This window comes from Garra rufa, chromosome 3 (genome assembly GCF_049309525.1).
Source record: "Garra rufa chromosome 3, GarRuf1.0, whole genome shotgun sequence".
NCBI classification, from domain to species: domain Eukaryota; kingdom Metazoa; phylum Chordata; class Actinopteri; order Cypriniformes; family Cyprinidae; genus Garra; species Garra rufa.
In genome coordinates, this window is record NC_133363.1 from 34,834,608 (window position 1) to 34,906,696 (window position 72,089).

The 72,089-nt window shown below is 38.5% G+C and overlaps 4 protein-coding genes across 13 annotated transcripts in view; 1 reads left to right on the top strand and 3 right to left on the bottom strand.

Annotated features, from left to right (window-relative positions):
- The window catches only part of tnnt3b (troponin T type 3b (skeletal, fast)), a 12,470-nt gene extending 5,064 nt beyond the window's left edge, over positions 1 to 7,406 (bottom strand). For 2 of the 7 annotated variants that reach the window (XM_073835998.1, XM_073835997.1), the window contains exons 1-9: positions 7,372 to 7,406; positions 7,251 to 7,261; positions 5,453 to 5,608; positions 3,535 to 3,552; positions 3,260 to 3,280; positions 2,581 to 2,599; positions 2,390 to 2,435; positions 2,175 to 2,291; positions 1 to 135 (exon numbers count right to left, since the gene is read on the bottom strand). The exon at positions 1 to 135 is cut by the window's left edge and continues 57 nt beyond it. In XM_073835998.1, coding sequence (XP_073692099.1) covers positions 1 to 135; positions 2,175 to 2,291; positions 2,390 to 2,435; positions 2,581 to 2,599; positions 3,260 to 3,280; positions 3,535 to 3,552; positions 5,453 to 5,608; positions 7,251 to 7,261; positions 7,372 to 7,391 — 543 coding nt within the window. In that variant the 5' untranslated portion in view covers positions 7,392 to 7,406. The remainder of the gene's footprint in view (positions 136 to 2,174; positions 2,292 to 2,389; positions 2,436 to 2,580; positions 2,600 to 3,259; positions 3,281 to 3,534; positions 3,553 to 5,452; positions 5,609 to 7,250; positions 7,262 to 7,371) is intronic. The other 5 variants (XM_073836000.1, XM_073835999.1, XM_073836002.1 and 2 more) reach the window with 3 other exon arrangements.
- A 5,581-nt stretch (positions 7,407 to 12,987) lies between these two features.
- On the bottom strand, positions 12,988 to 39,276 carry lsp1b (lymphocyte specific protein 1 b). Of its 3 annotated transcripts, none has more exons than XM_073836005.1 (14): positions 39,019 to 39,276; positions 35,089 to 35,235; positions 34,132 to 34,579; positions 33,867 to 33,976; positions 32,385 to 32,450; positions 32,091 to 32,307; positions 28,167 to 28,205; positions 26,571 to 26,614; positions 25,966 to 26,047; positions 24,626 to 24,760; positions 22,890 to 22,979; positions 21,576 to 21,668; positions 21,221 to 21,311; positions 12,988 to 13,789 (listed from the first exon to the last, which is right to left on the bottom strand). In XM_073836005.1, the coding sequence occupies exons 1-13, from the start codon at positions 39,075 to 39,077 to the stop codon at positions 21,228 to 21,230; spliced, it is 1,614 nt and encodes a 537-aa protein (XP_073692106.1). In that variant the 5' UTR covers positions 39,078 to 39,276; the 3' UTR covers positions 12,988 to 13,789; positions 21,221 to 21,227. The 3 variants fall into 3 exon arrangements, 2 of the variants coding, with proteins under 2 accessions (XP_073692106.1, XP_073692108.1); XR_012355233.1 differs by lacking the exon at positions 12,988 to 13,789 and adding an exon at positions 22,713 to 22,768; XM_073836007.1 differs by lacking the exon at positions 28,167 to 28,205.
- On the top strand, positions 13,817 to 21,219 carry LOC141331109 (uncharacterized). Its single transcript, XM_073836004.1, has one exon. The coding sequence runs from the start codon at positions 14,331 to 14,333 to the stop codon at positions 18,717 to 18,719; it is 4,389 nt and encodes a 1,462-aa protein (XP_073692105.1). The 5' UTR covers positions 13,817 to 14,330; the 3' UTR covers positions 18,720 to 21,219.
- A 1,716-nt stretch (positions 39,277 to 40,992) lies between the features above and the next one.
- Positions 40,993 to 46,784, bottom strand: tnni2b.1 (troponin I type 2b (skeletal, fast), tandem duplicate 1). Of its 2 annotated transcripts, none has more exons than XM_073837007.1 (7): positions 46,697 to 46,784; positions 44,848 to 44,989; positions 44,568 to 44,604; positions 44,340 to 44,468; positions 42,567 to 42,656; positions 42,301 to 42,477; positions 40,993 to 41,410 (listed from the first exon to the last, which is right to left on the bottom strand). In XM_073837007.1, exons 2-7 carry the CDS (start codon positions 44,853 to 44,855, stop codon positions 41,321 to 41,323), a joined length of 531 nt encoding a protein of 176 aa, XP_073693108.1. In that variant the 5' UTR covers positions 44,856 to 44,989; positions 46,697 to 46,784; the 3' UTR covers positions 40,993 to 41,320. The 2 variants fall into 2 exon arrangements, with proteins under 2 accessions (XP_073693108.1, XP_073693106.1); XM_073837005.1 differs by having other exon boundaries at positions 44,848 to 44,935; positions 46,697 to 46,750.
- Between the last annotated feature and the right edge of the window lie 25,305 nt (positions 46,785 to 72,089).

Genomic DNA, 72,089 nt, shown 5'->3' on the forward strand with positions numbered 1-72,089 from the left:
GGCGTCATCATCTGCCCTCTTCTTAGCATCAGCCTCCTCCTTCCTCTGCCTCTCTTCTTCACGTCTTGCCTGACGCTCCTTGTCCTTCTCAGCGCGGATCCTCTGCTGCTCTGCCCTCTCAGCCCTACGTTTCTCCTGCACACACAAATATTAAAGATGTCCATTATAATATCCTGATACACGGCACTCTGGAATATTTGATTCTGATTGGTCAGTGGCGGCCTTCAGCGATGGGATATTTCGCTTTCGTTCATGGCAATGCTATATCATTCTGCTCATAGGCCAGTGTTATTTTAGTATAATTTATATATTAGCCTATAGTGTATATTAGTATCTAATCTAAGTAATATTCAGTTTTCATTTTAATTTTAGTAATTTTATGTGCATTTGTCATTTTTAAATTCTAAATATATTTAGCTTTGTTTTATTTTTATTTCAGTCAGAGTTGTTATATATAGCCTACTCGTTTTGATTAATGCAATGAACATAGAAATTAACTTATTTAGTTAGTTGCCAAAACGACAATTCTAATATCTCAAATTTATTCTGTTTATGTTTATAGTTTATTTTATTTAAAGAGGTCCTATTAAAAACACATTTTTACATAATTTACCTTCACCTTCCGAAAAACGATTTGAATTTCCGTAGGTGGGATTTACGTTGTGACCTCATAGCACCAGTGTTGCCAACTTTTTTCAATGGAAAGAAGCTAAACCCTGCTTGAAAAGTCGCCAAATGTCGCTAAATGACGTCATACGCTCATTAGCATATTCATGACGTCAGTACGTCGTGTTGTCTTGCGTCTCTGTGCTCACATCCTGCTATTTGATGCAGCCAAATTCAATAAAACTGTTTTCATTTATATATTTCATAGATATATTGATATATTTTACGGTTTCTTTTGTCAGACAACGGGGTAAATATGAAATAGTGACTGAAACGCAGCCCATTAGGACTATATAACCAGCTCTCGAAGATATATCTACACTAAAATCGTTATTCATAATCACGACATTGTCTAAAAAAAATCAAATACACATATGATTAAGACAATGGCTGTGCTGTGATTTCGAGCTATACTTGCATGTAAAATAGAGTTAGAAGCATCAGAATATATTTTTTTATCTGAAAATGCTGCTTCTCTGCCGCTCACTGAACAGAGCAGACACAGATAGAGAGAGACAGGGAGAGCGCGCGCGCTGGGAAAGCACGACTTCACGCTCGCGCGGCAGTACCAGAGAGTCTCATAAGCTAAATAAGGTTTTTCCAAGTCGCTAGATTTGTCGCTAGGCGCTTTTTTGTAAAAAAGTCGCTAAGGGGGTCTGAAAAGTCGCTAAATATAGCGACAAAGTCGCCAAGTTGGCAACACTGCATAGCACACAGAAAACAAACGCTGTAGTAAAAATGAGCCGTTCGTTGTAGTTCTTGAAAATTGATTTTTTTAAAACGAAATATCTCCCGTTTGAGTGGACTTTGAGATTTGTGACTTTGTAGATGTTTTTTATGCCCAAACATACACACCACACACTGACTAAAATTCAAAAAGTGAAAACGCATAATAAGACCCTTTTAAGCTTTATTTCAAATTACAAAAACGATTTTATAGCAATGTTTTTTATAGCAAAACAGACTAATCTCGCGTTACACCTACAAACTTTAATCTCTTGCCCTTCATACAAACCAAAGACTTTACAAACGCAGCTGGCGCCATCTTGCGTCTTAGTTATTAATTGTACTGAAAATGAGCTCATATTAAATATTAATGTTACTTAAGTAGAAAGCTTTAAGATAAGATACAGGTAAGATTTTAAACTCAAATATTTAATGTCCACGTATTTATTTATTTGTTGAGTATCCGTGTATCTGTTATCCACCTAATTTTTCGTAAATTTAACGTGTCTGGCTTCCAGTGTTCGTAGCTATTTTTAGCTATACCATATTGTATGGCTTGATATTACAAACTGGTGTTTCTTACCACATTATTTTGATGTATTGTCTTAATTATAAACACACTATAGCACAAACATTTTTACCGTTTACTGCATTTTATCATCTTCTGTTTGTTTCCATACCGCGGCTAATAAAGGCTCGCACATTCACAGAAAACAGCTTACTTCTGCATTGAAAAAGAAGGTTGATCCAGTGGGATAAAGTTACATATGGCTGACACTCACGATTCTCTCTTTCAGGGCAATAAGCTCCTCCTCTTCCTTCTTCCTGCACTCAAAGTGGGCATCAATCAGGGCCTGCAGCTCAACGAGGTCCTTGTTTTGACGCTTCTTCTGGATGTCCTGTTGGCACACACGTAAATATGACCCCAAACATGTATTCTTACAGTGTTTAATATGTAACACTATAACTTAATGTAACCAATGAAGTACTTGCTTACATCAAAGTCCACCTTTTCCCCGTCAGGGATCTTTGGTGCACTTGGTCTGAAGGGAATGATAGCAAAATGTGTTTTAGTGGGATTCTGGGTATCTCAATCTTCCCAAGCTCCTTAGTGCATGTTGCAGTGCATCGCAGCATTGAATTTGGCTGCTCAGCTATTACAAATGCTTAGTGGACAATTCTACTTACTTGAACTTGGGCTTCTCCTCTGTTATGAAAAAATAAAAAAGGGAGAGGAATATGTAACATGGTTAGAGAGTATAAAACGAGCTCAGTTAACAATCAGTGGGAATTCTGTTAGCCATATCCATGAACATGGAGTTACTCTTAGTAATAACTCAGTGCTGGTTTATATTACCTGAGCTTTAAGAATGAAGTAGGCTATGTAACTTCTGAAAGTATGTTTAAAAAGTAAATTACACATATTAATTTCAATGGTTTAAGTAATGTTAATAAATGGGTTAGTTTGAAAGTTGTGAAACAAAGAGGTGATCAAAAGAAATATAGAAGAATCATTACATAAGAATTCAGATCATGAGGTGCTTATAAGTACATGCGTATAAACAGACACAGAACTCCTGACAAGTATCAAGACCATTCTGACTCTTCCAAAAATTGACATAACAACAAAGCCTTGTGGAAAAGATTAATCTCTTTATCCTTCATTCATTTTCCCATCTCTTTTGACTAACAGCATCTAAATCTAAGTTTGTTATATATTTTTGGTCATCAAGGACCTCTGACTAGACTCTGCAGGTGTTTGAGCCATTGCAGTGTTTCGTAACTATCTGGCTTGAACTTCACAGCAAAAACACAAGCAAAAAGCCACATCCAGACCAGACATTTTCCAGAAGGAAATAAAAACTACCATCTTGTCCTCCTTCTTCCACTGGTGTAGCACATTCATGCAAAAAGAAGCAAAGCACAGAGCAATGTCAGCATTTCATATTCTTTCACCCTTGTTATTGGCTTAAGGTAAGCCAGTGTCAACCGACACTGGCCAGTTTACTGTGTCTCCCCATTCAGAATCTTATGTTGTAAAGTTTTGGACCTGATTTCACTGTGTTCCTTGCAGGCATTAACCCCTCCCCCATGCCTTCTTTCTAATCAGAAATGATAAATACAAGAAAATGACAAACATACCTTCCTCTTCATAGGCCTCTGCATGCATGAAGCGTTGAAAGCAAGAGTAAAATAGAGAACATTAATGTTGCTTTATGTGCTTTTTGCTGCCCTAAACAGGGCTGCGTGCTCAGATGCAGAGTTCAGCTGAGCGGACACTCAAATTGAGGTGCCAACTTATATGAGGATACATTGTCAGAAATCAATTAAACACAAAATTACAATAAATAGACATTCAGACTAATAAACTACGTTATCACTTTAAATGGGACACCTCAATATGAGCAAGAACATAAGCTAAATAACAACAGATATAGACGAATAATTTATATTAGCATACATTTTATCATAAAACATTGACTGGTATTTCAAAGTGGACAAAAGCATCTTAATAATGGATGGCATCTTGTTTGACACTTTCAGCATTTTGCTTTTTAGAGTAAATATTTTAGCATTTAATATTTAATTTTAATAGTAATGTTTCAGTATAGCTCAGTGTGCCAAAGAGAGCCTTTCCAGTGTTAAGCCAGTGAAATTAGAATAAGTTACTACAACATATTATAGCCCTTTTGTCCCTTTGAAAATATTTTGAATATACTAACCATTGACCATTTAATATTCATTCCATGAATATTATAAAACAGTATAGCAACTGAAACAGTTGCATTGGTTGCAGAATTTTTATAACACATGCAATAAAATAGAATCTTCCTCAAGATGCAGCCTAAAGTAGCTTATGCTGGCGGCAACTCAGAGACAATTCTCAATGTAGAAATGTGCAGAGAGTTTTCAGTGATTATCTGATAAGCATATGTATCGCAGCATAATTGACAAGAGCAGGAGCTGTAGTGTGATTTATTATCAGCTCAGGCCTCCTAGTGTTGGGAAAGCTATCATTTGTCAAGCTACTCCTAATATAAAATAGTTCATCTACAGTTAAGCTACTGTAAGTTGCCTACCCTACCAATGATATAATTTCTTTTTGCAGTCAAAGCAGATCTACCTCAAATCTACTACACAAAACAATGTGGATCTTAAAGGAATAGTTCACCCAAAAAAGAGTCAGAAAGCTCTCAGATTTCATCAAAAATATCTTAATTTGTGTTTTGAAAATGAACGAAGGTCTTACGAGTTTGGAACGACACAAAGGTGAGAATTAATGACCCAATTTTAATTTTTGGGTGAACTATCCCTTTAATTAGTGGGATAGGATTATACTTGACTAGAAAAAGAGAAGAAGAACAGAACAGCAGCATTTCGTATAGCTGCAAAATGTTTAGCAAAAAGTGAATTGCTAATGAATCATTTACTGAAAGTAAATCTTAATTTAAAGGACCAGTTTGAATGACAGGGCCTTTTTATTATGATACATAATACATGATAGAGAAGAAAGAAAGTGTGTTTGGTTAAAAAAAATAAGAACGTTCATAACTAAAAATGCTACACTGTTTAGACTGTTGCTACTACTAGTTTAGAAGAGTTGCTACTCCTATTTGTTTCCCAACACTACAGGCCTCCTGCATCCACCCTAAAGAAAGCTGCATTTTAGATGTGATAAGCACCATGTCTGTCAGAACTTGATCGTTCCAGCTCACTCCCCATTGGTCTGCAAGTGAATTTGAATTGGAAAATATTCCTCATTTGTAAAGATGGAAATTTTCCAATTCTGAAAAAGAATTCATATGCACCACAAGGGAATGAAATGGCGTGGATCTAAGCTCTGTCAACATTTGATAATACCACACCAGTCTCAAGGTGGGCCTGAACGAAGAGGAGGTACCGCCAGTAGTGGTTAAAGTTTTGTTGGGATGGGGAGATGGGCACTACTGGGGAACTACATTAATGTGACTGATTTTTAGGTAGCAGAATGAGGTGCGCTGCCTGTTTTTAGTCGTTTGGGGGGAAATGGGAAGGATGAATGAATATTCATGCCACATACCTTCCTCATGCACCTCTGGCTCTGGTTCTGGCTCTGGCTCTGGTTCTGGCTGTTTTTCTGGCTCTGGTTCTGGCACTGGCTCTGGTTCTTGCACAGGCTCAGGCTCCGGTTCAGGAGCTGCCTCTGGGGCTACCTCTACCTCTACTACCTCTTCAGCTAATAATACATGCAGCAAGCAACCAGGGGAAGGAAGGTTATCAACAGTTAATGCATTGCAGAAGAGGGAGCATTCAGAAATGGGAGATTACGTATTGGTTAAAGTGAGAAAGACAGAAAGAGAGAGTTGTGTGTCATGTATAAAATAGGATAGGTGGCTGAGAGGATGCACATAGTGGGAGAACCTGTCATGAAATGAGACCTTGAGACACCAGGATTCCACCACATGCCAAATAAAATACCCACAAGAAATGACTTTGTTTTTTCCTGTTTGCCAAAGCCATTGATTCTAATCACCTAAGGTTATCTCTAACTACTTTGTGCTTGATAGGAAAATAAACTAGAATAAATTTCACACCGTATGCACAGATAAAATCCACATAGTAACATCTCAGAAACATAGACAAGACATCAAACCAGCAGATTATTTCTATGACCTTTTTAGCAGCCATACATATTTCCAATCTGCTTTATGCACTCTGCTTAAAAGGTCATCAAAGGCAACTTTCAAGCAGTAGGGGGCAGCACAGGCTGGTTAGCACTGGTTAGATTTCCTACTATAAATGTGATTAATATGCTTATGGTTTTAGTTTACCTTATGATGAGTTAAATGAAAAGCCTGACATTTGAAAGGTTCTTGAATTAGTTAAGCAATTCATTTTCTGCTTTCGGTTAATTCTTTTTATTTGATGTAGTTACAACTTACTACAGACAGCGTCAGGCAGTTTTTAATGAATGAGGGGACACTGTGTTGAATTAGTACATTAAAAGACTAGTTAATTTTCAAATCGTCTTGGTTTGGTTGTAGTGGTGGTGTTTAATTATTTTAGTTTGTTCATTATTTTACCTCCTTCTTCGAACTCTTCATATGCCAGAAAAGAAAGCAGTACAGGAATACAAAAATTACAAAATGCTTTATTTATTTATTTAATTATTTATTTATTAACTTTTTGTGGTACTATTATAACTGGAATTACATCATACATTAAATGCATGCCTTTTTTGTTGGTGTTCTGTGGAGCCAGTGCTCATCAGTTTAGTACAGAATCATCCTATAAATCCTATAAATGAATAATTTGATCTGATCTCTGGCCTTTTTAGCCTCATACGAGCATTCACCTCAGAGAACACCAGTAACATGAGCATAATTAATACTGCCCTCAGCCACTGCATGCGTTTGTCATGTCAACCTCCAGAGACGTTCTTAAAAAAGCTCTCTGTGGCAGTGGCAGAAGGCAGTATGCTGGCATGAGATTCAGGAAACAGCTGCCAGACAGCAGGTGGCACAATATCAGTCACTACAGGCAAATTCAGGGCACCCCTCTTGCATTAGATAGATATATTTATATTTGAAATATGTGTTTTTGTTAATTAATTTTTAATGCTAAATAGAGCAAAGCCAAACCTGCAAAAAAAAAATATCACCAAGGCTCTCACTGTTTCTAAATATAATCAAACTGCTGACATACCAAGAAAACACTGATGCTGACTGAAAAAATACATATACATATTTAAAATAAACTGGACAATTTAATATTGACTGGACAATACATATACGTATGATTTGAAAACCCTGGCTAAGGCATATTCATTTCTGCAAAAATAATAATTATATAAAGAAGAATTCAAATTTAGTACTTACCCTCGACCCCACTGATTGAAGAGGAAAAAAAAGATGATGTATCATTATTTTGTCTTGGCCAAAGAGCATGAATATATATATATATATATATATATATTACACCAAATATCAGAATACTTACACGTCCTCTGTGTCAGACATGATGAGAGGGAGCTTTAGACCTATACGAAGCAGACAGAGAGAATGTTTGTAATTGTTTTTCAGACTTGGTTTTGTATCACTGTGACAGGGTTAATCACTGACTTGACAGGTGTAAAAAGGCACCTCAATGTGCTAAATATTTTAAGCAACTCGTAACATTTTATGGCATCTTTTCTTCCAGTTAACTATAAAAAAGCAACATTTACTGTCAGTCTTTAGTTCTTCAAAAAAATGACAAATGATCAAAGCAGAGCAAAATATATATATGAGCTCAAGACAGAAAGAAGCTCTTCAAAAGAAATGGTCATACTAAATAATGTCTTTATTCTAAAATGGGACAGTTTAGTGGTAATGTTTAAATTTTTTTTATAAAATCAATTAAATGACAGAATGTGTGTGTACAGGTTTGGCTATAGCTGTTAGAACCAAAGTTAAGATTATATCCTCACTAATAAAACATACATTAAAAAAAGCTGTGCTTTTGTCTAATTGTTTATTTACAGTTTACTTAATGGAAGCTTTTGGGTATGATCTTAGTATTAAAACTATTTCATCTACCAGATGTCCTCACTAATATAGCTTTAGAAGTGTGTGTGTGTGTGTGTGTGTGTGTGTGTGTGTGTGTGTGTGTGTACTGTGACTCATATCTCCAGCACAGCTGCAGAAGCGTTTGGAGATTAACACATGATCAGATTTCCCAGCATCAGCTCTCTCTCTTTTTTGACAGTGAGGCTCTGGTCCTGTCAGCCCTGCCTTATGTGGGCATGACTGTCTGCTTACATTATTATGAGCCATTAAAGGAAGGAATGACAGATTATTTATGTGTTTCTGTTCTGACGTGAATCAAAAAGTCAACATCAAAACAGAACCAATATAAAATACAATTATGCAATCTATTGCATAAGTGTCAAAATGACAGCTATCTAGTGCGTGTTTGAGAAATCATTAGAGCATTGTTCTAATGCTATCACCCCATTTGTGCTATTATCTGCTGTCAGCTGTTCTTTGTTAAGCCTCTATTGTCATTGTTATCATTAGTGGTGATCTACAGGATAGGACAAAGAGGAAGCCAACAATGTGTAAATACTGAATTGCATTGTGTTGGCCTTAGTGTGTTATCTACAAAGCGCCACACTGAGACAGAACCATCCTATTTAGAAAAGTGCCCACACCCACCCTCAAATGATCAAGGCTGTCAGCTGAGGTGAAATCTGTGAGCATATTGCAGTCACACATAGCTCAAGTTTATATTCTACAACAATTATTTACTACAACATGTGAAAGAGGAAATAACACCAAATAGCAAATAAATAAATAAATAAATAAAAAAAGACTCTTAATGACTTGAACTTATTAACACTAAAATAGCACAGGGAAAGAACTCTCTGCTCAGCCTTGTCTTTACTTTTTTTAATATACCAAACTTTTAAACTCTTACCTCAGAAAAGCCGAAAGAAGAGAGTGTCTTGATGTCGAAGACAGGCTGTAAGGTTCTGCAAACCTTGAAACTTCTTAAGTCCTCGACTTATACTGATACTTGATCTTCTAAGGAGTCTCATTGGCTGAGGCGCTAATGTGGGGGGGTGGGAATCTGGACCATAAGAAGACCCACAGAATGTGCTGGATGAAAGGACGATCAGATTTGGAAAGCTGAGGCACCCAATCGCTATATCTGTCATAGCACAAGGCAAGCAAAAATAAGCCCAAGTTAAGAGGGAGAGCATGCATAAAGGTCTGAGGCTCTTGTAGAAATCTGACTGTGGCTTACAGAGGGAGACAAAATGTCTTTGTGGATGCTGTGGGGAGTAGGGAAAAGGGTAGACATCACAAACTGAAATGTGGCTTTATGGACTGATGATAGTTGAGTTCTTTCTCCACGTTAAGGTGGATGATTATTTGTACAAGCCCAATAGTAATTCTGTTTAGGTTTGGGGTTAATGTTTTGCATGATGCAGCATCACACAAAAATGAAAGTGTTAAATAATTGAAGGCTTTGTAGAAATGGGCGGATTAACAGTCAGCAACAATTGATTTATTCCACAAGTGAAAGGTCCAATTTCAGGAGACTGAAATAAAGCCAGGATTATTTGGCTGGTCATGTGATCTCAACATGTCTCCCCCATGTGGTGACGACTCCATGTCAAATAAAACTCATATTTGGCCACTGACTAGAGTCGTAGTGTTATTGTATATAATTACTAAAATAATTAAAGTAAAACTTTACACATACACTACTGTTCAAAGGTTTTGTGATCAGTTAGATTTTTTTTTAATAAAAAGTAAAAAAAAAAAAAACTGTTTTCTTTGTGAATATATTTTAAAATGTAATTTATTTCTGTGAAAATTGAATTTTCAGCATCATTACTCCAGTCTTTATATTTGATATCAACATTGAAAACAGTTATGCTGCTTAATATTTAGCTGGAACCTGTGATTCTTTTTTTCCCGATTCTTTGATGAATAAAAAGTTTAAAAGAACAGCATGTATTTAAAATAATTATTTTCTAATAATATGAACTACCATTTAAATGGTTTGTGGTCAGTATTTTTATTCTTTTGTTTTTTTGAAAGAAATTAATACCTTTATTCACTAAGGATGCGTTAAATTGATAAAAAAGTGATAGCAAACTTATAATGTTAGAAAAGATTTCTATTTTGAATAAATGCTGTTCTTTTTAACTTTTTATTCATCCTGAAAAATTAATCACAGGTTCTAAAATAAATTTTATGCAGCACATCTGCATATTAGAATGATTTCTAAAGGATCGTGTGACTCCAAGACTGGAGTAATGGCTGATGAAAATTCAGCTTTGCATCATAGGAATAAATCATATTTTAAAATATATTAAAATAGAAAAACATTATTTTAAACTGTAATAATATTTCACAATATTACTGTTTTTTCTGTATTTTTGATCAAGCAAATGCATCTTTGATGAGCATAAGAGAATTCTTTAAAAAATATTGAAAATCTTAATGATCCCAAACTTTTGAACAGCAGTGTATAATGAGTAATAAATTACTAAATGTACCTTATACGACTAGTAGATTTTAATATCAAGCTATACAGATTTTGGCCTACACTGCAAACTTTTAGAGCATATCAGTTGTTCTTGTTTAAATTTGAGAATTTATATTTTCTCACCATGATTTGTACACTGAGTACAATGTCCAAACAATACACTGAAAATCACTTTTATTATTTGAGAAATCCTGGTTCATGTACAGCTTTTTATAGTCTAAAATTAAATATAAATTAAATGTGTTTTTACATACACTGTGATACATCAAAATAAATGTACAAAAGTGATTTTATGTCCATAGAAAGCACAGTAAAGTGTCTAGTTTTAAGGTTTCAAATAGGTTTTTGAAGAATAAAATGTCAAATTTGTTTTAAATAATGTTACATTGTCATTCAGTGTAACACAATATTTATGTAAAAATTCAAACAACATGCTTATTCTGACTTGTACATATTAAAATATATAAAAGAATAAGGGAGCACATCAAATGTTATTTTGCTTTAAATTAGTAAAAAAAATTCTTACTGACAAAAGGGCAAAACCTAGCATAGTGGCAAATTTAAAAAAAATTTTAGAATTAAAACTAATTAGAATTTGGGGTGAAAGTACTTCGACTTTTAATGTCATAATTTTTTTTTTTTTTTTTTTTGTAAATATACCTGACAAGATTGTTACACTAAATTACATTTTAGTAAGTGTCTTCTGTAAATTAGGGAAAACAATTATATTTATTTTTTGCTCAGAAAAACAAAAACAAAAATGCAATTAAATTAAACAAACTTTTTTTGAAAAAAAAAAAAAAAAAAAAAAAAAAGACAATTTAAAGCAGTATTCCATTAATTGTTATTATGCTTAAACCCTTTTTTGTTTTTGACCCACATGCGATACATTCAGTCACACCAACGCTATCTCATGGCCAATTTGTACGTATTTAAAGAGGTGGCTAATTTGTACGACCTCACTACAATTTCTGTGACAGTTAAGTTTAGGAGCGGGGTAAGGTGTGGTCCTTTGTACAAATTCCTAAGAATTTACCACCTTATAAAGTGCATATGATTTTTCACAAATTGCATGAAAAGTGAGGAATTAGTAAGAATTAGCTACCTTGTCAAATATATACGAATTGCCATGAGATCGGGTTGGTCACACCTTTGATCACTAGAATTTTTTTAGGTATATGATTCTGAATTGTTTTACCTTTAGTAGGGATGTGTCTCTAACATCCACTCCTGAATCTACACTCAGGCAAAGCATATCAACAGACTTTGACAGACAAATGAACAATATTTCCACAGGATATCACACCAATTCCATGTGGTCTTCAAAAAACTTGTAGCATACACAAATGCATGCAAAGATAGCTAAGGAGAAACAGACTTTTGATAACCTAACGCATGCACCGGGTTTCAGGTGAAGTGGAAACCCCCTGCCTGGTTACAGCTCACTGGCTGTCAGAGTGCAGCTTGAATTCAGGGCAAGGAGTTTTATTTTTGGCATGGAAAAGGGGTAGGTCACCATGTCCTGTTGCTCTGTTCTACTAATCTTCCCCCAGCACATTTGGAGTTGGACTCTGTAGCTGCACACTTAATTGCACAGCAATACTTGCACAGGTAAAAAAAAAAAAATGCTTTCATTAACAATTTTGAGTGTGACCTGTTAGTGGGTGTCTGGTGCATGGCTCTGTGAGAGACGTTAGGCCTTGGCTTGTTGTGCTGACTAAAGTGTCAAAAGCTGCTTTTGTCATTGAACATCTTTGTTTGATATATACTGTAGTAATATGCACAGCCAGTGTGTGGTCTTTATGCACCGTGTAGTTGTATTTCACTGTACCTCTGCACTTCAGTAACTGATATCTATCTAATGTCTATTTGTTTATCTCTTTTGCAGATCAGTATCTCTCTTTTCTGGCCTCACCGTAAGTCTCACAAATGCTCTTAGCACTATCATCATACCTGGAAGTAATTAATTTAAAAATACTGTAATGGCATGTATTAGAATATGCAATTGCTAACAGTGGAGCATGAAGTCTTACAGCCTCATCAGCCAGGGAACTAGGTCAAGTGGTTACAAGTTTAACAATCAAAAATAATGCAATATTGAATTGGTTCTTGAGTGAATTATTAAATGGATTCTAATGGCTATATCAATTAGTGTCATCTTCACACTTAAGCTGTTGGGGCTGGATGTTTATTTTTCCAGTCCTATTGTGGTTGCAGGATGTACAGTCTTTCAGTGAGCAAAAATAAAACATAGAGCAGCTCATGATCACATTTCAGCATCACTCCTGCCACACAGGCACTAGAATACACTCAGACACTAAAGTAACCCAGATACAGAGTCAGTCACTGACTTACAAGAATATTAATTTGGTGATATTCTGTATAATGGTAAATTTAAATGTAGTCAGTTATGTTATATTATAAAGTGTCATGCATGCTTATCAACCTAAACTAACAGAGGTGGTCAAACTTACCTCTCTGCAAAATGACTTCTTGTTGTAGTATTTATGCACATCTGTGTATATTCTCATAAAAGTATTGAACTGAAGAGGACAGACTTTTAATAACATAACATTCACAGAAGATTTGTTTTATTAACTTTGGTGACACATATACACCTTCAATGCACAGCCACTTAGTTGATTGGTTTACATGTGTTGACTGTGTAATGCTACATAACAGAATATTATTCACTTATATGGAGAAAATATTTTAGAAAAATCATGAGAGGGAAGAAAATCACAAATATGAAAGCAGGAAGAAATGCTAATTAAACAAAAAAATTAAGATAAAAAAGAATTCATTTAATATTTGAACAAAAAAGGTAGATATTTCTGAGAATTCTTTTAGTAAATTAATATTTAGCACTTTGTGCCATTAGGCTCAGAGCTGACCATTCAGATACCCTCTTCCAGACTACATTCTGTATTTAATACTGACTGGCTTTGTTCCTCAATCTGTACTAAACACTTAACAGTCACTGAATTAAAAGACCCTGACATGATACACATGTTAGTGGACAAATACTTTTGTTTTGACAAAAATTAGGACAGAGGCTCTCCAGGAGCAGGATTGGACACCAATGATTTAAGATTGACCCATAGATGAGATGTTTTAAAAGCAACTAAAACCCCACTATAATATTTTCCATCATTAAAACAGCATCTGTGTTTCCAAATATTTAACTTGATTTTCTTCATCAGTAAAATCATTCAACTTGTGTGTTGCCTTGGCACCACTTTAATTTTTTTTTACTTAAAACATAAGGCAGCAATTAAAACAAGTTTTCAATTTTAGTGGGCAGACAGTGCAATAACTGAAGGACAATGCTCACATCAGCATCCTGTCTTCAGACATCTTTGTGATTAGTAGCCAGCTGAAGAGAAAGAGAAAAAAACATTTTAAAACTTTTAGAGCAGACAGTTATTTTACATCAACCACAATAAAAAATACAGTTGAGGTCAAAAGTTTACATACACCTTGCAGAATCTGCAAAATGTTATTTTACCATAATAATAGGGATCATACAAAATGCATGTTATTTTTTATTTAGTGCTGACTAAGATATTTCACATAAAAGACATTTAAATATAGTCCACAAGAGAAAATAATAGTTGAATATATAAAAATGACGCCGTTCAAAAGTTTACATACACTTAATTCTTAACTTTGTGTTGTTACCACAGCTGTGTGTGTGTGTGTGTGTGTTTTTGTCTTAAACAGTTAAACTGTTCTTCTCACCATACAGAAGGATGTTTCAGAAGGAAAAATGATGCATTAAGAGCACAGAAAACTTTTTTGAATTTAAAGATCGGGGTAAATGTTACAAAAAACTTATTTTCTTCTGGGAAACATGCAAGTATCTTTGAATTTCTGAAGCATGTTTAAAGCATGATGGAGTGACATTTACAGTTTGTATGGAAAAACAGCGATCAAGTTTAAAGCCAAAGTTAGCATCCACTATGAAAGTTGTATTTTTAATACCAGACATCTATTTGTGGCTTGTTTTTAATGCAGGTGTTGAAATGCTGATGGCTTTAAGTTATGGTAGCCAGCCTAATCTGCTTCCACAGCAGTACCCTCCTCCTCCTCTACTGCCAAAACCAGGGCGAGACAATGCCCGTCTCCAGAAACTCCTGAAGAAAAGTGCCAAAAAGAAAGTCGGCTCTTCCTCTCAGACACCCATCCCATTCAGGTCGAACTTGTCTCCAGTAAATGAGGCCAGTCCTGACCTGGAACACAGTGACTACTCTACCCCTCCAAGGACTCCAGAAACCCCTCTCTTCAGCAGGACCCTTGACTCTCAATATTACTCCAGCGGCCCTTTCTACCATCACTCCGCCTCCCCATACTTATACCCTGCCAACAGCTCACACTACAGCTCAACGCCCACATTGTCTGCGCAGTCGTACTCTTACCCTGCCCGATCACTGGAGCACCAGATAGCACCTCTATACACATGCTCGTCTATCCTTTTTGACGATGACTCTGAGCAGGCCACAGATGCTGACCCAGATACATCCTATGAGATTGCCTTCAGTCAAACGCTTCAGTCCAGTTCCTCAAGAGAAGGGACGACACATGGGACGTTCGGTGAACGACAGACTTATCAAGCCTCAGTGCAAATGCAAGCTCCCCCTTTGGCTCCAGTTCGACCTCCTGCTCCAAATTTGACATTAGGCTGTGCGCTGGGTTACCAGACACAACCTTCCACCTCTCAGGTTCCAGTAAGCCAGTCCAGTGTGGAAGGATATAAAAACGTTGCACCTGCACTCATTACTCACACACCTCTCACGCAAAATCACATCATGGAAACAGCCGCGTCACACTTCAAGACTTCAGAGAAAATAGCTGCTTTTCCACAAACAAGGATTTATACTCCAAAAACCTCCTTTTATGAAATATCAAAGCCACCTATTCAAGACTCTTGGACGTGTGGTTCAACTTATCAAGGCGAAGCTCCATTATATCCAAAAAATCCAGTGATAGATGTTAAGCAAAATTCAGGAATGCTGTATGAAGCTCAAACACCTTCTACTCAGATAAATACATATGTAAATTCAGTTACAGGGCCAAAAAGAGCTGTTTTGGAAGATAATCAAACTTTGTTTGCATTTAACTCTACATTATCCTCCACAATGGTTTCTACAGAAAACCAACAAGGCCCCATACCTCAAAATCATTGGCTCCAACCTCCCTCATCGACAAGTGTGAAAGCTCAAAGTGCAGCAGTGGGTCATGATGACGATCTGAAAAAAATTGCTGTGGATAAAATAAGGAATTCCACTCCAAACGGTGTTGTGTTCACCACAGGATTCAAACCCTTCATTTCTAATGCCTATTCTGAAGAATGCTTGATACCAAAGATTTCTAAATGTGAGGTTTCCTTATCCAAGACTCTTGCTGAAGCTAGTAAGTCAAGCTTTAGAGCATGTGAGGTGCTTACATCTACAGTTCCACAGGAGTATCCAATGACTAAATCTGAAACTCCAGAAACCTGTATAATGACACCAGCCAAGTCTGTTCCAATAGATATAAGTCAGGAGATGTCCATGCCTGTACTGTCCCGAAACTATCAAACATCAAGTACTCCAGTATACTGGTCACCAAGACCACCAGCACGATTTGTAGGCAACCAGAAGCCATTACAAAATGATAATAACATCCCAAAACGAAAGTCAACTTACTATGGTTTGACACCGGCTGAATATATTGCTTATGGTGGAATCAAGGTGAATTCACATGGTGATTCTTCTGCATCTAAGCCTGATGAAGTACCAGAGGGTTTTAAAAACATGACATATGAGAATTACATAAACAAATCCCCAACAAAAACAACACCAGAAAAGTTCAGTATTATGTCTGATTTCAATGCAGAGAAATCCTCAGAGGCTTTACAACCTTCAGTGGCAGTGCTGATGGCAAACCAAGCAAAGGTAGAAGTAACTGACAAAACTAAAACTGAAATACAAACTATCAATAATTCCACTTTGGAAATGCCAATTGAAATTCAGAAGGTGCAAGAGACAATGCCTGGAGTAAAACCAGTGCCTTTAGCTTTAGATCCTAAAGATACAATGTACAATGGACTTCAAAATACACCTTCAAGAGCGGCCATAAGCACCACTACTGTAGCAGAGGCTCCTAGACAACTAAATTCAGGGTCTATAGACATCACCACCCCTCCTTTTACAGCAGAGGGGAAAAAAATGCCAACATACCCTTTTCCCCTGGTCCAATCAAATATTCCGAACTCAAATATAACCGGATCGTTAACAAAGAATTTCTTGTCGGTTCAAAATATCCCACTGCAAACAGTGCAGTCAGAGAATGCACACAGATCTACATATCCAACAGAAAGTTTTAACCCTGCATCAGTAAATGCAATGCAATTACAAGTTTCTGAAAATCAAGAATGGAAAACCATGTCATGTTTGTCCAAGCGTTCTTTAGAAACCCACCAGACTTACTCCAATGTCTGTGACTCTTCTACTGCTATCAATACAGGAAGTGGACTCAATAAAATCACAACAAACTCAACCATTGTCACAGACTCTAGAATGCCATCTGCGGACACCAGAAGTTACACTAAAGTCCCCCCGGATATTAAACCTACAGCCCTCTCAAAGCCAGAGGAAACTAAATCTACAGCTCACTCAAAGTTAGGTGCATCTATCTTTACAGCGCCCTCAAAGACAGAAATATCCAGACCTGGAGCCGCATGTATGTCTAATGCAGACAGTTTGGATGTTTTGCCCAAATCAAACATATTTATTCCCCCAACTCCTGCTAAAACAGATATATTTAATACTCCAAGTCACTCTAAACTAGAGGCATCTCAACTTGCAAACAGATTTAAATCAGATATATCGAATCCTAAATCAGAAGTTCTAATAAACCCAACTTCAACACCCCCCTCCTTAAAACCAATTGCAAAGATAAATCAAACTCCTGAAGAAACCAACGGTCAGCAGATGCAGAAACATGACATCAATGTGAAATCTATTCCAAGCCCTTTAAATAAAACAAACAGATCATCCAGAATCCCCTCAGACGCACAGATATTTTCACCTGCACCTGATACTGATGCCCCAATTACTCATTTGGCAATGGAGAAAACTTCTAAACAAGACAACAGCAATGAAGGATTCATCTTCAATAAAAAAGACCCAAACCAAAAAAGCCATTTGGCATCAGACTTACAAGACTCCAATAAAACAAACACTGATTTCAAAGCTGAAGTTACAGTTGAATCTAAACTAAGCAATTCACCAACGCAACAAATACATTCAAAAGCAATAATCAAAGCATCAAATAACGTACACAAAGACACCAAAACAAATATGGAAAGTGTGCAGACCAAACCCTTAAAATCTGATACTCAAAAGCCATCTTCAAATATAAAGTCTCTTCGAAAAGCTCCAAGTGCAGAAAATGGTCTTGCTGCTATGCTTCTCAAGGCTGCCAAATCTCTACCACTTTCTTCATCTGAAGAAAGCTCTGCTAAATCCCAGACAAAAGCCAAAGCGTCTAATATGGATGTAAAGGCACAACATGCTCAGGATTCAAAAGTTGATCTCATCACAGATGCTAAAATCAAGTCTGATACCTCAAAAGCTCAAAAGTGTTCAAAAGAATCATTAGCAACTGAAAGACAAAATGAGGCCGTAGCCACTGAAGATGCCAAGATTAGTAAAGAGACTCTCTCTGAACCCACACCAGATGATCAGAAAAAACAAAATGAACCTAAGGGTGCTCAGAAATCCAAAGGCCTGAAGGCCAAGCTTAGCGGCTGGACCAGGCTGAAAAAGCACATGGTGGTTGAACCTGAAGCCCCCAGTTTTCCAGTGCCTAAGGTGGAGAAAAATGCTCAGAAAGTAGATCTACAAATAAGTGGTAAATCTGAAGGAGCCATAGAAAACCCATCGGGTGGACAGGATGTAGTGAAAAAGAAAGCTGAGCCCAGGGCAACAAAAATGTGGGATGCTGTACTTTTTCATATGTTTGCAACAAAGGAGAACATCATGAAGCAGATACAAAGTAACAAAAATGAGGATGAGCAGAAAAACATTGGGAAGGATGACCAGTTAATCCCATCCTTCGTCCACCGTCTCCCTATCCTTCTCTACAGTCCGCGTTTTGACGCCCGAAAGCTGAAGGAGGCAGCTGCAAAACCTCTGAACAAAATAGCTACAGCCTTTGAAAGAGGGCTGCTGCATCGCAAACAAGAAGGTGAAGAGCCAAAAGACTTTAACAGAACAGCCAAAGGATTTGGTTCATCTAAAGAAAAAACAACAGATGTTTGATTGCATTTCAAATGTGCAGCTGATTTATAGTGTTGTAGTACTGTAAATTTATTTTTCTTTCTTTCATGAAATCAATAACATTGAGACTAACAAGCTATGCACTGCACTCTGCTCTGCTCAGAGCAGTGCCGTAAGGTCAGCAGAAATGGAGGCCTATGCATTCCTGCATTGAGAGGGCGACTGATGGGTGCAGCTGTTCGGGATGTGGCGAGTGAGGAAGTGAGCAAGGGCTGAAAACGTAATGGTGAGAATGATCAAACAAGGAAAGAGGCTCAGAGTGTGGCGTGGCATCCGGGGTTTAGGTTTGCTCACGTCAGCTGGTGGTGCAAGCAGACATGTTTAGAATAGAGAGCTTCAGAATGTGACGTTTTGAGTGTCAAGAGCCCTGCTCAGAATGAGTTATGACAGGATGGCGGTGTTTTTCTTTTAAAAAAGGTCAAAGGGAAAAGTGGAAACGTAGAACATGTAGGAAAGACATTAAAAAGAAATAAAAAATCTAGATCTCAAGATGTTGATCATGGAATAAGACTGAAATGTATAGTATAAAAACTAGTTTGAGATGTGTTTTTTAAGTTTAAAACCAGTGTTGGATGTTTTCTTACTAACAAATTTCTAGCGAAATGTTGCAAGTTATTTTATGCTTATGGATTCATTTCTTGTTCAGTGTCAAATATGTATGTGAATTTAACAGAATACTACCCAGGACCGCTGGGGAAAAAATGGTAAGGCAGCCCTTGTACTTCAGGGATCTCTGTTGCAAAATCCAGCTGACTGCCGTGTCGTGCCCTTTACTGACTCCACGTGCACATAGGTCAGAATAGTTAAACTTTGGCATGGTTTTGAGACCTAGCTCTGTGTTGACAGAATTGACCCTTTGCAAACAGCATGATTGACAGGCGATCTGACCAATCATAATGCTGAATCCGCCATTCTGTCTGACAAACAAATCAGACAGGAGAGTAGATTGATTTCAGTGCTCTTAAACTTGAAAAATTGTGTACTGATGTCTTTCCGAGGTTGAAATAAAATACGTTTTGATGTTCATTCATGTTTTAAGTAGAGAAGAAAAGACGATCACGTGTCGATTGATCTAATAAGCAACACATTAAAGAGCCAAAAAATGGTATGTTTGAATTTCCTAAAAAATGACCACATTTTAAGCTTTTAAGCTGAGACCTCGTTTCATACCAGAAGTAACCTGCTCTGTCTTGTCTGTTGGCGTGTTGTCAGTTTCCACTTTGCTCCGCAAACATGAAGTGTGGTGTGAGAGCGGCATTGTTTGTCAGACATAGCAAGAGTAATTAAGGAGGGCGGGTTTTTGCGAAGGGTCAATTGGCTGCAAAGATCCTAATAAATCCTAATAAACACAAAAGTGAGAAACCAACAATCTTTAAAAGAGAAGTTCATTTTTTAGAAATAAAATTTACAGGTAATGTACTCACACCCTTGTCATCCAAGATTCATTTCTTTCTTTCTTCAGTCGTAAAGAAATTGTGTTTTTTGAGAAAAACATTTCAGGATTTTTCTCCATATAGTGGACTTCTATGGTGCACCAAGTTTGAACTTCCAAAATGCAGTTTAAATGTGGCTTCAAACGTTCCCAAATGCAGCTGTAAATGACCCCAGCTGAGGAAGAAGGGTCTTATCTAGCGAAACAATTGTTTTTTTTTGTTTTTAATTACAATTTATATACTTTTTAACCTCAAACACTCGTCTTATCTTGCTCTGCCTGAACTTTTTTTTCAGGTTCAAGACAGGTTCTCCCTCATCTTCAAAAATAATTTCAAAATCATCCTACATTGCTGCAGAAGTACCGACCCAGTGTTTTTGCAAAGATCAAACACCCTTAACCAAAAAGGTAAAACAGCGATGTACGTCGATTTTGAAGTTAAGGGAGAAAATGAGATGGGAGTTTTTCGACATACTGTCTGGAAAACAAGACTCCAGGCAGAGCAAGACAAGATGAGTGTTTGAGGTTAAAAAGTATATAAATTGCATAAAAAAATAAAAACTATCATTCCACTGGATAAGACCCTTCGATCATTTTCAATTGCATTTGGGATCGTTTGAAGCTGCATTTAAACTGCATTTTGGAAGTTCATACTCTGGGCACCATAGAAGTCCATTATATGGAGAAAAATCCTGAAGTGTTTTCCTCCAAAAACATAATTACGTTACGACAGAAGAAAGAAAGACATAAACATCTTGGATGACAAAGGGCTGAGTACATTATCTGTACATTTTTGTTCTGGAAGTCAGCTGCTATTTTAACAATTAATCATCATAGACTGCCCTTCCCTGTACACCCATAAGCTATTTTGATGTAGCTAAGTGTGTTTGTTTTTGTAGATATTCTGCAGCTAATGTACAGCACATTATCATATTTTAGTTACTTTGGTAAAGCATGAATTAAGTATGTGTAGTAATAAACATGCTGAGTTTATATTTTGTTATTTTGAATAAAAGATTTTAATAAAAAAATAAAAAAGTTAATTTCTTACTTGTTCTTCAGTTTGTGTCGTTATTTATGTAGACCTTCTCATATTTCCCGTGGCCACTCTCAACAAATTTGTACCTTTTTCCAGCCAATCCCTGAAAAGGAAAAGGGAGAATTACAGCCTAAAACCTCAAAAAAAAAAAAAAAAAAAAAAACATGTGAAGAGGATTTAATTTATAGTAGCAGCTTACAGAGAATGAGCTTGTGCTTAATGTGAACATTTAAAGAGATGATTATAGGAACTAATGCATGTTGCTCATTGGTTGTTTTGTATACAGTTAAATCCTAAAATAAGTTTAGAGTGTTACTATTTCTGTAATACTGATCATGGTTTAGTGCTATGAGGAGTAATGATGTACCTTTGCACATGATTTATCCTGTGATGAAGAGTCTCCCAGATTCTCCCATTTGGATTTTATGTTACGCACCTCACCAGCCTTAACATCCTGACACTAACACACACAAAGAAAGATAATAAATAGCAAAAAAAGAGAGATTATTATTTTTATAAACAAACTGCAGACAGTCGAACAGGTTCATTTTTATCTTGGTTCAGGTCTTAACCACTAGATGGCGTCATTAAACCACAAACTTGTTTCAGGGATCTCACATCACATGACTTGCCACAGTATGAACTTTAAAGGATTAGTTCACTTCCATGTCATCCAAGATGTACATGTCTTTCTGTCTTTAGTCGCAAAGAAATTAATGTCTTTGAGGAAAACATTCAAGGATTTTTCTCCATATAATGGACTTTAATGGTGACCAACGCCAACTGAATTTCTAATGCAGTATCAAAGGGCTCTACACAACCCCAGCCGAGGAATAAGGGTCTTATCTAGTGAACGACTGGTCATTTCCTGAAAAAATAAAATTGATATACTTTTTAACCACATATTTTGCACTAGCTCTGGGAAGCGCGTTTACAACTTTAAAAAGCTAAAAACTCCATCTCATTTTCTCCTCCATCTTCTTCAAAATCATTGTTTTACCTTTTTTTTGTAAAGGGCGCTTGACTTTCTGTGCACGTTTGATTTTTAAACACTGGGTTAGTACTTTCACCTACGTCACGCATGATCTTTTAAACATGATTATGTAATGCGTGAGGTTAATCTAGTGCAAGTAGGGCTGGACGATAAATCGAACGATATTGTGAGGCGCGTTTAGTCAATGAAGCCGGTACTTTGATTAGTAGTGAATCTCCATCTTGGATGACAACGGGCTGAGTAAATGATCAGGAAATTTTTATTCTGGAAGTGAACTAATTCTTTAACCTTACAACATCTTATATATTTTCTATAGATTCTATTCAGAAAACACACAGCAAGTCCAAAACAAAAACAATTTTTTTTTTAGAAATGTCCTCTAAAACTCTTTTACAATAGTTTGATCTCAAAGAGTGAAAGAGTGCAAAGAGTGAGAATGAAAAACCACTTAAATTCATTCATTCAATTATAAAGTATCAAGTGAGAAAAAGAGAGGTAGGAATTGATTACCTTCCTGAAAAAGGTTGAGAAGAACAGCAGACACAAGAAAAGTGTAAAGAAGAGAACTAAAGATGAAGAAAAAGAAGATAGAGGATACAACAGATTCAGAAGGAAATTTACTTTTGGCTGGATTCAAGAAAGAAACTATGCGTTTAACAACTAGAGACTCATATATCATAAACTTACAGCTGTTTTGGAGGGGCTCTTGGCATCAGAGTTTCCTTTCACCCATTGGTTAATTAGATCTGCCACACCCACCTTCATTCCCTCTGTATCCTGAATCAGAGCAATTAGTAAGTTAGTAATTTGTCCTTTATTTATTCATTTACTCAGTCACACAAGAATGATAAATGTGCAACATATCTGCAAGCTCATCTCAACAAATTCAGTTATAGTAACTAAAAACGACTAATAACATAATGAGTCTGTATGAGTAAAGAATAAAAACACCTACTCTGATGCGTTCTTCCAAAATGAGAATTATGTCATTACTTAACCTCATGTTGTTTTAAATCTGTATGACTTTCTTTTGTTTAAAGGGTTAGTTCACCCAAAAATGAAACTTCTGTCATTAATTACTCACCCTCACGTCATTCCAAACCCGTAAGACGTTTGTTCGTCTTCGGAACACAAATTAAGATATTTTTTATGAAATCCGAGAGCTCTCTGAACCTCCATAAACAGCAACACAACTTAAATATTTCCAGGTCCAGAAACGTAGCAAGGACATTAGTAAAATAGTCTATGTGACATCAGGGGTTCAACTGTAATTTTATGAAGCTATGAGAATACTTTTTGTGTGCAAAGAAAATCAAAATAATGACTTTATTCAACAATTTCTTTTCTTCTGTATGTCAGCCTTCTTCTGGTCCTTAAATGTGGTAGTTGTGTTGACGTCTATGCAGGGTCAAAAAGTTCTCGGATTTCATTAAAAAATATCTTAATTAGTGTTCTGAAGATGAACGAAGGTCTTACAGGTTTGGAACATCGTGAGGGTAAGTATTTAATGACAGAAGTTTCATTTTTAGGTGAACTAACCCTTTAACACAATTATAAAACAAAAAGGTTTTGTCCATAGAAAGAAAATCACTGTAGTCCAAAATAACACTAAACTCTAATAGAGTTCAGCAAAGATAACATCAACCAGGAAGTTTTTACCATTACTCTAGTTCCCTCAACAAAACCCCCATGTGATTTTTCCATTGCCTTTCAGATTATTGCAGAAAATAAGCTTTATGACCAAAGTCAATGATTCTTGCATATTTTGTTTACCACTATATTAATTTATAAATTTGCACACTTATGAATGTAAAGCCTAAATACAATCTCCAGATATAAAAAGCTAAATGTAAGTTATAAACAAATTACACCACATTTGCTTGACTTTAACATCACCATCACCAAGCTACCAACAACTCTTTCAGTCTTCACTTAAAAAATTACTTTCCCCGATGTATGAGTTATAATAGTTTGCAATAGCGTGATGATATACACACGGAGGCTGTGAAAGCAGACTAGTGATTAAATGAGTTTTCATCTGACAGCCGTTGTCCTCAACAACCTTTGAGGTACCATTTAGTCACTTGTTAGCAACTGTCTTTTTCAAGACAAGTAAAAGCTTGTCATTGAGTAAAATGTTAAAATATCTGTAGGCATTTAACCAATTATAACATTTCAAACAATTATAACAATTTCAAACCATTTAGGCCTATAAAAAAAACATCATCCTTGCAGCAGTCTAAAGTAAAACACATTCTTCCAAATATATTATTTTATGTTCTATAGAAAAAAAGAAAGTCATACCAGATTGGAACGACATGAGAGTAAGTAAATGATGACAGAATTTTCATTTTAGGGTGAACCATCCCTTTAACATACCAAATAATGTTTTGATAAACAGTGATTATTGTGACTGTATGAACCTTGGAGGACACAGCCTTTGTTGAATTCTGATTCCAGGCTTCCCCCGCCTCAAACAGGTTCTTCCGGGCAGATACGGGTTCTGGAGGTGTTGGGACGTCCATTACCTTGGCTGCATTGCCCTCTTTACAGGACTCCTGCACATGTGCACCAAAACACACAGTATGATTGGAAACATTACGCTATCTGGAACAAGTGAAACACCTGTTTGACTCTGCAATGAAAGCACAGTAACACCTGGTTCCGCAAAACACACATTCGCCATGGGGCTCTTACATGTTTCCTGACAGTTAGATGGCAGGAAAACAAAACCGGCTGAAAACAAAAAAACGTTTGAGCGAGTCAGCATGACTAAGAGAGGAAGTGCCTGGGCATGCAGGGTGTCTGAAAGCACCACAGCAGTGAGATCAGAGTGGTAAACATCAGAGCAGGTGAATGTAAGCACTGGGTGTGGTAATAAGAGCTACATGTGCAAAGAGACTCATATAAAAGTAGCAGCATGTAGCCGTGCAGGTGCATTTATAGAAATATATGCAGATGGTTTAACTATGAAGTGCATGTGAAGGTAATCAGTGTTGAAAAGCTTACTTTAGAAATGTAATAGGTTATAATTTACAAGTTACCCTATTTGAAATGTATTAAGTAGCATAACTATTTTAATTACTTTACTGACGTAATGTAACGGTTTACATTTGATTACTTTTCTAAACTAAATTTTAAACATATTAAGCAGGCAGGGTTAAACTTAACACTTAACACTCCTACTCAACACCGATTACTGTCAGACTTTTTATAATCATCACTTGAATTAAGATTATAATAGTTTAATTTTAAAGGAAAGCCATCATAAAATCAGACTTTAGGACGTTTTTTTTTTTACTCTGAGATCATTCTGAGGTAAAACACTGAAATAAAATCATAAAAAAGACAGTTTAATAGCTATGATACTGTTTTTGAAATCAAATCTTTGCATAGCTATCACAAAAGCATCTAACAATGCCATGGAAAAAAACAGTTAGTTAAAAAAAATAAAGCATATACACACACCCAAACAGGAAATAAAACAGTTATCAAATAAAAATGTGTCCAAAACAAATTGGTGTCTCATATTTTAGAGCAGTCAATGCAATTTTGGAAAGAAATCAATCAAATCTGTATGTGTGTGAAAATATTCAGCTATAACCCCCTTTGTAATTGTTAACACTTTTTTATAAGTAACTGTAATTTAATTACACATTTTTTCTTGGTAACTGTGACAGATTAGTTACATTTAATTTGTAATTAAATTACGTAATTGCGTTACACATAACTAGTTACTCCCCAACAATAAAAGTAAATTCACCTCAATGGCATGGTTGTACTGCTCCAGTCTGTTATCTAACTTTGAGATGATTGTGGGAGGCTGGGTCTTCTTTATGCTGTTCCTGTTTTCACAAACAGATGAAACATTACCTAAAATGCCACTGTTATTTCAAGACACAGACCATCTCAGAACAAGCATGGACATGACTATGACTCATAAGGTAGTGTAAGATATACACACAGGCTTTGTAAAGTATACTGTTTATACTTCATACCAGAATGACAATGTGGAAAAGAATACCTGGTGAGATTCTGAGATTGATACATGTGAAAAAACAACTAAACAAATCCTTCATCATTTCATATTTAGTGAATAGGAGAAGCATAGATAGAAACATGTCATGTCATGTCTGCCTGCCTGAACGATGAACCATGTTTCAAACAGTTGTTCATTTATGAATGAATCATTCATGTGTGGTGTTTAGATCAAAGAGAGAACACTGCTGAACCCATGATGTCATATCCCAGCACAGAAAAACAACAATTTGTCCCTGCTTTACTATGAGGGGGATTTTTTTTACAATCTTACAGTAAATCACTTGTACTCTTTCATCTCAATGTGTATGTGCATTTCCGTCTACTTACTTTTTTTTAATGGAGCGGTTTAGAGACTCAGTCCTCTCAGTAATCTGTAGATGAACAGCAAAAGAACATTTATTAGTAAACAGATTTAGACCACTTGTGAATCTTTACAGTACTGAGCAATATTTAGGCAATATTTTGTGCAATGTTTCCAAAAAAGTGAAATGCAGTGCAACTTCATTGGGTAATGGATGATGATTGCAACCATACTCTGTCAAAAGTTTGAGTACTGAAGGGCAATTCGGCCCATTGATGTTGTAAGCAGATCATTTCATAATTTCATTGCTGGCTGTTTATATTCTTTGTCGATCCTGTAAGTCCTTGTACTGTAGCTTTGTAGCTCTTTCTTTCTTCTACAAAAAGTGTCAAGGCCTTTAAAGATTCAGTTTTACCCAACAGGATAGGATGCATTCATTGCCAAAAAAAGTCATCCTGTCACCCATTTCCTGTGTATTTTCAAAACGTCATCACTATACAGTATGTGTTTATTATTTGTATGATAAGAACAGATCTGTTGCCTTTAAAATGATATTTTCCCACACATATACAGTCAAACCAAAAATTATTCAGACATCTTTGAATATCATTGATATTTCTTACTAGTGGGTGCAGAACACACCATAGTTCATTTATGTAAGTGAGGATAGCAAAATAAAGTAAACTGTGACATATTATACCCAAAAATTCTTCCTACAGTGGTCTACCAGTAAAACTGCTAAAGATTTGGAAACAAATTTGTCAGACACTTTGACCTGACCATGTTTTGCTTGCGTGTTTCTTTCATTTATTGCTAATGCGACCCTTTTACACTACAGACTTAACAAAATTAAAGGTTGTATCAGCGATTTCTAGCCTAAAACATAAAGTGTCAATTTCAGCTGACCTTTCTTCACGATCCGCTCGCTGCCTGCCCCATAAATTGTCTGTGAAAAAACCGCGTCTCTCTGGTCAGCCTAGGGTCTGAGATATGCCAAAAAAACAATCGGCACTACCAACCACAGACAATTTATGGGGCAGGCAGCGAGCGGATCATGAAGAAAGGTCAGCTGAAATTGACACTTTATGTTTTAGGCTAGAAATCGCTGATACAACCTTTAAGCATTGCTTGGTAATTGGTCAACAAAGTATTGATAGTTGTATAAATATTGTCATACTAACATTTGTCTGAATTTTTGGTTGATTACAATCCATTACATACTTTCTATCAAAGTTATCGGACATTATCAAGTCATTATTTATCACTATTTTCAAAACTTTAGTGAATAAACTGTGGTAATGTGAAAAATGTTAAAGGTGTCTGAAAAAATGTGGGTTCAACTGTATATCTGAGGCATACTGAGGCTGTCAATGTTCCTACATAAAAAAAATGGTCACTAAATGCTTAAGTTGTGAAGTATATCAGAATTTGTTTTATCAGAACACCGCAAAAGTAAGATGTAAGAGAATATGACCATAGACATAAACAGAACAAATGCAAAACTAAGCAATTATAACCACAGCTTTATAAAGCAAAGGTAAGGTGCACGGTAGCAGACACACACAAGCATTCTAACGTACAATTTAATGCTGTCATGCACATGCAGAAAGTAAGCAACTCACCGAGCTTGTACCATCTGATTGCCACTCCTCACCCTCAGCCTGAAACCAGCAAGCAACACACATTCACACACACAAAGCACCACAGCAATGTAAAGCAGATGCTCCATGTTCAGTCATCTTTCTCCCTCAACCCACACCACCATTGCAAGGAAAAGATCAGAACCAAACATAGCACATGGAAGACATCTGAGTCACGCAAATAGCAAACAATGGATGATCCCAGATCCAATTAAAGAGAGGGAAACACAACTGGGCACAAAGCACCAACACGTGTTTTGTACAGCATGTAATGTTTTATGTCAGGCTGGGGACCTGCCATTATCATTGGCATTGGCATTTCTGTGCCACAAGCATCACCAAAAAGTAAAGCAAAAAACAAACAAAAAAACCCTAAACAAAACAAAACGGTAATGGTAACACTTTAAACTTTTATTTTTAATACATTGTAACTGGATTATGGACTTGTAACTGGATTATGGACTTTCTGACCAATAGACCTCAGCATGTTAGGTCAGGCCACATCTCCTCCACTACTCTCACGCTCAACACTGGTGTACCACAGGGCTGTGTGCTGAGCCCCTTCCTCTACTCCCTCTTCACCCACGACTGCAGGCCTGTGTATGGATCTAACTCCATCATCAAGTTTGCAGACGACACTACGGTGATCGGTCTCATCAGCAACAACGATGAGACTGCCTACAGGGAGGAGATTCAGCACCTGGCCACGTGGTGCACAGACAATAATCTGCTCCTTAACACCACCAAAACCAAGGAGCTCATTGTGGACTTCAGGAAGGGAAGAAGAGGTTCACACGAACCCATCCACATCAATGGGATGGCTGTTGAGTCTGTTTCATCTTTTAAGTTCCTGGGGACCCACATTTCGGAGGACCTATCCTGAACCACCAGCCTGGTCAAGAAGGCTCACCAGCGCCTGTTCTTCTTGAGAACACTTAAGAAGAACCAGCTGCCCTCAGCTATCCTGGTGAACTTCTATCGCTGCACGATAGAAAGCATCCTTACGAACTGTGTCACAGTCTGGTACGGAAGCTGCTCTGTTGCGGAGCGTAAGGCACTGCAGCGGGTGGTGAAAACTGCCCAACGCATCATAGGGACTCCACTTCCATCCATTGAGGACATTCAGAAGAAGCACTGTTTGCGTCGAACACACAGTATTCTTAAGGATTCCTCTCTCCCCGCCCACAAACTGTTTTCTCTCCTGCCTTCCGGCAGGCGTTTCAGATGCCACAGGACAAGAACTAGCAGACTGAGGAACAGCTGCTTTCCCAGAGCTGTCTCCTTATTGAACTCTGCCCCCCACTGACACCTCTGCCCCCCTCACACACCCTACACTCTCCCCACTACCATTGCACTTCTTAATATTCATTGCACTACACTGTACATACCCATTTGTAAATGCACATTTCCATTGCACATATACATATTGTAAATCTGTGATAAATCTATATCTACACATGTCTATTTGTAAATTCTGCTTTAGTAAACAGCAACCTGTATATTATGTTCAAATCTACCTGCAATTTACATTATAGTTAATAGCAACCTGTATATTGTGTTCATCTATTTATACATTCTAATTGTAGTTAATTTTCATCTGTAAATTATGTTCACAGTACTTCATCTGTAAATATTATCCATAGCTTCCCCCTGTACATATCTCCTATAAGTGCACTTATAACTTATAAATTATACCTTTATCCTGCACTTGCTGCTTATTGCACTCCTGGTTAGACCTAAACTGCATTTCGTTGCCTTGTACTTGTACATGTGTAATGACAATAAAGTTGAATCTAATCTAATCCAATTACCTAGGTCAGTTTAAATGCAGCTTCTAAGGGCTGTAAACGATCCCACTGGGGAAGAAGGGTTTTTTATTTTCTAAAAAAAAAAAACTGACAATTAATATGCTTTTTAACCTCAAATGCTCATCTTGTCTAGCTCTGCATCTACTAGTTAGTGTAAGTTGAAATCTAACAACCTCCTCCAACTTCAAAATTGTCCTACATCGCTGCAGAACTATCGACCCAATGTTTACAAAGTGAACGTGCAAAAAAGAGGTAAAACAGCAATGTAGGATGATTTTGAAGTTTTTAGAAAAAAATGAGATGGGAGTTTTTCGACCTACACTAACTGTCATGAACCGGAATACACTAGACTAGACAAGACGGGCATTTGAGGTTAAAAGTACAAAAATTTACATTTTTTTTCATTGTTTCACTAGATAAGACCCTTCTTCTCAGTTGGGATCGTTTAAAGCCCTATGATGCTGCATTTAAACTGAATTTTGGATGTTTAAACTCGGGGGCACCATAAGTCCACTATATGGACAGAATCCTGAAATGTTTTCCTCAAAAAACATAATTACTTTACAACTGAAGAAAAGAAGATGAGTATCTTGGATGACAAGGGGGTGAGTACATTTTCTGTAAATTTTTGTTCTGGAATTAAACTTCTCCTTTAACTAATGTAGTTAACTAATGAACCTTATTGTAACGTGTTACCAACAAAACACACTGCACAAATAACTTTCAAATAAATTTCCTTAACATTCAACCCCAAACCAGACATTGCCCTGCCCCCAGTCTCATGCCATTTGTCGAAACTGCAACAGACCATATTGTTTAAGGTGTGGCAAGAGACTTTTTGCAATTTTATAAAGTGAAATAAGCCATTATTTATTCCCTTTATGGACATGTTTTCTTCATCAAGTTTTTTTTTCCTTCTAACAAGTCAGTACAATGTAGGTTTTTAGGTTTATTATCATTGGAGACATTTGTTGATTTGGGGACAAATGTTCAGACATTTGTCCTAACATGAATATACAAACAAGACCACCCAGATTCTGCAGGGGTGTTCAATCCTGCTCCTGAACCACCTTCTTGCAGAGTTTAGCTCCATCCTGCCTTACTAGATTTAGCAATACTGAACAAAGTCAGTCTAAACAAAGAAAGTCAGTGCAATTACAGGCACATTTAAAACACCACCAGGTTAGCTATTTCAGACATGCAAGACCAACTTCTAAAATCTCAAAAACTGCTGGTCAAACTCACATTTAAATAATGTCTATCATGACAACTTTCTGAAGATTTTAGCATCGTAAAATATATGACAATTTTAATGCATTTGGTCTTGGCAGAACTTGCTACTGCCTATACATATGCCGATACGGTGCTGTGAGTATTTAAGATACACTGCTGCTGCGCAAATAGCATATATAATAACCTGTAGCAGATCTATTCAGGTGAAGCTGGGGAGGTAGAGGGTTTTAGAGGAAACCCTCTACCTTAGTGCTGCAAACTGCTCTAGTGAATGCTAACCAGCCATTTAAATGTAAAGCAGCAAGCTTATTGGCTATGTATGCAACGTGAACCAATCAGCTTGTGGCAAGTAGTTTAATGCTGTTAATATTATCAGTTTGCATTAAGGACCCATCTAGAGTTTCATGACAGAACTTGGCATGTATTTTAAATCATAAAAAAATATCTGACATATAAATGTTGTATTCTTTAAAAACCACAGATGTAGTGACATCCATAGTAACACAAGTAAACCATCTTGGCATACACACATATGCTTATGCCTGGATTTGCTAATTCAGGTGTATTTGGTAAGAGTTGGAGCTAAACCCTTCAGGACATCTTTTACTCAGATCAACACATGCAAAAAAATGAATGCACACATCATTAACTGTATAAAACACTAATCATTGCAGATATTGTCATTTGTTCTGCAGCTCAGATAATGATGCCAGGTCATCAGCAATTAAAAATTATGAGATGACATAAGCTAAATTGTGTTATTGGTAATTTTAACTCTATTTAACAAGCATGTGCGGGCATATCTGTAATGAATCTTTAATTATAATTGTGATTTTATGTCTAATGACGATGATGTCATAATTACCATGTAGGAAGGGCTCCTGGGGCTGAGAGGACTGAAGGGCTCCTCTGGATCTCCACTGGATATACTCAACCTCTTCAGCTTTTCCATCACATCCTTCCTCTTCCTCTCTCGCTCCTGCTCTCTCATCCTCCTCTGCACCTCCTCATGAGTCTGATCATCAGTCTCAACGTGCTGCTGGCTCTCCTCGTTGCTCTTCTCAAACACCTCCTCAGACACACTAAAGAAAACAAGATTAAGAAAAGGGCAGCAATTCATGAACAAAGTATTTTTAACTCCTCACATGCATTATTTTACCTTTCTGGACTGCTGAGAGCTGCTGAATCGACTGAAGAGTCCATGTTGCACTGTATCTTTAGTTCTCTGAAAGAGATTAAACAGGATGAACTCAGGAAGGACTTTTGCTCTGAGGAAATTGCAAAATTAACCTGATTTCTCATGTCATTACTCAACACAGAGCCAGTATCGACATAACTCTATTGCTGCTTAATCATTGGCACATTCTTCTCAAACTGTTCTCCTGCAGTGTGCTGAGGATATTACACTGTAGGATTAATTCCTACAATGCTGGAAGTCATAGTCTCCACACAGTATGTCAGATGTTGATTCATAATCAATGTCTGGTTCAGTGTAGGACTCCTCATACTGATTCAGTCCAATTTCTGTCTTTGTGAGTCTTTTGAGCGATTTGTTCAAAAAATATTGAGTTATTTGTTAGCAATACTTCTCATGCTGTATATTTGCATTTACTTGTGGCTCAAGAGGACAGCTCCATTTAAAGACATGCTTTCTTGTCTTCATTTCACTGTATACAGTTTTTAATATCATCACAGACAATTAAAAATGTAAATTTACATCCACATCTTGGGTAGAATATGATTACTTTTGGCATGGCCCTGTTGAAAAATGGTCTGACTGGTTTAAGCTGGTTCTTATTTGGTCATGAGCTGGTTTAAGGTGGTCATGTGGTCCTAAACTGGTCATGAGCTGGTTTAAAATGGACCTGAGCTGGTTATAGGCTGGTCCTTAGTTGCTCCTTAGCTTGTCATGAGCTGGTCCTAAAATGGACATGAGCTGGTTTAAGCTGGACCAGTTCATGACCAGCTTAAACCAGCTCATGACCAACTAAGGACCAGCTCATAACCAGCTCAGGACCAGCTTAAACCAGCTCATAACCAACTAAAGGACCAACTTTAGCTCAAATTAGCTTCCATGCTTCAAAACATACCGAACCAGCATATGCTGCTTTTTTCAGGAGGAACTTCAGAAACACTGGCATAATTGCCATATAAATGATGCATTTCTACTGAATCACTAGTAGAGATTAAAAATGGTGGTGGGATATTGAGAGAAAGGTCATTGGGGTGACAAATGAGGTAAGCAGTATTATATTGGCTTAATATTGTGAATGACAGGAATTAGATGAGCAAGCTCCTCACTGACTGTCATTTAGAGATGAAGAGAGAAGTTTATTTGAAACATGTAAACTAACTCTCAATCCCTCAACAAGCAATAGTTAATTTCAGATCTCTATTTCCATCCTTACATATATCAGTAAATAACTATATAAACATAACAATAACACACTATAACACTTTCTAAAGTTGTCTAAAGTTACCTTAGTGTAAAATCAGTTTAAGATTATAGTCTGTCCAGCTACTGTAGCTGTTACTGTGTATACAGTATTTTAACTCTTGTTTTCATCGAAACTGTATATATTTTACAAAATACACAGGTTTTTCTGAGCTTGTTGAAATGTGTGCCTGTCTATGCCTGTACCTGTCATTTGTTCTCCTCCCTTCTTTTCCATTATTACTGTATTGTCTCCCATTCTGTTGGAGGACAACTGTGGAGGTGTAGGAAATCTTCATCTCTGCCTTCCTTTCTCTCTGCAAGTACAATAAAATCAGATGCATATATTTCTGCATACACTAGTTACAGTAGGCACTTGAAATACAGGTTTTAATGCATGACTGTTAAGGATTTAAGGATAAGAAATGTTATTCAAGTGCTATATTATTAAACGCCTTCTTAAATATCGTACCTTCTCATCCATTTCACAGCTCTCATTTTGTTTTTTCCAAAAAGATGACTCATGACCTTTCACCCTTCTTGGATCATCCTCCTCTGCACACAACCGTCCAGTCTCTTCCTTCACCCTCTCTGCTGCCTTAATATTATTTCTTCTTTCTTGCTCTCTGGCACCCCAGTCTTCTTCATCACCATCCTCATCTAGGTTTTGCTGATTTGAAAGAGCTGGTCGGGTCTGTTTGCATGGGGTGCTGTCATTTACATTTATATCATGCAGTTTGCTTTGTTGAGCAGAGCTGGAGCAGAGCTGGAGTTTTGAGTGATGGGAGCCGTTGACATGCGTTTCTACATCTTTATGGTCAATTTGTCCCTGTTTGCGCCTGCTCAGTTGTGTCCAGTCACTGAAGCCTTCGTCCTCTTCCAAAGAGGATTGGCAGCGTGGAGGGAGATCATTCTGACCCCTAACAAACAGTGACACACTTTCAGAATAGCCTCTCATTGTCTGCTTACAAGTCTACTTACAACAGTTAAATAGAATAAAATAGAATAGAATCTCTGTGACTGAATTAAAAGAACTCTTACAAGTCTACTTACAACAGTTAAATAGAATAAAATAGAATAGAATCTCTGTGACTGAATTAAAAGAACAGGTGTGGTCTTGAAACATATAAAACTAACAAACAGATTAACAAGAACACAAAGAATAAGACAGTTGGTTTGAGCCAGAATCTGGAGGTTGAGATTCCATGGAAACAAAACAAACACACACACACACACACACACACACACACACACACACACACACACACACACACACACACACACACACACACACACACACACACACACACACACACACACACACACACACACACACACACACACACACACACACACACACAAAACGTTTTTTTTTTTTTCTATGTATTTGATAAAGACTGGAGTATGCTTTTAGGTTTTTGAGACTAACTGGTTGTCCAGAGTCTGTGGAGTGCGAGGGCTGTCCTGTGGGGTCACAGTGTGTTGAGAAAGATCAGGAGAGGAACTGCTCCTTAAACGCCGTCGTCGTTCTCTCTCAATTTCTTCTGCATCCTCCAGACTGCGTTGAACAGTGATCCTGCATAATAACAATTCATATAATACTAATTAGTATTCATCTTCTAGAATTATGATGAATCATGAATGCTGCTTTTGGGCATGAAGGTAAACAGAATTTGTATACAGCATGCTGTGATGTAAATTTCCAGGCAGTAATTTGCCACTGATTAAACAATAATACATCACCACAACTATGATAGCAATAGGGGTCATCTGACAGAAGGTAGGGTTAGAGATGGACAGGAAGTGAGTCAAACATGGGCAGGAAGTGCAGGGTTCACACTGTCAGGAAATGGCTCACTGCCTTTCTTTATGGGGGATTACATTATGAAAACTAAACAAAACAACTGGCACAACTAATTCTGTAGAGAAACGCTTTTACTAAATATTTACAATAATTGTGCAGAGGTAGATGATTGCTGGAAAGATTTATTTTTTTCTTTACAGATCAGAACATATTTCTGTGCACGAAATCACAAGTTTTACTAGAAGTGTAACACTGGTGTAAACTTATAGATTATACACACATTATACAGTCCTTTGGGAACTGAAGCACTGTTTGCTAATTTTCTTTAACCTGTTCTAAATGAACAACAAAGGAGTGCTCATTGTTATTGTATACATAAGCACTTAATAACTGGTTAACTGTATACCTGGTAGAGCAAGCCAGAATATAAAAGAGAAGAAACAATAACAGTTTGAAACTGCCATTCAAACATTTGGGCAAGTAATATTTTTTCAAATTATTATTATTCAGCAAGACTGCGTTAGATTGATCAAAAGTAACAGCAAAGATGTTTATACTGTTCCATAAAATTTCTATTTCAATAAATGTTTTGAACTTTCTATTCATCAAAGATGAAAAAAATATTTCTGAAGGATCACGTGACACTGAAGAGTGGAGTAATGGATATTGAAAATTCAGCTTTGCCATCAGAGGAAGAAAAAGACTTTTTAAAATATTTGAAAATAGGAAACAATTAACTTGAGGTAATATTTCACACATATTACTGCTTTATTATATAATTGCTAAAAAAAATGCTAAGTTCTGTCATGAAACTCTCAATGGCACAGGCTGATGGGTTGTTAATGCAAACTGATAATATTCACATGGCTAAACTACTTGGCACAAGCTGATTGTTTCATTTAGCATAAACAGCCAATAAGCTTGCTGATTTACATTTAAATGGCTGGTTAGCATTTACTAGATAATTTTGCATTGTGCTTACAGACTTCCTCTGAAATCCTTCACCTTCCCCAGCTCCACCTGTATAGACCTGCTACGGGTTATTACACAGTTGAAGTCAGAAGTTTAAATACACCTTGCAGAATCTGCAAAATGTTATTTAATTTGAGGAGGAATCATACAAAATGCATGTTAGTTTTTATTTAGCACTGACCTGAATAAGATATTTCACATAAAAGATGTTACAAAATGCTGCAGAAGGAAACATGATGCATTAAGAGCCAGGTGGTGAAAACTTTTTGAATTTGAAGATCAGGGTGAATGTAACTTATTTTGTCTTCTGGGAAACATGTAAGTATCGTCTGTAGCTTTTGAAGGGCAGTACTGAATGAAAAAAATATGATATTTAGGCAAAATAAGAAAAATGTACATTATTCTAATTCTGTTCAAAAGTTTATAATGCATCGTGTTTCCTTCTTAAGCATCAGTGAGTGTTTGAACCTTCTGTAATAGTTGCATGAGTCCCTCAGTTGTCCTCAGTGTCAAAATATGGATCTCAAAAATCATACAGTTAATACTGAAAAGTAGGGATGCACCGATCCTTATCGGTCGATAACTTGCGCGTTTTGTCAGTAAAGCCGGTTCTGTAATCAGCGGTAAATGCCATCAGGTGCGTGATTTCACGTTGAGCCGTATATACTACACACAGCCGTTGTTTACAGACGAGCTGCGCACTTTCACACTGATAATGAACATTGCTATGCGCAGCTCGTCAGTGAACAACGGCTGTGTGTAGTATATACGGCTCAACGTGAAATCACGCACCTGATGGCATTTACCGCTGATTACAGAACCGGCTTTACTGACAAAACGCGCAAGCTTTATCGACCGATTGGTATCGGTGCATCCCTACTGAAAAGGGTTCAAATACACGTAAATACTGAAAAAATAAAGAATTTGTGGGACCTAAAGAATTTTTTCTGAAGAACAGCGGGCAGTTTAACTTTTAAGTACAAACAAGGGACTCATGAACAACTATCACTAAAATCAAAACAAAAAACAAAACACAGCTGTGGATCATTCAGGTAACAACACAGTATTAAGAATCAAGTGTATGTAAACTTTTGAACGGGGTCATTTTTATAAATTCAACTATTATTATCTTTTGTGGACTATATGTAAATATCTTTTATGTGTAATATCTTTTTTAAGTGAGTTATAAATTAAAAATAACATGCATTTTGTATGATTCCTCTTATTTGGGTAAAATAATTAACATTTTGCAGATTCTGCAAGGTGTATGTAAACTTTTGACTTCAACTTTATATGCTATTTGTGCAGCAGCAGTCATAAATACTCACAGCACTGTATCTGTGTATGTATTGACAGTAGCAAGTTCCTGTACTTGATTTGCAGCAGCAATAATCTACAACAACAACAATAACAAACAGCAGCAGTGCAGCAGATCTATTCCTCCAAGACCAAATACATTAATATGGCATATCCATTACCATGCTAAAATCTTCCAAGAACTGTCATTTTAGAAATGCAGCTTAGGTGAGCTTAAGAACATTTTTTTAAAAACATTAAAACCAAACTGATCCATCCTTTGATCTAAATTTTCACCAATGATTTCACAACAAATCATCAAAGAATATCCTCAATGCCCTATCCTAGTAAACAGTAGTTTAGGAAATCTTAATTCCATGATCACACTATGTTATAAGTGGACATGAGTGGATGAGTAGCAGTTGAAAATGAAAAGCAGAGTAGCCTAAATCTATAACATCAATAATAACTGCACTCTTTCCTCTGTTGAGAATGGCCGGGTGGTGGAATGGTTCAAATTTTCCGGCACAGTTTAGAGGTCCTTAGGGCAGAGTGGGAGGGGGCCGCGGCTGCTCTGTATCACAGATCCAGCCGATCTAGAACAGGGGGTGATCTGATGATGTCACCACCCTCAGGAAAATTCCAGTAATAAAAGAAGCCATTGAAGCTTGTCACTGCCATTTAATATGATGTCATGAATTGACTCACCATGTGCTGCGTGAACAACAGCCATCTGGGACGGCTTTGGGTCAGATTTAACTTTAACTGAAGGACAGGCACATTATCATTTCATGACATCACTCATAACTATATAACAAATCAATCATCTACCCTCAAGACCTCTGGGATTGCCTGATGATTTGGATTTCTCTTTACCCGCATCTATGCATTCTTTGACTATAGAATTTGTATGAAATACTAAGTGACCGAAAAAAACAATCAACAAGAACTTTAACCCTTCCCCCTAAACACCCTGAAGAACTGATAAACAGCAGAAAGAACTCATGCTCTGTTTCCCCATCTTGACCCATCAGTTCTGCCTGATAAATCCATTCTGTTCTAATGGTTGTCCGGTGCTACTCAGCATTTTTAGATAACAGATCATCACTATCAGCACTTAAGAGTTTAAAAGTCATGATTTAGGATATAAAAGTCAAGATTCACAAAACAGGATTTAATGAACTGCAGCACAATCTATTTAAATGCAAACAAACCAGTGTGACTCTGTAGACCATATGGCCACAGACAAACACATTCACACATGCATAAAAATCAAGAACATCTCACCTTTGGAGCCTATCCAATCCCTTTTTGCTGGATTGTCGTCGCAGGATTGAGCTGGACATGTTTTTGTGTTTCACTGAATCTCCTCTCTGAAAACCCAGCAGTCTTGCTGTGACTGAAAATGATATCTGACTGTGTTTCTCTGATTCTCTCTCCTTTCCTGTGAGTCCTCTGAAGGGTGTGAATGTGCTCCCCTTTTTCACTGAGCAGGATTTAGTCAATCTCTCTCTCTCTATCTCTCTCTCTCTCTCTCTCTCTCTGTTCCACTCACTCCCTTCCTCTGTCTGTCTCCATGTGTTTTTCATTCAGAGCTTTGAAACTCTGGCTCCTGTCTTTTCCAGTCCTCTCCTCCAATCAGCAGAAAGCTAGCCAGTCATGTGATGAACCCCTGGGAAAGTAAGATGATACCACACATGCACACACACATCCACACCTCAAAACAATAGCATTGCAGGGCCACTAATAGTCTGTGTGTTGTCAGGCACTTAGTTCAGAACCAATATATGCACATGCATGGTTTACCTGCCTAAATATTAAACAGGTAGGCTAAGGTAAGTACATAAGTGGAGATAAGCACCAAAGTATATTATAATCACACACTAAATGAATCATAGCCTAACTAAAATATTATATAAAAAACGTCATTGTAATGAAAATAATAGTTGCCCAATACGCTTCCTAGCGTGGGTGGAGAAAAAGATGATGAAGAAGAATGAAAATAAGTTTATTAACCATGCAATGGTGAATTAAAATTATATTATATATATATATATATATATATACATACATATATAAAAGGGTGGGGATGTAAAGATGTATAATTATGCCGGCTCAGATCATACCTGACACTTTAGTATCACAGTTGAATGCCTACAGTTTATGCAGCATTGATAGTTTTAATAACTCTTTGAACTTGTACTGTATGCAACGCACCTTTTTATTTTAAGTATATCCAACTAATTTCCCCTGTAAAAGAGCGGGCGCAGCCATTTGTAAATTTTAGTCCAACTTCAGTTCTCATCCACGTTCAGCTATTTTTAGCTGTACAAAACAACTCGATTTGATCCTTGATATTGCAAATTAATGTGTCTTATCATATTATTTTAATGTATTATCTTAATTGAACACACTGCAGATAGCACATGTACGCCTGCAATATTTCTGTTAAAGATCACTTGATCTGGAACCCTGCTGAAAAAAAAACAGCATATGCTGGTTAGGTATGTTTTGGTGCTGGAATGCTGGTTTTAGCTGGTCCTTTGCTGGTTAATGCTGGCCCTTTGCTGGTTTATGCTGGCCCTTTGCTGGTTTATGCTGGTCCTTCACCAAAGGACCAGCATAAACCAGCAAATGACCAACTTAAACCAGCAAAGGGCCAGCATAAACCAGCAAAGGGCTAGCATAAACCAGCAAAGGGCCAGCATAAACCAGCAAAGGACCGTCATACACCAGCTAAAACCAGCATCCCAGTACCAAAACATACCTAACCAGCATATGCTGTTTTTTTCAGCAGGGAAAGCATCTGCTGTGTACAAACATCTGACAGACATCTGTAAGATGTCAGTTTTACATACATTCTAAATCATAACATCTTAAAGACGTCTAATAGATGTCTATTTGACATCTGGTAGGAAACGTCCTATAAATGTACTGCAGATGAGCAAACAATGTAAAAAGTACGTCTTGCAGATGTAAACACAGACGTCAAATAGATGTTTTCGAGATGTACGTGTGTTATCAGGGTGGGTTGTAGTGCAAACAGTTTACCGTTGACTGCACGTTGTTATTCTCGTTAGCGGCATCAAATGAGCAATGAGAATGGCTCTATACTTGCTACATTTAAAGAGCAAGTCTGTACTAGTGACAGTCTGGTTGATTTCTCTTGTGACCACTAGGGGTCATGGGTTGCTGTTGTTTTTTAGTCTCACTGAGCCATACATTTGACTGGTGAAGGTGGAAAAAAACAGAATGTCAAACTTTGATTTTTTGATTTGTATTTTATTTTTTCCAGCAAACTCCTCTCAGTACTGTTTTGAGTATTAAAATGGGTTTACTGATCAATATCAGTTTATTTGGTATAATTACAAAGGCCCAAAGTCAGATTATTCTTTTACAAATTAAAGCCTGCAAAACCAACCATCACATACATTAAATCCTCCTTCATACATTAAAAAAACAACTGTGACATCACTTCTCACAATGGATAAAATTACCACTTTTTATCGCTCAAAACCCTGAAGACCATTAGAATTAAGACAACCTGACTGTTGTATGGAAATGTAAGTTCATAATAAGTAAAACAAATTTAGGCCTCAGACTCGAACATCTTCTTCCTGCCATCCATACCAGCCTTATCCTCAATGTTTTTACGCCAGTCTCCCACTGCCTCCTTCTCCTGTAGTGTAAAAAAGGTTTCAAATGTACAATGTTTCAAAACGCCCTTATGTAATTTGTCTTCTCATATAACAGTTTACTCCCTTTGCTGTTGCAAGTCTTTAAAAGACATCATCTACAATACCAGTCTGATCCAAAATACAGCAAAAACAGTAATATTGTGAAGAATTTCTATTTCTGCTTTCTATTTGAATATATTTTAAAATTTAATTTATTCCTGTGATAAAAGCTAAATTGTCAGCATCATTTACTTGTCTTCAGTGTCACATGATCCTTCAGAAGTCATTCTAATATGCTGATTTCCTGTTTAAAATTTTCTTTTAATGATTATTATTAATATTTAAAACAGTTGAGTAAATTGTTTTCATGATTCTTTGATAAATAGAAAGATCCAAAGATCAGCATTTATCTGAAAATGTTTTTGTAACATTATACACTATTCAAAAGCTTAGAGTCAGTATAATTTTTTATGGGAAATAAATGATAGAAATTAATACTTTTATTTAGCAAGGATGCCTTAAATATATCAGTGATGATAAGACATTTATAATGTTACAAAATATTTTTATTTTAAATAAATGTTGTTCTTCTTGAAAAAAAATTCTACTCAGCTGTTTTCAACATAATAATAATGTTTTTCAAGCAGCAAATCAGAATATTAGAATGATTTCCAAAGGATCATGTGACTTGAGTAATGATGCTAAAAATTCAGCTTTGAAATCACAGGGATACATTACATGTTATGTATGTTTTTGCTGGGTAAAATAAATGCAGGCTTGGTGAGCAAAAGAGACTTACAAATACATATCTTCTGTTCAAAACTTTTGACTGGTAGTGTATGTCTACATTTTATTGCACACTTCAGTTTAAAAACTAATAATGTGCACTTACCTCCTCTTTGACCTCTTTCTTGACCTGTTTGAGGTTGGCTCTCAGATCCAGGGACACTTTGTGTTTGGAGCCCAGCAGGGCCTGCAGCATGGCATCAGCAGACATACGCACTTTCTTCAGAACAGGCTTCTTGAATTTACCTTTCAGGTCCTGAACCTTAATCTTCAGATCTTCAATCTTAGGAGATCAAGAATAAAGCTTAAGTTTAAGAAGTTACGTAAGTTAAACACATTAACTAGTAGAAGAGAACAAAACAACCAAAGTACCTCCTTGTCTGACTTGGCCACTTTGCTCTCCATATCATATCTTTGTTCATCAATGGCATCAATCTGCTGGTGCAACTTCCTACACAGCTCCTTCACACAAAGATACATGCACATTTTCACACACAGCCTATTCATCTGCACTTTTGCACATCACACAGCCCTAAAAGTAATAGAACAAGATGGTGTATACTTTTAGCTTGTATAAAACTGTTCTTAAAGGGATAGTTCATCCAAAAATGAAAATTCTGTCATTAATTAGTCACCCTCATCAGGGCCGGATTTAGCCAGCCCCATTAGGGGGTGCATGTAGAATATTGGGGGGGCAAGTGTGGGTGAGCTTCTCTAATTATCTATGCAAAGAAAACTATACTAACTATGCTGTCATCATATCAGTCCACCTATCCATATCTCTATCTTCTCCTTTGATCCATTTGATTTGTCTTATAGGTTTTATGTTTGATGCCCTACCCTCTGCATTTACCCGGGCTTGGGACCGGCACAAATAGGACACTGGCTTGTGCCCTTTTGAGGCTGCATTTATGTTTTTTTTTTTTTTTTTTTTTTTTAATCTATCTATCTATCTATCTATCTATCTATCTATCTATCTATCTATCTATCTATCTATCTATCTATCTATCTATCTATCTTTTCATTTTTTTGTCTTTTTATTTTATTCATATATTTTATTTCTTTTTTTGTGTATTTTTTTTACAAAAAATTTTTTTTTTAAAGCATCAGTCGTCTGCTTTTCTGTGCAAAAAGACTAACAAATGCATGCATATCTAGGCCTGTGGTTATGCCCTTCTCCTGAGCCAGAATAACTACATTTCTTTTTCTTTCATGTAGCAATAGTGCGGCGGAAGGGAGTAAGAACACGAGACAAAGTGGAGAAAGAGCTTTAGCATGATGCAGATGATATTCCAATCACAAGGGAGGTCACATACATGCGATGGAGCTGAGGAAATGCATTCTTATACCCGTGTAGATATTTGCAAACGGTAGAGAGGTCTTCAAACTCTACATTGCCATTATCATCAGTCTTTTTAAATTCTTTTCCAGTCTTTTTGCATTTCAGTTTTCACAGACACTAGTCCATATCGCGATTTGAATTAAGTGACAGACCAACTTTTGATTTATTAATCCAAAAATCGACGAATTCTGTGGTATTCCGCGCTATAGTAAAGTCGGTTTTTATGAATGGAGTGCGTGATCCCGTCCGTGTTTTCGCAGAGGAGACATTGTAAACGCGCGATCATGTAGAGACAGAAATGACATACCTTCGTGTAAATAGGATAAATAACATAAGGCAATTTAGTTTGTTTGTTTTATGAAATTCGGAATTTTGCATGCCTTTACGTTTGGGGGGGCAGTCACAGCATTTAGGGGGGCATTGCCCCACCTTGCCCATGCCTATGTCCGGGCCTGACCCTCATGCTGTTCCAAACCTGTAAGATCTCTGTTCATTTCGGAACACAAATTAATATATTTTTGATGAAATCCGAGAGCTTTCTGATCTTCCATAGACAGCAAGCATCCTTCTATGTTCAAGGCCCAGAAAGGTACCAAGAACATCGAAAAAATAGTCCATGTGACATCAGTGGTTCAACCGTAACTTTCATCAAAAATATTTAAATTTGTGTTCTGAAGATGAATGAAGGTCTTGCAGGTTTAGAACAGCATATAATTATTGACAGAATTTTCATTTTTGGGTGAACTAACCATTAAAGCATTATGTGATTTTGTAACTGATTGAATCTGTGTGTGTGTGTGTACCTGTAGTTCCTGCATGCTTCCTGGCATTGAGAGAGCAGGACAGTTCTCCTCCATATATCTCTCTTTTTCTTGCTCAGCCTCAGCTGCCTCTTCTTCCAAAAGGCCATGAGCGATCTGAAGCAACAGGCTCTGGAGCATAAAGACAAAGAAGCAGCACAGACAGTATTCAACAAGAGAGTCACTAACAGTTCATATAGCTCAGAAAGCTGAAGAAAGAGATGACCCCACCTTCAGATGTTGCCTGCGGCTGGACGACATCTTTTTCCTATCAAAAGCAAATTTCAGAGAGTGCAGAACAGTGACTAGCATGATTATAATTGGGAGAAACAGATGTAACTCCAAAAATGCGTTGTGCTTTTGATTATTGTGTAATAGTAATCATAGCATTTATGCTAGTATGTATCATAATAAATACAAAATTATCATCATGTATTTGCTATTTGCTGAGTTCAGTAATTAAGGAATTCACACCACACCAACACCATTATGTTTGTAACTCAATACTTACTCAGACATCTTGCCGGACTCTTTGTGGTGACCTCTGTGAAGGTGAAGACGCCTGTGGGGTGGCAGGTGGGGGTCTTGCCGCCTTCAGTCTAATGGAAACAATTTACATTCAGTCATCGGTCCGGCAGCAGGTCTAAATTTGGCTGGGGATAATGTGAAACAGAGACGGCTGGTGTAGATGGGTGTAAGTGTCAAAACCCACAGAAGTGTTAGGTGTTTAAGGGTTTGAATTTGAGGAGCAGTTGTCTTGGCCTCTTTTTTTAGTGTTCCTTTGTAGGAAGCAGAAGGTATGCACCCAATTCAAAAGACCGGACAGCTGACAGACAACTTGCAGCCTCTTGAAGAATCTCCTCCACTTCAACACACAACAGCTGAAACCCTCCACAACTGTAAAAATACTTTCTGCAAGTCTAAAGAACTAAATTAGATTATTATTTTTCTTGCCAAAAAAGCTCTTGGACTGGATGTGGACTGAGTTGGGATGTACTGTTTTCTAAAATGAGCTGTGGTCTCTATACCTGCGTATATCATGGTTTAAGGTATATGAAGGTAATAAAGTACATTGTGAAAAAGGATTGCAGGGATTTACGGTAAAATCTGATTAACGGTAAGTTAGTTTACGCTACATGGTGAAAAAATATGTTAAAAATGTTAATGTTATAGTGAAATAAAAGTGTTAAATTTACAGTTTTTGGAATTAAAAAGAACAAGCCATAATATTTACTGTAAATAGACATTTCCAGAATTCCCTGCATGTTCTTTTAATGATATTTATTAAAACTATGGTTTTATATTAGATCTTATGTTGATAAATTACTTTTTATTACATTATTTTAATGTAATATGTGTTATCATGATGGAATTTTGTATTTCTGTGTATGACAGGATGTATCTTATGTATTTGTTATTTTAGAGAATCAAAAGTAGCAGCTTAGTTGTTGGATTTACTGGTTTCATTTTTTTTCTTTTTCTTAAAAATTACAGGTCATCAACCACAGCTGCCAGTATTTTTTTTCTGTAAAAACAACAGGTGCTGATGAACTAAGACAGGAAATATCTAACTGAGCATGTGCTTTATGAGATTCATATACTTTTACAGTTAATTAAAAATTGCTTACTCAAATGTATTCCAACAACGCATACTACAAATATGTGACCCTGGACCACAAAACCAGTCTTAAGTCGCATAAATATATATGTGTAGCAATAGCCAGAAATACAGTGTATGTGTCAAAATGGATTATTTTAATGCCAAAAAATCATTAGGATATTACGTAAAGATCATGTTCCATTAAGATATTTTGTAAATTTCCTACTGTAAATAAATTAGAAATTTAGTCTAGATTAGAAATATGCATTGCATACTTTATTTGGACACTTTAAAGGCTATTTTCTCAATATTTGGATTTTTTGCACCCTCAGATTCCAGATTTTCAGATAGTTGTATCTTAGCCAAATATTGTCATATCCTTACAAACTATACATCAACGGAAAGCTTTCAGCTTTTACATGGTGTATAAATCTCAGTATAAAAAATGGACCCTTATGACTGGTTTTGTGGTCCAGGGTCACATATGTCAAATAGAGGTCTAATAAAAGCTTTGGCATTACAGTTTAGGTTCAAATTGATCCGAATTCATCTATAAAGAAGACATTAAACCATCCACAGTCTCTTCAATATTAAAAACACAGTATTTTAAATTACTTAAATTACACTTCCGCCAGTATACAGTACGTTATAAATATTATTATCTTGCTTATTGCTCTAATTTCTTGGTTGTGTATGGTTGCTCAGCATGATTGAGATCTTGTTCCAATGTTAGAGATGGATATAATAATAAAACACTCACCTTTCAGCGCTCAGCAGGACATTCAGAGGGGATTAGAGGGAAATGACTATCAGCTTATAACATTAGTTGGGTTTATATAGCGTTCCCATACGGCTTCTCCATTCTCTTTAAGGAAGCAGTTCTTTTTTTAAGCCAATGAGATTGTCAAATCCCAACACCCCTTCCAAATCTTCTTCCCTCCCCCCACAATCAACACACACACACATTTGTTTCTCTATAAGTCTGCCATGGGGACTTCCTATTAATTTGAGCTAATTAAACTTTCAGTCCCCTTACGTAACCTATCTATCGCTGAAATATTTCTGCATTTTTGTTAAAAAGGGTTTTATGTATGTTACCTGGTCCCACAGTGTAGATAATTTCAGTTATATTTGTCCCTGTAGGGACATTTGGTGCATTGTATGCAAAACCTGACCTACAAACACACATCTTTTACTAAATCTTGTTTTTGGAATAAACAGAGAAACATGATGCTCTTTCAATATAGGCATTCATTGTAAATGCAAGAACTGTAAGAAACTAAGATGAACCTTTACTATCACTTCTGTTGCTGAAATCTCTGTTTTTTCACCTGTTGTGCTCTCTAGCAACAGTGTTTAACAATAAAACAGGTGGGAACTCCAACTGTATCACAGGAATATTACTCAACACATTCTGTAGACACATTTTAGATCTACATTTAAACCTTACAATTGCTTTGCACTTGTTATAATACACTTTTGTTCTTCAAACTTATGTTGGCATGTCTGTTTGGAAAGATTACACTCTTTAAAACGTACAGTGGGACTGGGGCAAAAATGTACATAATTCTATTTTTAAATGATGAGTCCCTAATCTATTGTAATATATATCAGATCATTTTGTCACCAAGTGGCATTTTGATTGAAATTCCAGGTGTCCATTTTTGGAAATGTCTCCATTTAGAGACAAAAGCCTTTCAGGAACCTGATTTTCATTTGATTGCAAAAATGTAATAATTTGACATAAAAGATGACACAGATATATTTCATAAAACATAATAGATACATTTAATGAAATTTTTTAAAGGTAAAAAAATACTCAGAATCTATTTAAGGGGGCAGAATATATATATATATATATATATATATATGTGTGTGTGTGTGTGTGTGTATGTTTGTGCCACTGAGAGAGTAGTTCCTGTAATTGATTGTATTAAAATAGCTATTTAATATTAGGCTACCTCTGAACTTTTACGTGGCTTATGCTGCTCCAATATGCCACCTCCTGGTTAGGCTACCTCTGAACTTTTACGTGGCTTATGCTGCTCCAATATGCCACCTCCTGGTGCATCAGAATAACAGTGTCGAATACCACCATACTGTATAAAGCAAGGCTGTCACTGCCACTTGCAATGCTCTTAAAGGAGTCATGACATGAGAAACCAAATTTCCCTTGATCTTTTGACATAGAAGAGGTCTTTGTATGCTTAATACATCCTGCAAGTTTCTTAACTTAAAATGTCCTCATTATCAATAAAATAAGCATTTATGTAATAACCCTCAGAAATCAGTTCATTTGGATCTGAGGTGCGAGGTAATGTCACCTGGATGCAGTCGTTTGCATAAATACTGTCTCCAGAACAAGACATCAACGAATATTCTTCCTCTCACCATAGGCCCCGTCCACTGGAGTTCAGTTGCTTAACGGCTGGCACTCTGAATGTGAGTGTCGCGTTGTGTCAAAAGCAAATAAACAATTACAATCACTGCCACTATCTTGTCTACACTGGATACAGTACACAGATGGGCATTCGCTTTCTGACACAGTCCACATGGTTGAGTCTGTCGTCAACAAGATCAATGGACTGAAAGAACATTCGCTTTGACGCATTTGGTTTAAACAGCTCGTTCACGTTGTTGTACAGATATCAGAAGGTTCCAGCGTAAGGAACAAGTAGATAGTTTATTTTTAATGGCATCCCGGATTGTGTCTGAGTATTGTTAGGAGGATTTTGTTTTGTAAACAAGGTACAGTGTCATGGAGAGTTCACAAAGAAACATTTCTTGAAAGATGTAGCGGTAGTAGACCAGACTGCAGCTGCATCCCAAACAGTAAGTAAATAATTTCATAATGCTTTGTTTGGAAATGACAGTTTTATTTTGATCACGTTGTCAAAACACTGCCTCACGGCACATGCAATATTGAGGGGGTGTTGATACTGTTTCCTACGCAATGATATTAGCCAATCATAACAGTGGCCGATTACTGACAAGGCTTAAAGGACCCACCCCTAAAAGAGGTAGTTTCAGACAGATGGTCAGAATAGGGTATTTAAGGGTAATTTCCACATATTTATTTGTTTTTTTGTACAAAAAACTTTATTTACATTATACGTAAACCTCAAGGAACATTAAAACTTTTTGAAAATCCATGTCATGACCCCTTTAATAGCTATGTTTGGTACCACATGTTGTTGGCATTGGTTTGCACAAGACCTCAGAATTTTTTTTGGGGTGTGTAGAATTTTGTTTTTGTTTTCTGTAGGTTCGATCACGTCGTTGGCCACCTTTAATGATAGGACATTCCCAAAGCGCAAGAAGACATCATGTATAACATGGTTGTCAGTGTAATAGTTATGTAATGTTGCCACATGTTGCACATTGGTTTGTCCGGAGCTCCAAAGAATTCAGAGCCATTATATATATGGAATTCTCCATATATATACAGTACAGACCAAAAGTTTGGACACACCTTGGACACACCTTTGAACCAAAGTTTTCTTTATTTTCATGACTATGAAAATTGTAGATTCACACTGAAGGCATCAAAAGTATGAATTAACACATGTGAAATTATATACATAACAAAAAATTGTGAAACAACTGAAAATATGTCATATTCTAGGTTCTTCAAAGTAGCCACCTTTTGCTTTGATTACTGCTTTGCACACTTTTTGGCATTCTCTTGATGAGCTTCAAGAGGTAGTCACCTGAAATGGTTTTCACTTCACAGGTGTGCCCTGTCAGGTTTAATAAGTGGGATTTCTTGCCTTATAAATGGGGTTGGGACCATCAGTTGTGTTGTGCAGAAGTATATATAGTAGGCTATATATATATAGTATAATATAGAATTAAATATTTTATAGAATTAAATATAATTCCACATGTGTTAATTCATAGTTTTGATGCCTTCATTGTGAATCTACAATTTTCATAGTCATGAAAATAAAGAAAACTCTTTGAATGAGGTGTGTCCAAACTTTTGGTCTGTTCTATATATTTGTTGCTTTTATGTTTTCTACATTATAGGTAGATGTACTGATAGACGTGTAGAAATTTTGGTTATGAAAACTTATGAAATTTTTACTGTTACATTTTCTGATACTGAACAAATTGTGTAAAACGTCAGCAGCACCAATGGCGTAGCAAGTCAGCCCAGGGCCCATATGCAAAAAATATGGCCACCACACCCCCAAACGTTACGTTAATGTGGGCTTCAAAGCTCATTATTGTTGTCTTTTCTGAATTAAATCACATTACATGACTACGCAGAAGCTGTTTTACTCACAATATAAATATTTGGAAATTATATATTTGTAGTGCGCCAGACACCTAATAATTTAGAGGTAAAAAAAATCAAATAGCTGTGGTTCAATAACACTGCGTCCTAAGCACATTTTCGAAAATATCATGTAAATTACATTAAAATAATAAATACAGAAACGGTTTATTTTATCCTTTCAACATTCACTTTATTGTATAATTCCCATGGAATATATATAAAGATCACCTTTATAAATTGAATAAAAACAGAAAAAAATAAAGATGCAAATTTTTTATTCACCATTTTGTAGATGTAAAGTTAAAAAAAATTATTGACTTTTATGTAGAAAAGTTAAATTGCCATCTTACTCCGCCCAAAGTGACTTGAACGCACCTGACGTCGTACTGACCAGTTGTCAACTCATAAGTACGAACGTCTCAGGAGGACGTGTGTTCTTGGTATTTACGTTTTTTACGGAGACATTATGTATTTATTACAGAAAAAAAAAAAATCAAAAATCGGCCTTCCGTGACGACATAAAATAACGTCATAAAGAGCTGGAAAGAAGCGTTCTAAATCTAAATGACTCTTGGTAAACTCAAAGTTGAAGTTCAGCGGATGATATGTACCTGTTCTCCTTGCGGGATTATTACTATAACCACGGTGGTAGGCTACTTTACCTGCTGACCGGCACGAGTCACGTGCATCTTCACGTGCAGACCTCCTTTGGTATGCAAAAGCAGGTGAAGTCGGTATAGTTGCCCCCCCTGCCGGTCTGTGGTGGCTGTAGGTGTGCGGTGTGTTGTGTGTGGTGGGGGTGTTACACAGTGATATATATATATATATATATAAAAAATCCTCAATTTCCTCAAAGTAATGAGGAAAATAAATTACCAAAGTTCAAAATACAATAAATGATATTCAGTGAAATGCGGTAAACTCAAGAGATGCACCTGAATGATTATGTTGTTGTTGTCTTGATTTAAACACTTCAAACTCATGATTAAAATCCAGCAAGATGTGATGCATCCAAAGACTTATAAGTGCATTTTTACATAAACTTAAATCTTCCACAGACTGGACTGCTGTGGACTGTACAACAGTGATAGGCCTATGTTCAATAATATGGAAAGCATCTTTTCCATTCCATTACCGCAGAGGAAAAGATGTGTCGTCCCTGTCCTTTATGGACTGTTGTTTATCTGCCACTTCAGTAACAAGACTTTTATTTTATATTGTGGAAGAAGAAAAGGCTGACTGCTATAGCTACAAAAATCTACTACAATTTCGGTGAGTGACCTGAGCTACCCTTATCATGTATCATGACATAGGTATTAAAACAACTGAAATCCTAGAATTGCTCTATACAAAACCTGTTCACTACAATGCAGCAGTGCAGACGTATTGCTTTAGAAGCTGAACTGCCTTTTTTAACTAGTAGTGTATATGCGCACATAGTTATTCAGTGACATGTCATCTATATTTATACATTTATGAAGTGACAAACACTTGAGTGTGGAGCTTGGGACATCCCCCAGCAAGAGACATTTTTGCATTAGTTTTAATTTTAGTTAGTTAGTGAGTAACCTTTATTTAACCAGGATAAAGACATTACCTGTTTAAGAAGGCAAAAGACATAACAGTTAATATATTACTTACTAACATATATGTTATATATTACCAAAAAAGGAATGATGGAAGACAAACAATTTGTAATTTTAAAGGTCGTAGTTCAGCCTGAGAACATGAGTTTGATATGTTGGGTTTACATTAGGGCTGCACGATAAATCGAATGCGATTATGAGGCGCGTTTAAGCCGGTACTTTGATTAGTAGTAAATCTCCATCACGTGTGTTCAGCTGCGTTCAGCTGGAGTGTTCAGGGGCGTAAATCACTGACAAGCTACGCCAAATCGCGCTCAAAACCAAATTCGATTTGGCGTAGCTTGTCAGTGATTTACGTCTCTGGCTGTATCCGAAATCGCCCCCTATACCCTCAAATAGTGCACTATTTGAGGGGATAGCCATTTTAAGTGGTGTTCGAAACCATAGTGGACGTTCCCGAGTGCACTCATTCAATCCCACAATGCACCGCAAAAACGAGTGTACAACCGATGTACGCTCAACAGCTAGAGATAACCCATAATGCACTGAGAGAGTCGCGCGCCGACTGAATTCCCGCGTCTCGCCAGACGATGGCGCCCGCAGCTGAATCATCCATCTGTTCATTTTACAACGTGCTGGTCCATGGCGTAATACAACGTACAACCAGTGTTGCCAACTTTTTTCAATGGAAAGTAACTATACCTCGCTTGAAAAGTCGCCAAATGTCGCTAAATGGTGTCATACGCTCATTAGCATATTCATGACGTCAGTACGTCGTATTGTCTTGCGTCTCTGTGCTCACATACTGCTATTTGATGCAGCCAAATTCAATAAAACTGTTTTTATTTATATATTTCATAGATATATTGATATATTTTACGGTTTCTTTTGTCAGACAACGGGATAAATATGAAATAGTGACTGAAACGCAGCCCATTAGGACTACACAACCAGCTCTCGAAGATATATCTACACTAAAAACGTGATTCATAATCACGACACTGTCTAAAAAAATCAAATACACATACGATTAAGACAATGGCTGTGCTGTGATTTCGGGCTATACTTGCATGTAAAATAGAGTTAGAAGCATCAGAATATATTTTTTTATCTGAAAATGCTGCTTCTCTGCCGCTCGGGAGAGCGCGCGCGCTGGGAAAGCACGACTTCAGGCTCGCGCGGCAGTACCAGAGAGTCTCATAAGCTAAATAAGGTTTTTCCAAGAAGTCGCTAGATTTGTCGCTAGGCGCTTTTTTGAAAATAAGTCGCTAAGGGGGTCTGAAAAATCGCTAAATATAGCGACAAAGTCGCCAAGTTGGCAACACTGCGTACAACACAGGTACCAATTCGTTGTAAATTGATTATTATTTTTTTTTAACCAGGGTTTATACGTAAATTCCTTGACATAGTTTGAGATAAATCCTTTAATCTTACTACTCGAACTGTCCATTTTAAATGATTGTTAAACAGTAAGCAATGCTATGCAAAAGTGGCAGTCCTTCCGGTGCGCTCAGTGTCCGAATTCACTCACTCGTTTTCATTCACTTCTTCAAGTGAACTGAATGAGTGGACTAATGTAGGGAATAGTGAATGAGGGTATAGGGGGCGATTTCGGATACAGCCCCTGTGTATTAATTGCCGCTCCAGCGGAACGCACGTGATGGAGATTTACTACTAATCAAAGTACCGGCTTCATTGACTAAACGCGCCTCATAATCGCATTCGATTTATCGTGCAGCCCTAGTTTACATGATTTATGGGGACATTCCATAGGCGTAATGGTTTTCATACTGTACAAACCGTATTTTCTATGGCCCTACACCTACCCTACACCTAAACCTAGCCCTCACAGGAGATTGTGCACACTTTTACTTCCTCAAAAAAACTCATTGTGCATGATTTATAAGCCTGTTTCCTCATGGGGACTTAAGAAATGTCCTGGTATTACTATCCTTGTGGGGACATTTGGTCCCCATAACGTGATGAACTGTACTTTCTATCGCCCTACACCTACCCTACACCTAAACCTAGCCCTCACAGGAGATTGTGCACACTTTTACTTCATCAAAAAAACTCATTGTGCAAGATTTATAAGACTGTTTCCTCATGGGGACTTGAGAAATGTCCCCACAAAGTCAAAATCTACTGGTATTCCTATCCTTGTGGGGACATTTGGTCCCCACAACGTGATGAATACCAGGTACACACACACACACACACACACACACACACACACACACACACACACACACACACACACACACACACACACACACACACACACACACATTTGTTTAAGTCACTTACCCACTGGGCCTCTCAGTCACATCTCAGAGGCTTCACTTCTGTTCTTCATTACTGGGAAATCAGAATCCTGTAACCATTTCACATAATAGCACTGCTTAGATTCATGATATAAACATAGAGTCTTCCCTTATTAACAAAAAGGTAGGGGAGTAAGTTAAGTACATTTGTTGCGCATTAAATATAGGGAAGGGTAAAACGGGAAGCGCTTAGGTTAAGCAGCAGAGCAGTCTTCATATCGGCTTTCTCAGCCTTGTCTCATTTAGCAGTAAGCACCATGATTGATGATATTAGTTCAGTTATGATGTTAAAATGACTGCTGAAAAAAAAATTAATTTAATGTAGCATAATTCGAGTCTTTTAGTGAGTGAAGATAACGAGAGAAAGTCAGGAGACCAATTTAATGCCTCATGCGAAGGACACTTCTTTTTACAGGGGCCGGATTAAGGTTTCATAAAAACATTTGCTCCTTTTCACGGCCTGGAATCCGCCTCGTTGTATTAGAACGTTTGATCCCATAAGTACATGTCAGGGAAAGAGCCCCCCCTGCTGGCCAGACTAATTTTTCACAAAGGTAGCATATGCTGCCAGGCTCTATAAGGTCAGCGGAATGCGCTACCACCTCCATAAATGAGGTCAAATTCATCATTAAGGTAGGGAATTAATGACCACTAAAGGTCAGGAGGCCAGTTTATTGCCTCATCCGAAAGATGCTTCTTTTTACAAGGGCCGGATTAAGGTATCATAAAAACAATTGCTACTTTTCAAGGCCCGGAATCTGCTTTGTTAAATGGGGCGGTTTAATGCTTCATCAAAAGCCTTACACCGCAGAAGTCATTTTTGTGTATCTGGACTTTTGGAACCTAAAGTACATGTCAGGGAATGAGCAACCCCTGCTGGCTGGACTAAAACTATCTAAAGCAGTAAGCTAGTTTTCCACAAAGGGTCTTCCATCCATGCACAGAGCAGGCTTGTGCCTGCTTAGCTTTAGAGAGTTGTCAGAATCTGACTAGTGCAAGCAACAGTTGAACTTGATCGCTTTGAATGAATGAAGCTGCTCTGATAGAGGGGTAGTGCATCCTGACAGGTTCAATCAGGCCAGCGGAATGTGCTACCACCTCCATAAATGAGGTCAAATTCACCAGTAAGGTAGGGAATTAATGACCACAGAAAGTCAGGAGGCCAGTTTAATGCCTCATGAGAAGGACACTCCTTTTTACAGGGGCCGGATTAAGGTTTCATAAAAACATTTGCTCGTTTTCACGGCCTGGAATCCGCCTCGTTGTATTAGGACGTTTGATCAGATAGGTACATGTCAGGGAAAGAGCCCCCCCTGCTGGCCAGACTTAATTTTTCACAAAGGTAGCATATGCTGCCAGGCTCTATAAGGTCAGCGGAATGCGCTACCACCTCCATAAATGAGATCAAATTCATCATTAAGGTAGGGAATTAATGACCACTAAAGGTCAGGTGGCCAGTTTATTGCCTCATCCGAAAGATGCTTATTTTTACAAGGCCGGGATTAAGGTTTCATAAAAACATTTGCTCCTTTTCAAGGCCCGGAATCTGCCTCGTTAAATGGGGCGGTTTAATGCTTCATCAAAAGCCTTACACCTCAGAAGTCATTTTTGTATATCTGGACTTTTGAAACCTAAAGTACCTGTCAGGGAATGTACAAACCCTGTGGGCTGGACTAAAACTACCTCCAGCAGTAAGCTAGTTTTCCACAAAGGGTCTTCCATCCATGCACAGAGCACCCTTGGGCCTGCTTAGCTTTAGAGAATAACCAGAATCTCACTACTGCAAACAACGGTTGAACTTGTGCTTTCTGGATGAATGAAGCTGCTCTGATAGAGGGGTAGCGCATCCTGACAGGTTCAATCAGGCCAGCGGAATGTGCTACCACCTCCATAAATGAGGTCAAATTCACCATTAAGGTAGGGAATTAATGACCACAGAAAGTCAGGAGGCCAGTTTAATGCCTCATGCGAAGGACACTCCTTTTTACAGGGGCCGGATTAAGGTTTCATAAAAACATTTGCTCCTTTTCACGGCCTGGAATTCGCCTCTTTGTATTAGGACGTTTGATTAGATAGGTACATGTGAGGGAAAGAGCCCCCCCTGCTGGCCAGACTAGTTTTTCACAGAGGTAGCGCATGCTGCCAGGCTCTATAAGGTCGGCGGAATGCGCTACCACCTCCATAAATGAGGTCAAATTCACCATTAAGGTAGGGAATTAATGACCACAGAAAGTCAGGAGGCCAGTTTAATGCCTCATGAGAAGGACACTCCTTTTTACAGGGGCCGGATTAAGGTTTCATAAAAACATTTGCTCGTTTTCACGGCCTGGAATCCGCCTCGTTGTATTAGGACGTTTGATCAGATAGGTACATGTCAGGGAAAGAGCCCCCCCTGCTGGCCAGACTAATTTTTCACAAAGGTAGCATATGCTGCCAGGCTCTATAAGGTCAGCGGAATGCGCTACCACCTCCATAAATGAGATCAAATTCATCATTAAGGTAGGGAATTAATGACCACTAAAGGTCAGGTGGCCAGTTTATTGCCTCATCCGAAAGATGCTTATTTTTACAAGGCCGGGATTAAGGTTTCATAAAAACATTTGCTCCTTTTCAAGGCCCGGAATCTGCCTCGTTAAATGGGGCAGTTTAATGCTTCATCAAAAGCCTTACACCTCAGAAGTCATTTTTGTATATCTGGACTTTTGAAACCTAAAGTACCTGTCAGGGAATGTACAAACCCTGTGGGCTGGACTAAAACTACCTCCAGCAGTAAGCTAGTTTTCCACAAAGGGTCTTCCATCCACGCACAGAGCACCCTTTGGCCTGCTTAGCTTTAGAGAGTAACCAGAATCTCACTACTGCAAACAACAGATGAACTTGTGCTTTCTGGATGAATGAAGCTGCTCTGATAGAGGGGTAGCGCATCCTGACAGGTTCAATCAGGCCAGCGGAATGTGCTACCACCTCCATAAATGAGGTCAAATTCACCATTAAGGTAGGGAATTAATGACCACAGAAAGTCAGGAGGCCAGTTTAATGCCTCATGCGAAGGACACTTCTTTTTACAGGGGCCGGATTAAGGTTTCATAAAAACATTTGCTCCTTTTCACGGCCTGGAATCCGCCTCGTTGTATTAGAACGTTTGATCCCATAAGTACATGTCAGGGAAAGAGCCCCCCCTGCTGGCCAGACTAATTTTTCACAAAGGTAGCATATGCTGCCAGGCTCTATAAGGTCAGCGGAATGCGCTACCACCTCCATAAATGAGGTCAAATTCATCATTAAGGTAGGGAATTAATGACCACTAAAGGTCAGGAGGCCAGTTTATTGCCTCATCCGAAAGATGCTTCTTTTTACAAGGGCCGGATTAAGGTATCATAAAAACAATTGCTCCTTTTCAAGGCCTGGAATCTGCTTTGTTAAATGGGGCGGTTTAATGCTTCATCAAAAGACTTACACCGCAGAAGTCATTTTTGTGTATCTGGACTTTTGGAACCTAAAGTACATGTCAGGGAATGAGCAACCCCTGCTGGCTGGACTAAAACTATCTAAAGCAGTAAGCTAGTTTTCCACAAAGGTTCTTCCATCCATGCACAGAGCAGGTTTGTGCCTGCTCAGCTTAAGAGAGTAGTCAGAATCTGACTAGTGCAAGCAACAGTTGAACTTGATCTTTTTGAATGAATGAAGCTGCTCTGATAGAGGGGTAGTGCATCCTGACAGGTTCAATCAGGCCAGCGGAATGTGCTACCACCTCCATAAATGAGGTCAAATTCACCATTAAGGTAGGGAATTAATGACCACAGAAAGTCAGGAGGCCAGTTTAATGCCTCATGAGAAGGACACTCCTTTTTACAGGGGCCGGATTAAGGTTTCATAAAAACATTTGCTCGTTTTCACGGCCTGGAATCCGCCTCGTTGTATTAGGACGTTTGATCAGATAGGTACATGTCAGGGAAAGAGCCCCCCCTGCTGGCCAGACTAATTTTTCACAAAGGTAGCATATGCTGCCAGGCTCTATAAGGTCAGCGGAATGCGCTACCACCTCCATAAATGAGATCAAATTCATCATTAAGGTAGGGAATTAATGACCACTAAAGGTCAGGTGGCCAGTTTATTGCCTCATCCGAAAGATGCTTCTTTTTACAAGGCCGGGATTAAGGTTTCATAAAAACATTTGCTCCTTTTCAAGGCCCGGAATCTGCCTCGTTAAATGGGGCGGTTTAATGCTTCATCAAAAGCCTTACACCTCAGAAGTCATTTTTGTATATCTGGACTTTTGAAACCTAAAGTACCTGTCAGGGAATGTACAAACCCTGTGGGCTGGACTAAAACTACCTCCAGCAGTAAGCTAGTTTTCCACCAAGGGTCTTCCATCCACGCACAGAGCACCCTTTGGCCTGCTTAGCTTTAGAGAGTAACCAGAATCTCACTACTGCAAACAACAGTTGAACTTGTGCTTTCTGGATGAATGAAGCTGCTCTGATAGAGGGGTAGCGCATCCTGACAGGTTCAATCAGGCCAGCGGAATGTGCTACCACCTCCATAAATGAGGTCAAATTCACCATTAAGGTAGGGAATTAATGACCACAGAAAGTCAGGAGGCCAGTTTAATGCCTCATGCGAAGGACACTCCTTTTTACAGGGGCCGGATTAAGGTTTCATAAAAACATTTGCTCCTTTTCACGGCCTGGAATTCGCCTCGTTGTATTAGGACGTTTGATCAGATAGGTACATGTGAGGGAAAGAGCCCCCCCTGCTGGCCAGACTAGTTTTTCACAGAGGTAGCGCATGCTGCCAGGCTCTATAAGGTCGGCGGAATGCGCTACCACCTCCATAAATGAGGTCAAATTCACCATTAAGGTAGGGAATTAATGACCACAGAAAGTCAGGAGACCAATTTAATGCCTCATGCGAAGGACACTTCTTTTTACAGGGGCCGGATTAAGGTTTCATAAAAACATTTGCTCCTTTTCACGGCCTGGAATCCGCCTCGTTGTATTAGAACGTTTGATCCCATAAGTACATGTCAGGGAAAGAGCCCCCACTGCTGGCCAGACTAATTTTTCACAAAGGTAGCATATGCTGCCAGGCTCTATAAGGTCAGCGGAATGCGCTACCACCTCCATAAATGAGGTCAAATTCATTATTAAGGTAGGGAATTAATAGCCTCTAAAGGTCAGGAGGCCAGTTTATTGCCTCATCCGAAAGATGCTTCTTTTTACAAGGGCCGGATTAAGGTATCATAAAAACAATCGCTACTTTTCAAGGCCCGGAATTTGCTTTGTTAAATGGGGCGGTTTAATGCTTCATCAAAAGCCTTACACCGCAGAAGTCATTTTTGTGTATCTGGACTTTTGGAACCTAAAGTACATGTCAGGGAATGAGCAACCCCTGCTGGCTGGACTAAAACTATCTAAAGCAGTAAGCTAGTTTTCCACAAAGGGTCTTCCATCCATGCACAGAGCAGGCTTGTGCCTGCTTAGCTTTAGACAGTAGTCAGAATCTGACTAGTGCAAGCAACAGTTAAACTAGATCTTTTTGAATGAATGAAGAGGGAAAGAGCCCCCCCTGCTGGCCAGACTAGTTTTTCACAGAGGTAGCGCATGCTGCCAGGCTCTATAATGTCGGCGGAATGCGCTACCACCTCCATAAATGAGGTCAAATTCACCATTAAGGTAGGGAATTAATGACCACAGAAAGTCAGGAGGCCAGTTTAATGCCTCATGTGAAGGACACTCCTTTTTACAGGGGCCGGATTAAGGTTTCATAAAAACATTTGCTCCTTTTCACGGCCTGGAATCTGCCTCGTTGTATTAGGACGTTTGATCCCATAGGTACATGTCAGGGAAAGAGCCCCTCCTGCTGGCCAGACTAATTTTTCACAAAGGTAGCATATGCTGCCAGGCTCTATAAGGTCAGCGGAATGCGCTACCACTTCCATAAATTAGGGTAAATTCACCATTAAAGTAGGGAATTAATGACCACAGAAAGTCAGGAGACCAATTTAATGCCTCATGCGAAGGACACTTCTTTTTACAGGGGCCGGATTAAGGTTTCATAAAAACATTTGCTCCTTTTCACGGCCTGGAATCCGCCTCGTTGTATTAGAACGTTTGATCCCATAAGTACATGTCAGGGAAAGAGCCCCCCCTGCTGGCCAGACTAATTTTTCACAAAGGTAGCATATGCTGCCAGGCTCTATAAGGTCAGCGGAATGCGCTACCACCTCCATAAATGAGGTCAAATTCATCATTAAGGTAGGGAATTAATGACCACTAAAGGTCAGGAGGCCAGTTTATTGCCTCATCCGAAAGATGCTTCTTTTTACAAGGCCGGGATTAAGGTTTCATAAAAACATTTGCTCCTTTTCAAGGCCCGGAATCTGCCTCGTTAAATGGGGCGGTTTAATGCTTCATCAAAAGCCTTACACCTCAGAAGTCATTTTTGTATATCTGGACTTTTGAAACCTAAAGTACCTGTCAGGGAATGTACAAACCCTGTGGGCTGGACTAAAACTACCTCCAGCAGTAAGCTAGTTTTCCACCAAGGGTCTTCCATCCATTCACAGAGCACCCTTGGGCCTGCTTAGCTTTAGAGAGTAACCAGAATCTCACTACTGCAAACAACAGTTGAACTTGTGCTTTCTGGATGAATGAAGCTGCTCTGATAGAGGGGTAGCGCATCCTGACAGGTTCAATCAGGCCAGCGGAATGTGCTACCACCTCCATAAATGAGGTCAAATTCACCATTAAGGTAGGGAATTAATGACCACAGAAAGTCAGGAGGCCAGTTTAACCCTCTGGGGCCTGAGGTGTTTTGGGGCCCTGAAGAAGTTTTGACATGCCCTGACATTTGTGCTTTTTTCAGTATCTTAAAAACATATGAATGGTTAAAGTCAGATTACATTGTAATCAGCACATATTGGGCTACAATAATATGCAAGCAACATTAATGTGCATGTTTGTGTTTTTGAGAAAACTATGTTTATGCGTGGTTATTGAAAATCTAAAGTTTTGAAGTCACTGAAATAAGGCCATGAAGCACATACAGGACATTTCTTTACAAGACTTTAGATAATTGGATGTCGTAGGCTAGAATTTTTTCAACCAAATGATGTGAAAATCATCTCGTTCACTCGTTCAGAGAAAACAATATATTGATTTAAATTTTATAAAACATGTTTTGTGATCGAAAGGGATTATTCATAGGTGTGGCAATGGCCCATGAATATTTAGCAATTCACACCTGAAAGACAAAAGGGCCCTCCCTAATGGCCCCATCAATGTCTGACTTGACTATAGCAGGTAAGGAAACAATGTAAGAAGATTCAGAGAATGGAGTTTTAGATTATTTTTATTTTATTTACTATCACTGTATAAACAAAACATACATAATGAAGGTCAAAGACACATTATTGAGCTCCCTCATCTTACCACACAGATGTGCACAGACTTTGTGGCATTTCTGAAAACTTCTTCTGAATTCTGTTCAGTAAATGAAACAAATCTTACCTGCTATTTTGTGTGCCCTTGAAAAAATACAAAAAAAGTCAAAAACTTGTTTTACACTAGAATATCAGTGTAGTTGAACATCTCAAGTTTCTAGTGCTCTCAGAGGAAAACAGTTTGAAGGGACTCAAGGGAAAGAGGGCAGGATTCATCTTTTGAGCAGGTTTGAGATCACTACAAAAACAAAACAAACCAAAAATCATATCAGGATCATCTGTCAGAATACAGTCTATACTCTAGAATTTGTACTAATGTAAAAAAAAGGACATGTAATATCTAAGAAACTAATAATTATCGTTTAGCACTATATTACTAATAAACGTGATGTAAACACACATTCAGTGTAAGCACTCATATTACTTTTACACTGTTATACAATAAAATAAATAAATAAAGTATGATTCTACATTCATAAAGATATCGTCATAAATGCATCTCACAGTCATAATCACATCGTTTTTCTAGAACATTATAAATATCCTGCCATTGTAAGAGATGCAATGCAATCAAACGTACTTCATAATGTTTCATTTGATAAAGTCAGGAATTTTAGTTTGGAATTAGTCTAACTAGTAAAATGTGTACATGTTTTGTCAAAGTAAATAACAGCGAAAGCTAGTAGGAAAATGAAAGTAAGACTTACTCATGTAAATGTCTCCTCCTGCTGGGTTTGCGTCGCATCGCGTCCTTCTTAGGATTGAGGTACATATAAGTCTTATTCCTCACAGCATGTCTTCATTCAGTAACAAACTGTAACCAAGATGAACTTGAAGTCATGTTGCTTTGTTGCGGTGATGTGGGAGTTTCCTCGCGTACAGATACTCCGGTCCTTGCCGCGCTTGTGGCACATGGCTAATTTGCATGGCAAAAGATTTCGCGATAGTGGGCGCGGTCACATTAGAGATAATTAGTTGGAACTGGATAGACTAGACATCTCCTTGGTTTCATATAGATTAATTTATCACAGATTATTTGTTTTTGATAAAACTTACTTTGTTTAAAAGCATAAATCTCAAGCTTTCAGTAGATACCACTTTTATGTTTGTGTGCTAAATATTCACCGTGTTTGAATGATATAAGTGACGCATTTCTAAAAGCAGTTCACGGAGACAGAGAAAACAGAAATCACCCTGTTTGTTTTCTTTATTCTAAATAAAAAAACACAACTTTCTGCTGTTCTTTTGAGTGTGCCCAAATAAAAGTACACACTTTACAGTTTCCATTGATGTATATCTCTAATGTGTATGACTTAAACCGACAGAGCATTTTTAGTGTCTTTTGCGCTGATCTTAAAAAAAGTAGGTTGGTCACGCCGGCGTGACCGTCGGCCCCAGGGGGTTAATGCCTCATGCGAAGGACACTCCTTTTTACAGGGGCCGGATTAAGGTTTCATAAAAACATTTGCTCCTTTTCACGGCCTGGAATTCGCCTCGTTGTATTAGGACGTTTGATCAGATTGGTACATGTGAGGGAAAGAGCCCCCCCTTCTGGCCAGACTAGTTTTTCACAGAGGTAGCGCATGCTGCCAGGCTCTATAATGTCGGCGGAATGCGCTACCACCTCCACAAATGAGGTCAAATTCACCATTAAGGTAGGGAATTAATGACCACAGAAAGTCAGGAGGCCAGTTTAATGCCTCATGCGAAGGACACTCCTTTTTACAGGGGCCGGATTAAGGTTTCATCAAAACATTTGCTCCTTTTCACGGCCTGGAATCTGCCTCGTTGTATTAGGACGTTTGATCCCATAGGTACATGTCAGGGAAAGAGCCCCTCCTGCTGGCCAGACTAATTTTTCACAAAGGTAGCATATGCTGCCAGGCTCTATAAGGTCAGCGGAATGCGCTACCACCTCCATAAATGAGGTCAAATTCATCATTAAGGTAGGGAATTAATGACCACTAAAGGTCAGGAGGCCAGTTTATTGCCTCATCCGAAAGATGCTTCTTTTTACAAGGGCCGGATTAAGGTATCATAAAAACAATTGCTACTTTTCAAGGCCCGGAATCTGCTTTGTTAAATGGGGCGGTTTAATGCTTCATCAAAAGCCTTACACCGCAGAAGTCATTTTTGTGTATCTGGACTTTTGGAACCTAAAGTACATGTCAGGGAATGAGCAACCCCTGCTGGCTGGACTAAAACTATCTAAAGCAGTAAGCTAGTTTTCCACAAAGGGTCTTTCATCCATGCACAGAGCAGGCTTGTGCCTGCTTAGGTTTAGAGAGTAGTCAGAATCTGACTAGTGCAAGCAACAGTTGAACTTGATCTTTTTGAATGAATGAAGCTGCTCTGATAGAGGGGTAGTGCATCCTGACAGGTTCAATAAGGCCAGCGGAATGTGCTACCACCTCCATAAATGAGGTCAAATTCACCAGTAAGGTAGGGAATTAATGACCACAGAAAGTCAGGAGGCCAGTTTAATGCCTCATGAGAAGGACACTCCTTTTTACAGGGGCCGGATTAAGGTTTCATAAAAACATTTGCTCGTTTTCACGGCCTGGAATCCGCCTCGTTGTATTAGGACGTTTGATCAGATAGGTACATGTCAGGGAAAGAGCCCCCCCTGCTGGCCAGACTAATTTTTCACAAAGGTAGCATATGCTGCCAGGCTCTATAAGGTCAGCGGAATGCGCTACCACCTCCATAAATGAGATCAAATTCATCATTAAGGTAGGGAATTAATGACCACTAAAGGTCAGGAGGCCAGTTTATTGCCTCATCCGAAAGATGCTTCTTTTTACAAGGCCGGGATTAAGGTTTCATAAAAACATTTGCTCCTTTTCAAGGCCCGGAATCTGCCTCGTTAAATGGGGCGGTTTAATGCTTCATCAAAAGCCTTACACCTCAGAAGTCATTTTTGTATATCTGGACTTTTGAAACCTAAAGTACCTGTCAGGGAATATACACACCCTGTGGGCTGGACTAAAACTACCTCCAGCAGTAAGCTAGTTTTCCACAAAGGGTCTTCCATCCATGCACAGAGCACCCTTGGGCCTGCTTAGCTTTAGAGAGTAACCAGAATCTCACTACTGCAAACAACAGATGAACTTGTGCTTGCTGGATGAATGAAGCTGCTCTGATAGAGGGGTAGCGCATCCTGACAGATTCAATCAGGCCAGCGGAATGTGCTACCACCTCCATAAATGAGGTCAAATTCACCATTAAGGTAGGGAATTAATGACCACAGAAAGTCAGGAGGCCAGTTTAATGCCTCATGCGAAGGACACTCCTTTTTACAGGGGCCGGATTAAGGTTTCATAAAAACATTTGCTCCTTTTCACGGCCTGGAATTCGCCTCGTTGTATTAGGACGTTTGATCAGATAGGTACATGTGAGGGAAAGAGCCCCCCCTGCTGGCCAGACTAGTTTTTCACAGAGGTAGCGCATGCTGCCAGGCTCTATAATGTCGGCGGAATGCGCTACCACCTCCATAAATGAGGTCAAATTCACCATTAAGGTAGGGAATTAATGACCACAGAAAGTCAGGAGGCCAGTTTAATGCCTCATGTGAAGGACACTCCTTTTTACAGGGGCCGGATTAAGGTTTCATAAAAACATTTGCTCCTTTTCACGGCCTGGAATCTGCCTCGTTGTATTAGGACGTTTGATCCCATAGGTACATGTCAGGGAAAGAGCCCCTCCTGCTGGCCAGACTAATTTTTCACAAAGGTAGCATATGCTGCCAGGCTCTATAAGGTCAGCGGAATGCGCTACCACCTCCATAAATGAGGTCAAATTCATCATTAAGGTAGGGAATTAATGACCACTAAAGGTCAGGAGGCCAGTTTATTGCCTCATCCGAAAGATGCTTCTTTTTACAAGGCCGGGATTAAGGTTTCATAAAAACATTTGCTCCTTTTCAAGGCCCGGAATCTGCCTCGTTAAATGGGGCGGTTTAATGCTTCATCAAAAGCCTTACACCTCAGAAGTCATTTTTGTATATCTGGACTTTTGAAACCTAAAGTACCTGTCAGGGAATGTACAAACCCTGTGGGCTGGACTAAAACTACCTCCAGCAGTAAGCTAGTTTTCCACCAAGGGTCTTCCATCCATTCACAGAGCACCCTTGGGCCTGCTTAGCTTTAGAGAGTAACCAGAATCTCACTACTGCAAACAACAGTTGAACTTGTGCTTTCTGGATGAATGAAGCTGCTCTGATAGAGGGGTAGCGCATCCTGAGAGGTTCAATCAGGCCAGCGGAATGTGCTACCACCTCCATAAATGAGGTCAAATTCACCATTAAGGTAGGGAATTAATGACCACAGAAAGTCAGGAGGCCAGTTTAATGCCTCATGCGAAGGACACTCCTTTTTACAGGGGCCGGATTAAGGTTTCATAAAAACATTTGCTCCTTTTCACGGCCTGGAATTCGCCTCGTTGTATTAGGACGTTTGATCAGATAGGTACATGTGAGGGAAAGAGCCCCCCCCTGCTGGCCAGACTAGTTTTTCACAGAGGTAGCGCATGCTGCCAGGCTCTATAAGGTCGGCGGAATGCGCTACCACCTCCATAAATGAGGTCAAATTCACCATTAAGGTAGGGAATTAATGACCACAGAAAGTCAGGAGACCAATTTAATGCCTCATGCGAAGGACACTTCTTTTTACAGGGGCCGGATTAAGGTTTCATAAAAACATTTGCTCCTTTTCACGGCCTGGAATCCGCCTCGTTGTATTAGAACGTTTGATCCCATAAGTACATGTCAGGGAAAGAGCCCCCACTGCTGGCCAGACTAATTTTTCACAAAGGTAGCATATGCTGCCAGGCTCTATAAGGTCAGCGGAATGCGCTACCACCTCCATAAATGAGGTCAAATTCATTATTAAGGTAGGGAATTAATAGCCACTAAAGGTCAGGAGGCCAGTTTATTGCCTCATCCGAAAGATGCTTCTTTTTACAAGGGCCGGATTAAGGTATCATAAAAACAATCGCTACTTTTCAAGGCCCGGAATCTGCTTTGTTAAATGGGGCGGTTTAATGCTTCATCAAAAGCCTTACACCGCAGAAGTCATTTTTGTGTATCTGGACTTTTGGAACCTAAAGTACATGTCAGGGAATGAGCAACCCCTGCTGGCTGGACTAAAACTATCTAAAGCAGTAAGCTAGTTTTCCACAAAGGGTCTTCCATCCATGCACAGAGCAGGCTTGTGCCTGCTTAGCTTTAGACAGTAGTCAGAATCTGACTAGTGCAAGCAACAGTTGAACTAGATCTTTTTGAATGAATGAAGCTGCTCTGATAGAGGGGTAGTGCATCCTGACAGGTTCAATAAGGCCAGCGGAATGTGCTACCACCTCCATAAATGAGGTCAAATTCACCATTAAGGTAGGGAATTAATGACCACAGAAAGTCAGGAGGCCAGTTTAATGCCTCATGCGAAGGACACTCCTTTTTACAGGGGCCGGATTAAGGTTTCATAAAAACATTTGCTCCTTTTCACGGCCTGGAATCTGCCTCGTTGTATTAGGATGTTTGATCCCATAGGTACATGTCAGGGAAAGAGCCCCTCCTGCTGGCCAGACTAATTTTTCACAAAGGTAGCATATGCTGCTAGGCTCTATAAGGTCAGCGGAATGCGCTACCACCTCCATAAATTAGGGTAAATTCACCATTAAAGTAGGGAATTAATGACCACAGAAAGTCAGGAGACCAATTTAATGCCTCATGCGAAGGACACTTCTTTTTACAGGGGCCGGATTAAGGTTTCATAAAAACATTTGCTCCTTTTCACGGCCTGGAATCCGCCTTGTTGTATTAGAACGTTTGATCAGATAGGTACATGTCATGGAAAGAGCCCCCCCTGCTGGCCAGACTAATTTTTCACAAAGGTAGCATATGCTGCCAGGCTCTATAAGGTCAGCGGAATGCGCTACCACCTCCATAAATGAGATCAAATTCATCATTAAGGTAGGGAATTAATGACCACTAAAGGTCAGGTGGCCAGTTTATTGCCTCATCCGAAAGATGCTTATTTTTACAAGGCCGGGATTAAGGTTTCATAAAAACATTTGCTCCTTTTCAAGGCCCGGAATCTGCCTCGTTAAATGGGGCGGTTTAATGCTTCATCAAAAGCCTTACACCTCAGAAGTCATTTTTGAATATCTGGACTTTTGAAACCTAAAGTACCTGTCAGGGAATGTACAAACCCTGTGGGCTGGACTAAAACTACCTCCAGCAGTAAGCTAGTTTTCCACAAAGGGTCTTCCATCCATGCACAGAGCACGCTTTGGCCTGCTTAGCTTTAGAGAGTAACCAGAATCTCACTACTGCAAACAACAGATGAACTTGTGCTTTCTGGATGAATGAAGCTGCTCTGATAGAGGGGTAGCGCATCCTGACAGGTTCAATCAGGCCAGCGGAATGTGCTACCACCTCCATAAATGAGGTCAAATTCACCATTAAGGTAGGGAATTAATGACCACAGAAAGTCAGGAGGCCAGTTTAATGCCTCATGCGAAGGACACTCCTTTTTACAGGGGCCGGATTAAGGTTTCATAAAAACATTTGCTCGTTTTCACGGCCTGGAATTCGCCTCGTTGTATTAGGACGTTTGATCAGATAGGTACATGTGAGGGAAAGAGCCCCCCCTGCTGGCCAGACTAGTTTTTCACAGAGGTAGCGCATGCTGCCAGGCTCTATAATGTCGGCGGAATGCGCTACCACCTCCACAAATGAGGTCAAATTCACCATTAAGGTAGGGAATTAATGACCACAGAAAGTCAGGAGGCCAGTTTAATGCCTCATGCGAAGGACACTCCTTTTTACAGGGGCCGGATTAAGGTTTCATCAAAACATTTGCTCCTTTTCACGGCCTGGAATCTGCCTCGTTGTATTAGGACGTTTGATCCCATAGGTACATGTCAGGGAAAGAGCCCCTCCTGCTGGCCAGACTAATTTTTCACAAAGGTAGCATATGCTGCCAGGCTCTATAAGGTCAGCGGAATGCGCTACCACCTCCATAAATGAGGTCAAATTCATCATTAAGGTAGGGAATTAATGACCACTAAAGGTCAGGAGGCCAGTTTATTGCCTCATCCGAAAGATGCTTCTTTTTACAAGGGCCGGATTAAGGTATCATAAAAACAATTGCTACTTTTCAAGGCCCGGAATCTGCTTTGTTAAATGGGGCGGTTTAATGCTTCATCAAAAGCCTTACACCGCAGAAGTCATTTTTGTGTATCTGGACTTTTGGAACCTAAAGTACATGTCAGGGAATGAGCAACCCCTGCTGGCTGGACTAAAACTATCTAAAGCAGTAAGCTAGTTTTCCACAAAGGGTCTTTCATCCATGCACAGAGCAGGCTTGTGCCTGCTTAGGTTTAGAGAGTAGTCAGAATCTGACTAGTGCAAGCAACAGTTGAACTTGATCTTTTTGAATGAATGAAGCTGCTGTGATAGAGGGGTAGTGCATCCTGACAGGTTCAATAAGGCCAGCGGAATGTGCTACCACCTCCATAAATGAGGTCAAATTCACCAGTAAGGTAGGGAATTAATGACCACAGAAAGTCAGGAGGCCAGTTTAATGCCTCATGAGAAGGACACTCCTTTTTACAGGGGCCGGATTAAGGTTTCATAAAAACATTTGCTCGTTTTCACGGCCTGGAATCCGCCTCGTTGTATTAGGACGTTTGATCAGATAGGTACATGTCAGGGAAAGAGCCCCCCCTGCTGGCCAGACTAATTTTTCACAAAGGTAGCATATGCTGCCAGGCTCTATAAGGTCAGCGGAATGCGCTACCACCTCCATAAATGAGATCAAATTCATCATTAAGGTAGGGAATTAATGACCACTAAAGGTCAGGAGGCCAGTTTATTGCCTCATCCGAAAGATGCTTCTTTTTACAAGGCCGGGATTAAGGTTTCATAAAAACATTTGCTCCTTTTCAAGGCCCGGAATCTGCCTCGTTAAATGGGGCGGTTTAATGCTTCATCAAAAGCCTTACACCTCAGAAGTCATTTTTGTATATCTGGACTTTTGAAACCTAAAGTACCTGTCAGGGAATGTACAAACCCTGTGGGCTGGACTAAAACTACCTCCAGCAGTAAGCTAGTTTTCCACCAAGGGTCTTCCATCCACGCACAGAGCACCCTTTGGCCTGCTTAGCTTTAGAGAGTAACCAGAATCTCACTACTGCAAACAACAGTTGAACTTGTGCTTTCTGGATGAATGAAGCTGCTCTGATAGAGGGGTAGCGCATCCTGACAGGTTCAATCAGGCCAGCGGAATGTGCTACCACCTCCATAAATGAGGTCAAATTCACCATTAAGGTAGGGAATTAATGACCACAGAAAGTCAGGAGGCCAGTTTAATGCCTCATGCGAAGGACACTCCTTTTTACAGGGGCCGGATTAAGGTTTCATAAAAACATTTGCTCCTTTTCACGGCCTGGAATTCGCCTCGTTGTATTAGGACGTTTGATCAGATAGGTACATGTGAGGGAAAGAGCCCCCCCTGCTGGCCAGACTAGTTTTTCACAGAGGTAGCGCATGCTGCCAGGCTCTATAAGGTCGGCGGAATGCGCTACCACCTCCATAAATGAGGTCAAATTCACCATTAAGGTAGGGAATTAATGACCACAGAAAGTCAGGAGACCAATTTAATGCCTCATGCGAAGGACACTTCTTTTTACAGGGGCCGGATTAAGGTTTCATAAAAACATTTGCTCCTTTTCACGGCCTGGAATCCGCCTCGTTGTATTAGAACGTTTGATCCCATAAGTACATGTCAGGGAAAGAGCCCCCACTGCTGGCCAGACTAATTTTTCACAAAGGTAGCATATGCTGCCAGGCTCTATAAGGTCAGCGGAATGCGCTACCACCTCCATAAATGAGGTCAAATTCATTATTAAGGTAGGGAATTAATAGCCTCTAAAGGTCAGGAGGCCAGTTTATTGCCTCATCCGAAAGATGCTTCTTTTTACAAGGGCCGGATTAAGGTATCATAAAAACAATCGCTACTTTTCAAGGCCCGGAATTTGCTTTGTTAAATGGGGCGGTTTAATGCTTCATCAAAAGCCTTACACCGCAGAAGTCATTTTTGTGTATCTGGACTTTTGGAACCTGAAGTACATGTCAGGGAATGAGCAACCCCTGCTGGCTGGACTAAAACTATCTAAAGCAGTAAGCTAGTTTTCCACAAAGGGTCTTCCATCCATGCACAGAGCAGGCTTGTGCCTGCTTAGCTTTAGACAGTAGTCAGAATCTGACTAGTGCAAGCAACAGTTAAACTAGATCTTTTTGAATGAATGAAGCTGCTCTGATAGAGGGGTAGTGCATCCTGACAGGTTCAATAAGGCCAGCGGAATGTGCTACCACCTCCATAAATGAGGTCAAATTCACCAGTAAGGTAGGGAATTAATGACCACAGAAAGTCAGGAGGCCAGTTTAATGCCTCATGAGAAGGACACTCCTTTTTACAGGGGCCGGATTAAGGTTTCATAAAAACATTTGCTCGTTTTCACGGCCTGGAATCCGCCTCGTTGTATTAGGACGTTTGATCAGATAGGTACATGTGAGGGAAAGAGCCCCCCCTGCTGGCCAGACTAGTTTTTCACAGAGGTAGCGCATGCTGCCAGGCTCTATAATGTCGGCGGAATGCGCTACCACCTCCATAAATGAGGTCAAATTCACCATTAAGGTAGGGAATTAATGACCACAGAAAGTCAGGAGGCCAGTTTAATGCCTCATGTGAAGGACACTCCTTTTTACAGGGGCCGGATTAAGGTTTCATAAAAACATTTGCTCCTTTTCACGGCCTGGAATCTGCCTCGTTGTATTAGGACGTTTGATCCCATAGGTACATGTCAGGGAAAGAGCCCCTCCTGCTGGCCAGACTAATTTTTCACAAAGGTAGCATATGCTGCCAGGCTCTATAAGGTCAGCGGAATGCGCTACCACTTCCATAAATTAGGGTAAATTCACCATTAAAGTAGGGAATTAATGACCACAGAAAGTCAGGAGACCAATTTAATGCCTCATGCGAAGGACACTTCTTTTTACAGGGGCCGGATTAAGGTTTCATAAAAACATTTGCTCCTTTTCACGGCCTGGAATCCGCCTCGTTGTATTAGAACGTTTGATCCCATAAGTACATGTCAGGGAAAGAGCCCCCCCTGCTGGCCAGACTAATTTTTCACAAAGGTAGCATATGCTGCCAGGCTCTATAAGGTCAGCGGAATGCGCTACCACCTCCATAAATGAGGTCAAATTCATCATTAAGGTAGGGAATTAATGACCACTAAAGGTCAGGAGGCCAGTTTATTGCCTCATCCGAAAGATGCTTCTTTTTACAAGGCCGGGATTAAGGTTTCATAAAAACATTTGCTCCTTTTCAAGGCCCGGAATCTGCCTCGTTAAATGGGGCGGTTTAATGCTTCATCAAAAGCCTTACACCTCAGAAGTCATTTTTGTATATCTGGACTTTTGAAACCTAAAGTACCTGTCAGGGAATGTACAA

Coding starts and splice junctions, on each gene's coding strand:
- lsp1b (XM_073836005.1), bottom strand. CDS start 39,077: ATGTCCAGCTCAATCCTGCGACGACAATCCAGCAAAAAGGGATTGGAT. Junction 34,580..35,088: donor CCACAGACTCTGGACAACCA/GTTAGTCTCAAA, acceptor ACTGTTTGTTAG/GGGTCAGAATGATCTCCCTC. Junction 21,669..22,889: donor AGAGCCCCTCCAAAACAGCT/GTAAGTTTATGA, acceptor TGTGTGTGTTAG/TGTCAGGATGTTAAGGCTGG.
- LOC141331109 (XM_073836004.1), top strand. CDS start 14,331: ATGGAAAAACAGCGATCAAGTTTAAAGCCAAAGTTAGCATCCACTATG.
- tnni2b.1 (XM_073837007.1), bottom strand. Junction 42,657..44,339: donor GAAGCATGCAGGAACTACAG/GTACACACACAC, acceptor CTTTGTGTGAAG/GAGCTGTGTAGGAAGTTGCA. Junction 41,411..42,300: donor AGAAAGAGGTCAAAGAGGAG/GTAAGTGCACAT, acceptor TTTACACTACAG/GAGAAGGAGGCAGTGGGAGA.